Raw genomic sequence first — 72,089 nt, forward strand, 5'->3', positions numbered from 1 at the left:
GTTGTTCAATGGATTTGCGAAGATTAGATTCCAATTGTTGGATTTTCTGAAGACCCCAGTGTTGTGCCACATTAGATAGAAAAGATGTTTGCAAAAAGAATAAATAAGTTTATAAGAAAAATACGGGAGAAAATAAAATAAAATAAAGAATGAAGAAAGGAACTAACTGAAACACTAAAGTTTAGGCTCCTTTCAAATAACTCCTCGAAGTTGCCATTGTTCACCAAATTCCAGTTGCCAGATAAGAAAGATTTTAAATGGGGCCAACTTGAAGTGGCATATTGCGAGCAAAACTGCGAGCCAGTACTTCCTGCTTCACGAGGCAAGGGGCAGGAAGGTTCCAACGACCATTTAAGGTTCTTTACTCAAACCCTTGACTTGCTCATCAATATCCACAATAGCAGGAGTTTGATAGTGAACCTGATCGTCAGCTGGCTAGATGATTATTTGTTGTAAGGCACATTTTTTGTTGGCAGTGGTCTTCCTTGACCTCTTCATGGGCTCTGATTTGCTCCCGATGATGTTTTTGAGGCAGCAATCCTCTTCTTACCCTTTTTGCCAGAGGGATTGAGAAGGTTTTCCAAATCAATATTTGTGAGACAAAGAAGAAGATTAATCAACACATTCAACAATGGATAATAAAAAGGTAGGGAATAAACTCCCACTTAAAGAAAAAGTTACCGTAATCATTAGATGATGAAGAGGAAGAACTATGGTAATTACTAAACTCCTTAGACCCGGTGATCATGTATATATTGTAAGGGTTTATTGGAGACAAATCCCAATATGAATCCAGATGACTCACCCTATCCAAGTTAGTACCATACTGCTCGACGATTCTGAAGTACGAACTAGTGCAACTAAGTTGGACATGAAATTGGGGGTACCAACCATTACACCTTTGAGTTATGCAATCTATACAAAAATTATCCCAAGTATATAAGTTGTATCGGCTATCCTTAAAGGTTACTAGCGAGGTACGTGCGATCCTAAGTGTAGTTGGAGACCATCCACATTGATTACCTCAAGATGCTTCTTCTTTAGCTTCCCGAGAGTACTTTTTTGAGATAATGAGTGCGAGCCACATAATCTTTATCTTCCTCATCGGCTAGAACTGGGGCCCTCTGCCACTTAGAATATTTCTAACCTTGTAGTCGCAGGTAAATTGGTCTGAACCATGGAGGTTGATGGTCCTCAAATTGGCCTCGTTCAGTAGGAAATCTACTAAGCGCAGTCCAAAAGGAAGATTTAACAAAATTTTATGTAGCTCAGCCATCTCGAGAGTAGCGATTAGCCTTCTAGTAACCGCTGTCAACAATAATAAATGGAATAAGTAGACGACTTCAATTTTTTAAATTCAAAAACTCAAAACTAAACTGTTGAGGAAGAGAAGACACTTCCGTATAATGAAAAACGCAGTTCTGTTGATGGGAGAGAGACCAGTAGTTCAGAAGAAATCGTCCTTGAACTCGGTCTTTTTGGTAATCTCACAATGATCATGCGATCACTTGTGTGGGTACTGATATAATAAAAACCTCCTGAACACCACTTCCTTGCAGGAATAGCTTTTGCGGAGTAAAAATACACAATTTCGAGGGGAGTAGGACACTCCTAACCTAAAATGTGGTATAGGACCTTCAGGCAGACCAAGATTCTGTAAGAGCTCGAAATTCACTGGAAAGGAGAAATTATGAGGTAGTTACAGAACTCCTTAAAATATTCCCTTAAGGGAAGTACTGCCCCAACCTTGATGTGCTCGAGGCTCCAAGCGCCAATTCTTGACGAGGCATTAGTGCTGGCTTTGCCACATTCCTCTCAAATCACCCTTTCTAGTGGAAAGCAGCTAAATTCCCCTAGAGCAATAGATCTAATGCGACATCCTCGCTCTTTCTTGATGCCACAAAACTTTAATATATTGCCGCCATAATCCCCAATTGCCCTTACTATGGATTCAATAAGTTCGGCCTCAAAGGTGACAGTAGGATCTTGGGGGTCTTTGATTTACGAGCTTGGGTGGTCATAATTTCAAAGTCTAGGTCACCAGGTGAAAAAGCAATAGTGACTCGAGGTAAAAACAAGGGTCTCTTTAAAGGGATAGAAGATAAAATCTGGGATTCTAGCCAAGCTGCATCTCGTAGAAAACAATGTTTACCCTCGTTAATTTCTTACAAAAATGGCCTATAACGACTGGCAATTTCAACTTGATGGGTTTCTATTAAATGATCCCTATTTTTTGCATCATTTACCTCAATTTTGGATTTAGGTTTTTGGATTTTGGATTCAAATGGAAGGGTTAAAATTTTAAAACATTCTATTTCTGGGAAATCTCGGGTTGGAATTTTAGAACCAGATTGGGACATATTTGTACAAAAATAATAGTCTTAATTTCTAGAAGAAATTACTAAACCAAAAACCTATGAATTTAGTAAACCTAAAATTCTTACTTAACCCTAAAATTATCCAACAAAACAAAAATTACCTAAAAAATAATCAAACAAAAATAAATAAAGAAGACAAACAATCGTGAAAATTAAACTATAAATATCAAAAAGAAAGGTATAGACCACTTACTGTTCTGGTGAGTATTTTTGCACAAGAAAGAGTTCTGTAACTGGGATTGAGATGGGCGAATCAATGTATCCTGAAACTTTCATAGCTTAAACGAATAATCTAATGAAACACGTAAAAAAAATAAGTTAGTGATAGTGAGGGCATGCAGAGAAGTCACGATGATTTTCACATAAAGGCTTGAAGGTTTGAAGGATAAAAATGGTTAAATGAGTGTTTACTCTCGAATTTTATACCTTGGAAGTGATCACCGATAGATCAAAAGAAATAAGATCTAACGGATGGGAACACGACAAAATTGGGAAAGAGGGGCATTTAATGCTAATGATGTGCCTCGAAATCTTGAACCGCCAAAACCCAAAGCATGCAATTTTTAAAATTTGGGCTAAGACAAAAATACCATTATAATCATTTAAAAATCTCTTTTCAATTAAAAAAGAATTTTTTAAGGGGCAATTGTTATACCTGAAATTCGGCTGCACTTCAAAAGTTGACACGTGTCCTGCAGTTGAATATGAACCACAGTATATAGTAAAGTCATATTAAAACTGATATTGACGAGACATACGTCTGCCTCGGAGTACATAGTCAAAAAGAAGATATTTATTCATTCGAGTAGAATACATATAATCACACACTGCAACCTCGGATTACATTTAGCGAAGACAGTCACCTCGCAATCTTAACTCAAATAAAGAGACATAAAGAGACGAACCACCTGCTAAGACATAGCATTTTTTCCTCATTAAGATGGACAAGGAGGATAACTCATGTTAAGCGAGATACAACCATCCAAATCAGCATTAACCTTCTAAAGGATAAAAACAAAAGGCAATTGAGCATTTATCTAATATTATCCCACATGTAATTAAATGAAACGTAGGAATTGTACACGTTTCATGAATAGTTACATTTAAACTGATCCAAAGAAAATAACTGCCAACCTATTTTCCTATAAATAGGGGCAGATTCCACAGAAAAAGGGATGAGAATTTTAAGAGTAAAATACTATCATACAGATATTGTATTCTGTACTCAAAAAATACTATTAATAAAAAAGACTCATGGAATCTGCAGATTTTAACTGCAAAACGGCGTAAAAATATCTTGAGTTATTAATTTCTAAATTATTTATTATTATTTCTCTGAAGTATTTATTTCTTAAAAAAATTAATTTATTTATGTTATACACAAAAAATTAATGTATTTATGGTATACACAAAATATCTTGAATTTTGTGTATAACATAAATACATTAATTTTTTTAAGAAAAAATCAAACTTATTTATATTTATAAACTCATCTGAAAAAATTAAAAAAATATCTAAAAATTAAATAAAAATATAAAAAAAAATTCTAAAAATGTTAAAATAAAAATTAAACTAAAAATGTTATGTTTAATTAAACAAATTTAGATTTTTTGAGGAAAAAAAAACAAACTTAAACTTGTTCCCCTTAAATTTATTTTTTATTAAAATTGAATTTTTAATATATTTTTTTATATCTAAATGGATTTTTTAATAAAAAATAAATAACTTTTTAGACCACTTAATTAATTTAAATTCCTTTTTAATTTCTTAAGATCTATTTCAATTTTTTTAAGATTTACTAAAAGAAGAATTGAATCTTTGTCATTTTATTTGTAAGAGGTACGATTTGACAGTTTTTAAAATTTAGGAGGAAAATTTGTTAATTTATAAAGACACGTCTGTTAGAAACAGACCTTTTAAATGTAACAGAATAATAGAACAGAACTTAACAGAATGACTAAATTTCTTTAAATGTAAAAGTTTTGAAAATTTTTAACAACCTATATATTTTAGGGAACAGAATAAAAATTAGTAATTATTCATTAAAATATAAAATATCATATATGTTATAAATATTAATAATTATGTGGATGTCCAAATCTTTTATTCATTACCATGAATTGTAATCAACATTCCTCTTTTCCTTAGTTTCCCTTTTTCTTAGTTTCTTAAGATCTCACTCTTGTATTTGTATAAATAGGGGTTCACCCCATTGGAATAAATAACTCAGAAATTCTCATTCACTTTCTCTTTCTCTCTTCATCTTCTTCTTCTTTCTTCTCATCTACTTTATATTATTTTATATTATTTTGTAACACGTTATCAGCACGAGTCTCTGCCCAAGCTTCAAGCATGAATCTCTGCCTAAGACCCAATGTAAGTATTTTGTTAAAGTTCTTGAATTGTTTCAAAGTCACGATACACTAAATATATATTTATATATATACTCATCTGACTGAAACAATTTCAAAAATTATTTGGTTTCCTTTTTCTTTTTATCTATATATCTATATATTATATATGTATGTATATGTTTTTATATATTTATTATTAATTTCATATATATATATTATGTTCTTATCATTCATAATATTTACAATATATGTGTGCCTATGATATGATAGAGAAAATCAATACAAATTATACATATATCCAAAAGATTATGTATTATCGATAAAATATTGCATATATCCTAAAGATTATCCATCATCGATAAAATATTGCATATATCCTGAAGATTATGCATCATCGATAAAATATTGCATATATCCTAAAGATTATGCATCATCAATAAAAAAAAATTGTATATATCCCGAAGATTATGCATCCTCGATAAAATATTGCATATATCCTGATGATTATGCGTCCTCGATAAAATCTTGCATATATCCTGAAGATTATGCAAACGTAATATTCATTATATAGTTGATGGATATATAATGAAAGAGATGAATACATATTTATATATATGTTCTTGAATTCTTTGAGGACAATGAAAAGTAATCTAATATCGATATAGATTTTGACAAACATTTCCTAAAGTAAATGTTTTATATTTGTCAAAAAAAAATGATTGTATTTATGTGAATACAACTAAAGAATCATTAAAAATGATTATTATTGATGCAATTTTATAGTGGGTTTTGAATATCCAAAAAGAATATTAAGAAAATTGCATTGAAACATCAAAGTATAAGAATAACAATGAGCATGACTAATGTTATTTAAATACATGAGGCATGTATTTATTGTTCATCATTCCTTGCAGAGAATGATACGAATTGAAGTCAATTACTTTAAAGATTCCTCGTATTAGTCATGTTAATATACATTGTTATTACTTGCAATGTTTGAAATTATTGAATCTGACATATATTAAAGATTAAATTTTACATACATCTTGGAGACTATGCAAAAATTGCATTCATATATTCTTTGAAATATCGTAAAAGAAATTGTTGAATAATTTTTTAGATTTTTATGGATGAACAAGTAATAAATTTTTAAGAAATTTATAATAATGTTCTACTTGTTCAACGTCATTCCCCGAAGTGAATGTAATGATTTTAAATAATCAATGACATTATTTACTACTCAAATATTTCCAGAAATAAGTGGAAACAACCAAAAGATGAGATACCACACACAATCAAAGTGCATGAAATCTATATATCATGTGTGGAATTAAATAATAGTGGTCGCGTACTTGTAGTACGGACACACTTATAATCAAGATAAAAGTATACTTGATTATTTAAAAGAATGTGAATTGTACAAACTTATTGTACATTTAGAATATTTAAATATCATTACCTAAAGAGAATGAATAGGCATGAAATTCTATTTCAAAGAATATAGATTTCACATATATTGGTAATGCCAGAAGCAAATTAATATATACATATTTTATTATTTCTTGAAATCAATAGTTTCAAACTATTGTTGGTATATGATATGTAAATATATAGTTACCATATAATTCAGTTTGTATATTCCCAAAAGTGGATATATAATTTACTAATATTTGTTAGTGATCCAATATAATCAAAGTGATAAAGAATCACAAAATGATTAGTTGAAAAGCTTCCTGAAGAAGTCTTACATACAATTGCTACTTTGAGTAGTAAAATGTCTTTGTATGTACCTAGATGTGTAACTTTTATCTAGTTATGAAAGTGATAATAAATAACTTATTATATGTACTTGTTGTACATTTAAATATATAATATATCAAGTCATGATAATTAGACTGATGAATAGTCTATTAATAAATTAGACGACTTGTTAAAAAGATATCAGGAAAAATGAATAATATGTTATGGTTATATCTATTTGACCATTACAATAACATGATGAAGTTGTCATGTATCTTTTAAATTATACACATCATTGAATTGATGATAGTGATTCCTGAAGAGTGTATATGTTTTGGAGAATAATATAATTATATTATTCGTGTATATAAAAATGAAACTTGTAATGATTATGTTGTAATGAATTTACATTACATTTTGAAAGTTTCATTGAAATACAAATTATAGTGAACCTGAAGTTCATGAATTGAATTATTTTGACATGATCAATCATATGCAATAAATTGTCAAAGAATTTGACTAAATTTTGTTGAAGAACCAGAAGATTCTTCTCATTGTTATTTATAAGGCTCAAAAAAAGAATGTGCATATATTTGCACATAGAAAATATTTAAATTATATTTTCTTAACAATCTTGAGCCATTGTTAGATTTTTATTACATAGTTTCTTATCGATGTAATAAGATTATATAATCATGCATTTACAAAATGTGTAAATTTATGTATTTCTAATTATACACGTATGACTCATTCTTAGAAATGAATTAAGTTCATAAGGATTGAACTTGAAACTGAAGTTTATTGAACCTGAAGTTCAATGTCATATAGTATATATGAGTTTAAACAAATATTGATTCATTGTGATATACTGAAATCCCTACAGGTATATTAACATTATTAGATATCACAATTTTTAAAAATTCTCTCGATCAGGGGGAGAGAAGCAGTTGGGATCAATGATAATTTTTGAAAAATGATCCTTGCACAAAGTATATAAGAACAATATAGTTCAAAATGATATATACCAACTGCAAATCAATATTATTCAAAGTTGAGATAGAATGAGTTGAAAACGCCTGAAGCGTAAATGAACAATGTAGAAATTATTAATAAATGTTCATTTGATTTGCCCTGAAGTTGTTAAATCTAGAGGTACTCATGGAGATACCTTAATGTTATAAAGTATTAAAATGATAACCGTGATGAAAACGGTACTCGAAAAGACTCCCAAGAGAAGTTAGACATAACACATTTGATCATAATTGAATCCCTGAAGTGATTCTATATAGGTACCTATAAATGATAAACATATTTGAAAAATATGTAATTTAAAGAGATCTCTATAAGTTATGTCAATATGGGAGGAAATTATCATTTATTGAAATTTTTGTCGACAATAAATATTGAATGTTTGCATATGCAATAAACTAACATGAGATAGCAAGGATCATGGTATTAGATTTGTCGAGAATCATCGACATACATTTTAATTTTGGCCAAAATATTATGACGCAATCTAGGCAAATTTACTCACATAAAGTGAAGTAAGACCTGTAGGGTGTGCAAATAAATATTTCTAATGAGAAATTTGCATATATGTATTTGTACATAATGAATTGTTGTACAAAGTTTGCATAGACATGAGATTGATTGAAGTAAGGCTTAAATATTGAGAAAATATAATCATGATTTGATTATAGCCTGGAATATATTTTATGAGGATTTATAAGCGTCACATAAATGTTGCAACAAAAAGTTATTTATTTGGAGCTCCTAATATAGTGAGAATTTGAAATAAGCCTTATCTAAAAATTCTAGAAGAATTTAATACATGTCTTAAGTGATATAAATTCAAAGTCGCGCGCACTATATGACAAAGATCTTTGTATGAAATAAAGACATGTAAGTAAATTATTATTTGAAAAATACCTATGGTTGTCTATGCAATATAAATACGTAAATTATACGTTGTGATAGACTCTTAAAGAGTTTTTGATTAATTGAAGAACAAACTTTTATTTCTTTTGTATTTCGAGAAATATTAATGTATAAAGTTTGTTCATTAGTATTGAAGTCCTGAAGTACTTCATATGTATCAAGAATTATAGATATATGATCATTTGATATGGAAATTAAGATCATAAAACAAGATGGAATAAATATATGGTCTTGGAGTACCATCATTGTCACAAATGAAAATTTGTAGTACCATTAATGTGTTATGTTCATATCTACTTGAAATTCTAAATTTCCGTATGAACAAAGTTGTGTACACACATGAATGATACAATTAGTTGGATAAAGACTAATGTTCCACGAACCCCTCATCTATAATTTAGAAGTCCATACATACTCTGGAAGAGTTATAGAAAATATATGATCAAAGATTATATATGGTGATATTTTAAAAGTGATAACAATAATCTTATGAGATATATTATCACCAAAAGAATTATGGATCATATGTGCATGAGGGGGAGACATATTCATGTTGCACTCTTTTTTCCTTAGTTCAGGTTTTGTCCCAATGGGTTTTCCTGGCAAGGTTTTTAACGAGGCAACTTGCAAATAATTATGAATATGAAATATATATTGTACTCTTTTTCCTAGCTCAGATTTTGTCCCACTGGGTTTTTCTGGCAGGGTTTTTAACGAGGCAACTATAAATCATGTTAACATACTTGCATTTTATGAAGCAAGTAGAGAATGTGTGTGAGTGAGATCATTGGCATAGCATATTCGGGAAACATATGGATTGCACTCAATAAAGAAGTATCAACCCAAGCAATTCTCTATGGATAATACTGCTTGCATCGTTCAACTAAAAGGAGGTACATTGAAGGAGATAGAGTTAGAACACATTTCACGAAATTCTTCTTTATACGCTTCAAGAAAATGCATAGTGGTGTTCAACATATTCAATCAAGTGTCAATCTTACAAACTTATTCACAAAGTTATTACCAACATCAACATTTGAGAAGACGGCAGACAAGATTGAAATTCGTCGATTAGAAGATCTCCACAAATGCCTAAATGAGGGGGAGGGAGTTAGTTTACACTATACTCCTTTTCCTTTGACCAAGTTTTCAGCAAGATTTTTAATAAGGCAGCTATTATGGACATCCAAGGGGGAGTGTTATAAATATTAATAATTATGTGAATGTCCAAATCTTTTATTCATTACCATGAATTGTAATCAACATTCCTCTTTTCCTTAGTTTCCTTTTTTCTTAGTTTCTTAAGATCTCACTCTTGTATTTGTGTAAATAGGGGTTCACCCCATTGGAATAAATAACTCAGAAATTCTCATTCACTTTCTCTTTCTCTCTTCATCTTCTTCTTCTTTCTTCTCATCTACTTTATATTATTTTATATTATTTTATAACAATATAAAAATTTTGAGAATAAATTCTTCACACATTTTTTTTTTTTCACGTACAACTAAACGACTTATTGTAGAGATTTGTACCGTACCAAACGGACTCTTCAATTACATATTGCCTCTAGCTTTTTGGAAAACAAAAAGGTATATAGATTATTTAATTATAAGTAGTTGTATTATATTCTGTTTGGATTCCATCTATATAAATTAAATAACATTTTACAACTAAAAAAAAAAAAGTCTCATATATACGTCTTCATGTTCACAAGTGTTTGTCCTCCTAACTTACGTACATAGAATTATTCTAACTATTGTTTTGTTTTAATTAAAGTTAGCTTACTTATTAAAATAGTGGCAACTTGCTATTGGAAGCATGTTTACAATAAAAACAAAACAGAAAGATCAAATAGTCGAATAAAATTCATAACGGTCAGGATAATAGAATATATATGAGTACTGCTATATTGGGCAGAGTTCTGCCGGCTTCATATATTATATAGTATCAATAATAATGAAACATATGTCAATTGGCATCTATTTATTTGTCTTAGCATAATAACGCGTCTAAATTTTTCATGACCAATAAAGTTAAATTCACTTGTTTTCTATTTTGTAAAATCAAGTTCATGATAGTTTTAAAAACAAGAGGCGGCAAAACAACATGTTAGATTTAAAATTCCTCATATGTATTAGGGTATTGATAATTAAAATTTGACTTAAATAAAGTCATCCTTTTAGTAATTGTGAGTCATTGAATATTTAAGTGTCATGTGTTAATGTGTGGATATGTAAGTGATATTTTTAATTCATTGAGGGATTAATTTAAAAATACTTAAAATTAATAACCTAGCTATTGGGTTATATATTGGTAGTGATTCTAAAGAAATAAGAGCCACTCTATTCTCATCATCCCCATCAGAGAAAAAAACTAGAGAAAACCCTAAACCTTGTATTCTTGAAAGATGATTACCCAAAGATCTAATCTTATCTATCTATAGAAATCATTAAATTAATTGTCTCTATCAAGAAATTAAGGTACACTTCCATATTATTCGTGTTTTTTCTCCACTTTAAATCATCAAGGGCCTTAGAGCATCTTCAAGAAGGACATTAAATTTTGTGTCACACTATTACCAAATTTAGTATCAAAAATTATTTTCACTCCAACCACGTTACCAAAAATTACACTAAAAAAATATTCTTTAATATTTATATTAATATACTAATAAAATCACCACAATTGTTATATCTAAATAATAAGAATGTGATTACTAGTGTAAATAATTTTCATTTAAATGTGTGTTTAAATTTGTAATATTTTTATTGTGAATATATTTTTTTAAAAAAAAATATAAAAATGTAATAAATTCTTACATAAATCATAATTGAAAATAAAAATAATTTACGGTATTCACATTTAAATTTACACACAATAAATTAAAAAGTGTTTCTACAATGCACTCCTCCAAATAAAAGCGACATGTGCAATAGATAGTTTGAACCTTGTTTTCTGTGTGTTAAATTTTTCTGAATTTTCAAAATTTTATAGAATCTTAAATAACTATATTGTACAAGACCATGTAAAAAGATAGATTAAAAAAATCTTCGAATGCCAAAATAAGTATGATTACATCAGTGCAAAACTTTCAAAGAGGTGCATTATAATTTCATAAATATAATTAATAATATAAATAAACATATATAAATATTAATTAAATATAAAAAAAAAAAATAGAAGCAGTGTATGACATGTGTGCTACAATGCACGGCATATGCTGTTCACTATAGCACACACGGCGACCTATATCGTGCACTGTAGCACACACGGCAATATGATGTTAGATCTGTCATTTCGTTGGAGAATAAATCACTCCAAATTCACAAGTTTGAAGGCTCCTTAGAGATGTTCTTAGATCTATGGTTATACACTTCTAATAATATGTAATATTTTGTTTATGGAATTTAATCTTCATATTGCATACACTACAACAAATACACTTATTACGGGCGACTAATTTTGGGGTGACATTATGTCGCCTCTAATAATAGGGGTATTAGGGGTGAATTTGATTCTCGCCCCTTATGTAATCTGGTATTTTTTTTTATTCGTAAAGCTTTAGGGGAAATATATGTCTCCCCTAAAACTTTTAGAGGCAACAAATTAGGTATTAGGGGCGACATGTTAAAAAATACTATTGTTAATTTTGGGTGGGATATTTCCTGCTCATACCATTAGGGGCGACTAAAATCGCCCTTAATAGTTTGAAAAGCTGCCAGTCAACCTTTTAGAAGCAACTTTTAGGGGTGACATAAGTCGCCCCTAATACTCAATAAATTAAAACCCCACCCGATTTCCCTTCTTCTTCATTTTGCCCCTATTTTCATTTCTAAAAAAAACCAACAACTTTCAGACCAAAAATTCAAAATCGATCCCTTTCTTCTTCTCCTTCCTTTTCATCTTCACCACACTGTTATTGTGTCGTGCCATCATCCCCGCACCACCGTGTTGTTGTCCCCGCACCACCGTACCGTCATCTCCGCGCCACCACCTTACTCTTCTTCTTCCTTTTCATCTTCACCATTAAAAAATGTATGTTCTTTATATTTTTATTAGTTTGGATTAAGTTATGTTATTTTTATGTTTATTGGTTTAGATGATGAATTTATATTATTAGTTTGGATAAAATTAATGATGTCTATAAAAAAGTGTTTGATGAAATGTGTGTGTGAAAATATAAAGTTGTGTGTGATTGTTTATACACAATTTTATTAGTTGTATATACATGTGATTGTATTTATATAATTATATGTGTATATATGGGTGACTATTCAATGGTTACATTTTTATTGTAACCATATGGTTACATTTTTCTTTGACCTGTAATAGCAGGTTACTAATAGGCAGACATTCCTTTTTTAGAATTAATTAATTACAATTAACTATTTTCTTAAAATAATTAATTAAATATTTAACAAGACCTCTTTTAGTAATTAATATTTATATTTAAATCCTTACTCTAATTATTTTAATAATTAAGTTATTTAATTATAATATTTACAATAAAATTTATTTTTTTACAAAAATTAAATTTCTTTTTACACAAATTAAAATTCTCTTCTTATAATAAATTTTTAAATAATTAATTATTTTTAGATGATATTTAATTATTTTGTTACAATTAGATGAACTCAGTATGAGGTCTCAAGCTAGTCAATCGATAACAAGTGTAGCTATTTTTTTTCTAAGAAATCCTTCAACTTATTTCACTTTTTACTTTTTAATATTTAAATAAAAAAAATTGAATAATTAAGTGTAATAATTTAAAATTAAGATTACAAGTATAATAAAATTTAAATTATGAAATTATATGTATATAATTTTAAATTATAAAAAGTTTTGCTTTAAAATTTTAAATAATTTAAGTGCAAAAAAAAAATTGTTAAAAGATCCTTATATAGTAATAAATTGTAAAAAATTATAAATAATTATAATTAATTTAATTTTAAAATATAATTAATCTTAATTACAGTTTTATAAGGAAATAAATTATTAGGTTACTTTGAGGTTACAAGTTATTTATTATTTATTTTTATTTAATTTTCAAATTAATCATAACCATTTAATAGTCATCCAATGGCTTAAAAAAATGTAACCATGATGGTTACAATAAAAATGTAACCATTGAAACTTCTTTTGTGTGTATATATATATGTTTGTGTGTATGATTATATATATGTATATGTGTGAGTATATATATATATAAAGATATATATTTTATGAACATATATCTTTGTGTATATATATTTATATTTAGATATATGTTAATATATATATATATGTGTATATATATGAATATATATTTGTGTGATAGAAGTGCACTTATGTGGCCATCGTTATTTTCATTAAACGAGTATATATATTAGTTATTAAGGGTGATTTATTGTTGTTTTAGGGGTGACTTTTCTCGCCCCTTATAAGTGTATTTGTTATAGTGATATTTTATGAGTGATGAAAAATTCTAATAAGTAGTATTAAGAGCCACATTTGGTTGATTCTTTATGAATTGAAGATTTATGTTAAAAAAAAATAGAAATATAAAAAATTAGAGTTTTGATCTTTTATTTATAATTTTGAGTTGTTATTTAATATTTATCTTTCAATATTAAAATGAAGATTAATTAGGATTTTTGCTTCTTGAACTTTGACATGTACCAAATTATGCCCTGAACTTTTAAGGTCGTTAAAAGTGCCCCCTGAACTATTGAGATTGTTGAATTTAAGGACTTTTGTCTAATTTTATTCAATTTTACTATTTCAGTGATTGTGTTATTTACTAAACCAAGCTTCCTAGACTTTGATATCTATGAAATTATCCCCCTCTAACTTTGACATGTACTAAATCATATCCCCTGAATTTTCATCCATGTTAGACTTTTTTACTAAAATCGGAAAAAAGTCCTTGAATCCAACAATCCTAATAGTTCAGGGGCATTTTTAACGACCTTAAAAGTTCAGAGGGCATCATTTAGTACATGTCAAAGTTCAGGGGACAAAAATTCTAATTAGCCTAAAATAAATTAACATGTATGTGATTCATTCAATTCTTTCAATACAGAACAAGTTTAAATGTAGAATCATATTTACGTTTCCTCTCTTTCTAGCATGGGCATCAAAATTTTGAATGCAATTTACGAAAAAAAAAACAAAAAAAATGATGTAATTTATTTATTTAGTCATGAGATAACATTAGTTTGAATTAGTTTATTGATTATGTATGCCAAATAAAGTTTCAGACACAATTTTTTTTTTTTATTGCGGTGACATGTTATTTTCTTGAGAATACGTGCTAATTTTTATGGAGAATTACTTCATATATTGTTTTTTTAATTTTTTTTTTCAAATTTACAATTTGGATTTCTAAAGTAGTTGCAGCGCTAGTTGCAATAGGAGTTTCTATGTAGAATTTCGTAAAAATATAAAAAGAAAAAAAAATTGTTTTGAAGTGTAAAAATAAAAAAAAAAATCCTATTTTTTATTTATGTTGAAATTCCGTATTTTAATATTCCCAGTTTAATTATTTAATTAAGTGATTAATTAAATGCGAAATAATGAAACCGGTACTGAAAACAGTTTTTCCATAGTTACAGAATACAACTCTGTAACTCCAGAGAAACCCAGAAAAACAAACAATGCATAAAAGTAAAAACACACAAGATTTTTTAAAGTGGTTTCAACAATCCTTTCAGATTGTTACTAGTCCACGAGGCCATGCCCAGAGATAAGATTCATTAGATCGGTATCAAAAATACAAAGTAATTGACTTATACATAAATAGACTCCCTCTTATTGTATGTCGCAAGCTTGATGTATTCCACCTACTAACCGAATCTTGATAAAACTCCAAGAGCTCGAACTCCCTTCGATCACCTTGAAGAGTGCTTGAATCCTCCCGATTCAAGGCTTAAAGGCTAGCTCCCGAAAGCCTATACAACCATCTCCCGAAGGTTGTGTGCTTGTATCATCCCGATGCAAGACTTCAAAAGCAATCTCCCGAAAGCTTGTAAAACCCTTCTCCCGAAGGTGTGCTTGTATCCTCCCGATGCAAGACTTCAAAAGCAATCTCCCGAAAGCTTGTAAATACCTTCTCCCGAAGGTGCACTGATGTTCTTCTTCGTTGTAGACTTGAATACAGACTCAAGACAATACAAACAACAAATAAACAGAGTAAGAGTCGAACAACTCTTCTCTACATAACAAAGACCCTCTTTCCTAAAGATTTGAAAGTGAATGAAAGAGATACAAAACCTAGCTGCTATAAGATGTATTTATAATGAATATACATCTTATTGACAGCTTACATTCGGTCTGAACAAGACCTCAACCCACTAGAAACTTCCCTAAAATAATTCTTCAATCAGTCCAGGAATTTCTGTTTCTGTACCTACAGAATCGTGGGCAATAACTACAACTTTCTTTTTATAGAAAAGGAAAGTTTAGCTTTGGTTTTCTCTTCAAGAAATCTGATCTGGGAAAATGGGAAACTCAACACAAGATCAGATTACACAACTGGTTAGATAAAAACGAAAAGGGTAACCAAACTTACCATTTTTACCTTTTTTCCAAAAATAGGAAAGCTAGACAACTTTCCATCCAAGTTTGAATACACAAAATAGGAAACCATATTAAACACATACCAGCCGAAAATACAATAAATAATAAATTTTTTTTGTCAATTAAATATGCCAAAAATGGAATTAACAATCTCCCCCTTTGGCACTTTGATTGAGAAAATATTTTATTATGAGAAAACCTGCATCAAGTGTTATTAACCAAAGCAAATAGCTTCTTAAAGATAAACGAGTATAGAAAATACTCCCCCTGCATGAAAGCACTCTAACACATAAAACAAAGAACTTTTTTTTGGACGGAAAAGCTTGCAAATCGAAAACAAAGCAACTTTTTAAATGGAAAAGTGCACAAACCACAAACAAGCAACTCCCCCTAAAACCAAGGGTCCAGAGTTGTAACATAGAATCCAAACAATGAATCCAAAAAAATAATACTACTCCCCTTTTTATCTATCAAGGAGCCAAAGATAACAAAAATAAACATGGACAAAGTCATAAGTTCAAGCATACATTAATAAAAAGCAAGAGATAAAAAGTTGCACCACTTATTCATCATCATTGGGTCGGAAGTATTTCATGATGTTGTCCATCATCCTAAGAAGTAAGGCCTGACTTGTCTCCATTCTTCCCAAACGCAAATTGATATCTGCCATTTCTGTAGGAGCAGAAGTTGAAGCAGATGGAGCAGCAGGATCATTTGTAATACCAGGGGAAGCAGACCGAGCCTTTCTTTGAGCAGCTTTTCCTTGAGGAGGCTTCTCAGGAATTTTGAAAGTGGTTCCAACAGCAGGCATCTCAATTGATTCATTCTCAAGAATCAATTCCTCTTGATCAGATAAAATCTTATAGATTAAATGAGGAAAAATAAGATTGAGCCTAGGTTTCTTGCCCTTTCGAAGAGAAACAATTTGCTCCCAAATCATGTCAGCCAAATCAATTTTAGCACCAATTGAAACTTTATACAAAAAGAAAGCAAGTTCATTTGAAACATTTGCCGGATTGGAGCAAGGAAACCAATTGGATAGGGCAAACCTCATGAGAGCAGCATGTTGATAGGTGAGTTGAGATATATGCATGGTGTCGGAGAGTTCAACATCATTATCACAAGTGAGATAACCAAAGACATTTTGACGATCAAACTCCACATCATTTGGCTCAATTCCCATAGGCAGATTGAGGGCTTCAGCCACATCCTTCACAGTAAAGGAATACCAGTGTCCTCTGACAAAAACTTTGCCAAACATGAAAGAGTCCTCATCGAAAAACTCATCAGTGATGTTAGCATAAAATTCCTTCACAATTCTATCCACATAGCCATCAAAACCGATCAAGGTATCTACCCATTGTCTTTCTTTCAACATGTTATACACTCCAAAAGGCTTATGAGCAATAACATTAAAATTTTTCTCTACAGTAAAATTCCTATTCTCATAGAATTTCATATCTCTAGCATGATCATTATAACAAAAATAATGAGAGTGGGGCTTGAAGTTATCAAGAGAAATACCAGAGGGCCTCTTTCTTTTCTGTGGAAGAACAGGATTTGGAGAGACAATGGGCCTTTTTCCTTTGTCCTTCTTTGGAACTGCAGCAGGAACAGGAACAGGTTCTGTAGTGACAGGATCAGCCTCTGGTTCTTCACTCTCGGATTCAGAATCATCAACAGCAGGTTGATCTTTGGGCACAAATTCTTCACTTGAATCGGACAAGCCATCTGGATCATGATCCTCCTCAGTTTCTTCTGGTTCAGAATTCGAGGATGAGACCGAAGGGGGATTCTCTTTGAGATTTTTGACCTTTGAAGATGAAGCCACCACCTTTTTCCCTTTGGATACCTTTTTAGGTTGAACCACTTCGGGCTTTTGAGGAGTGGAAACCTTGGACCTTGTTCAAGAACTCACCGTGGGCAAAGTCACCAAAGCTTTGTCAACATTAGGAGCACCATTCGAAGAAGAGGACTTCGACAATGTGTGATCGGATGAATGAGATTCATCATGATCACCAAACCCAGGTGTTGAAGAAGCAATAGGAGAAACAACAACAGGTGGAGAGGCGAGATTGATCACTGATTTTTGAGCTTGGGTCTTCTATTTTCTGGCAGATTTTGTCGGAGCAAAAGACGAACCAGAAGCTCCGGTTGCTGGTGCAGGCGGCGCAGGAGTGGAGTTCAGGGATGCAGAGGCAGAACCACGAGATGACTTCTTGAATGGTTGGGCATTCTTAGTTTTGCCATCTCTTTGAAACCCTAGAACACAAACACTCTCACAATTTGAAAATAAAAATTAGACCTTTGAGAGAGAACAAAAAATAGAAAGACAAGAGAGAATGGTGATCGTGGGTGAATGGGTAGCTGAGAATATATACACATGATTTTACTTACCCAAAATCAGAAAAATAGTTGAAAAGGAAAGTAACTTCCTTACCTTTGAATCACGTGTGGCGAGAAAAGAGGAAACCAAAAAGGTTTTTCAAAAAATAGTCAATGTTTCCTTAAATGGAAAAGGAAACCAAATATCCCCACAAGATCTAAGTATTAAAGACCCCACCAAATCTGAAATTGCCACCAAAGAAGAAACCAAAAATAATTAATTATTTAAGGACAAGTTTCCTAAAAACACCAAAATAAGACCAAATCTCCAAAAATAAAGGAAACACAAAATAGAGAATACAATTAAAACATGTTTCCATAAAATGAAAAAATAAAAAATAAAAAATATTTACGGAGAATCGAAAAATATGCCCCCCTTTTTCTTTAATTTTTTCAAAAAATGCCCCCCAATAAAAAATTGCAAAAAATGAACAAGAGAACACAAGGAGACACATAGAGCACTAATCACCACTTAAGAGCAAAAATAGTGTCTAAGAATATAATGAAACAAAACAAGATAAATAACAAGAAATTTTTAAGAAAGCTCAATTGACAAACTCGGTCACAAAAAAAAAAATATGTATTTTTTTTTATAATTTTTTATTTAAAAGACAGAATAAAATAACCTTGATATTTTTGTAACTAGAATTCACAATGTCCGCTTGTCTTTGTCCATGATGAAAAAATCAAACTCATAAGAATAGTTAGAAATTATTTTATCAAGCTAATGAAGTAGTAGAATGAGGTCATACCGGTTACACAGGAAAAATTGACTCAGTCACCAAGAATATTAAAGCAAATCAAACAGTATGTAACAGCTTTATAACACCATTTTCGAGGATAGAAATTTTTTTACCACAAACTGTGTCAAGCATAAGTGTGTCAAAGTGTAAGCAGGGAACATTGCCCAATTTGTCAAAAAGACTTTTTCTGATAAATTGTAACCATAGGAGACGCTGTCACACTACCTCAATGGTAGCGTATCTTCTACATAACTCCTAATTACATAGTTCCAACTTACTCAGAGATGGCTTTCACACATTGAGATAGGTAGCTCTATTCATCCAATGGAGCTTGAACACACAGTTTTTAAACATCATTATTCGAAAATGGTAGCTTACATAACACTGTTTGATAAAGTCGAATATTCTTGTGAGGAGTGAACAATTTTCCTGACAAACCTGTATGACACCATAACATTACGACATTAGCAATAAAATAATGACTGTAATTCTTATAAGGTTGAGATTTTCTTCTAGGACAAGGACAAGACATTATGAACTCTAAGATAACTCAAATATCAAGGATTAAGAAGAACAAAAACATTAAACAATACAAACCCCTAAGGATTTCCTTAGAGAAATAAAACGGACCGAGTCAAGAGCTTTAGTAAAAATATCTGCAATTTGTTTGCTAGTTTCAACCTGTTCTAAGACAAGAATTTTATTTTCCACAAGCTCTCTAATAAAGTGATGACGAATGTCTATGTGCTTTGTGCGAGAGTGTTGAACAGGATTCTTAAAAATGTTTATAGCACTAGTGTTATCACAAAAGATGGTTAAAGTTTTCAAATCAAACCCATAATTCGCCATCATTTATTTCATCCATAACAATTGGGTACAACAACTACCCGCAGCAATATACTCAGCCTCAGCTGTGGATAGAGAGATTGAGTTTTGCTTCTTGCTGTGCCATGAAACAATATTGTTTCCAAGATAGAAACATCCACCACTAGTACTTTTTCTATCATCTGCATTACCTGCCCAATCAGCATCACTAAAGCAAACAAGGTTAGAGTTAGTGTCTTTAGAAAACCAAATCCCAAAATCAATACTGCTATTTACATAGCGAATGATTCTTTTCACAGCAGAAAGATGGGATTCCATGGGATTTGCCTGATATTGTGCACAAACACCAACACTATAAGAAATGTTAGGACGACTAGCAGTAAGATAAAGCAAACTACCTATCATACTTCGATACAAAGTTTGATCTACCTTTACTCCTTGTTCATCTTTGCTTAATTTCAAAGTGTTGGCTTGCTCAAGACCAAACTTTTTCACCAAGTTCTTTGCATACTTGCTTTGAGCGACAAACGTTCCCTCATCTGATTGCTTCACTTGAAGACCGAGAAAATAAGTGAGTTCACCTACCATACTCATTTCAAACTCCTTTTGCATTTGGGAAACAAAAACCTGCACTTCAGAGTTAGAAGTAGAGCCAAACACAATATCATCAACATATATTTGAGCAACAATTACATCAGAATTAATGTTTTTGATGAAAAGTGTTTTATCAACATTTCCTCTCTTGTAATCATGAGAAAGCAAAATTTCAGTTAGACGCTCATACCAAGCACGTGGTGCTTGTTTTAGACCATACAAAGCTTTGTCTAACTTATAGACATGATCAGGAAAATGAGGATCCTCAAACCCTTTAGGTTGTTCCACATACACCTCTTCTTTTAACAGCCCATTCAAAAAAGCGGATTTGACATCCATTTGATACAATTTAATACCAAGAATGCAAGCTATGGAAAGAAGCAACCTGATCGATTCCAGTCTAGCTACCGGAGTAAATGTTTCATCAAAGTCAATACCCTCAACTTGAGTGTATCCTTGGGCAACCAACCTTGCCTTGTTCCGAATGATAGTGCCAAACTCATCACTCTTATTTTTGAAGATCCACTTGGTTCCAATGATGTTCACAAACGGTGGTCTTGGAATCATTTTCCAGACTTTGTTTCGAACAAACTGATGTAGCTCATCCTGCATAGCAAGAAACCAATCTTCATCCATTAGTGCCTCTTTTACAGATTTTGGTTCTAAAGAAGAAATAAAACATAAGAATTGAATTATATTAGCATATTTTCTTCTTGTAACCATGCTCTCATCCAAGTTTCCAAGGATGAGATCTGAAGGATGATTCTTTTTAACCCTGGAGGATGGTTAGATCAGTGAATGAATTTGAAGAATGCTCGAATTCTTTTGTTGTTGGGATTTTTGTAGCAACAGATTCCTGCACAGTAGCCTCGACAATTGCTTTTGTAGCTTCGTCAGGTTCTTTTTCCTCAGCAGTAGGCTTTTCAAGCAGGTCTTCAATCTGTTCTTCTGTAGAAAACTGAGACAAATCTTTTAGATCATCAACAACAACATTAGCAGATTCCATAACAGTTTGGGTTCCTCATGTTATACACACGATATGCCCTACTATTTGTGGAATATCCTAAGAAAACACCTTCATCACTTTTAGCATCAAATTTACCAATGTAATCACAATCTCCTAAGATATAACAAACACATCCAAACACATGAAAGTGACTTACATTTGTTTCTTACCTTTCCAGATTTCATATGGTGTTTTGTGAGTACCTGGACGTAAGAATACTCTGTTGATGGTATAGCAAGCAGTGTTAATAGCTTCGGCCCGAAGCCGCCTCGTAAGCTTCTTGCTATTCAACATTACTATAGCCATTTCTATTAGAGTACGATTTTTTCTTTCAACCACTCCATTTTGTTGAGGAGTTTTAGGAGCAGAAAATTCATGAGAATACCGTTAGCTTTACAAAATTCATCATATATGGTATTTTCAAATTCCTCTCCATGATCACTCCTAATCCAAACAATTTTACCAATGTTACAATCTTTTTCAACTCGTAATTTCAAACACAAAGATTGGAAAGCTTCAAAAGTATCAGATTTTTCTCTCAAAAAATCCACCCATGAAAATCGAGAAAAATCATCAACACAAACAAAAATATACCGCTTACCATTCAAGCTTTCTACCTGGATTGGACCCATTAAGTCCATGTGCAAGAGTAGGAGAACTCTAGAAGTATTCACATCTGGGACACTCTTGTGAGAAATTTTCAGTTGCTTACCTAACTGACATGGTCCACATTTTCCCAATGACTCTTTACCTAATTTAGGTAATCCTCGAACAATCCCTGAAACAGACAATTTTTTCAGATTTTTAAAATGGATATGACCAAGTTTTTCATGCCATAGATCAGTAACATTTTCAATGATAGAATGACAAGTAGCATACGTAGTAAGAGTATAACAATTATCACTAGATCTCAGCCCTTGTAAGACAATTTCATCAAGAATATTATATACATAGCAATGATTGCTATCAAAGCTCACAGTATAACCCTGATCACAAATCTGACTAATGCTAAGTAGATTAGCTTTTAGTCCTTCAACCAACATGACATTATTTAGTTTAGAAAGTCCTTCGAACTTGAGAGTTCCCATTCCTATGACTTTTCCAGTAAGACCATTACCAAATGTAACTTCTCCACAGTGCATTGGTCTTATGTTCACAAGAAATTCTTTTTCACATGTCATGTGTCTAGAGCAACCACTATCAAAATATCACATGTTAGAAGCAGCAGTTTTAAAACAAGTAGAACCTACCAAGCATTTGTTTTTGACAACCCATTTTTGTTTTTGTAAAACATGTTTATTTCCAAGATAATTAGATTTAAACATGTTTTGCATGGTTATGCACTTAGGTCTAATGTAACCTTTTATTCCACAAAAATGGCAAATAGGAATGAAACGTCTTCCAATCCCTTTGAAATTGTCAAACTTACCGTCTTTGCTTCGTTTACGTAACAACGAGTGCTTTCTTTTGTAGAGACAGAAACCTGCGAGGTAGAAACAGTTCTTCCAGAAACAAAACTATTAGATTTAACAAAAGTGGTATTAGAATCAGGTTGATTTGGGACATAACCCAGCCCCGCATGATTAGTTTGGCCAGATTTTTGAATTTTTTCAAAAATGGTAAAACCTGGATTTAGTATTTTAACATTCTTTTTAATGTTATCAATTTCCTTGGTAAAAGAAATAATCTTTGACTCTTTTAAAGACAGTTCAGATTCACAACATTTAAGTTTATCTTCCAACTCATTAATGTTGTTACACAAGACTTTATTATCTTTAACCAGGGAGCGATTTTCAGCACACGTTTCCAACTACTTACCAAACATTACCTTGTAAGATTCAGCCATAGAATTCTCATCAATTTCTGACTCATCTGATTCGGATCTAGATTCTTCCTTGTTGTCATCGATCAGGATTTATTCAAGCAAATGATCTTTTCTTTTTCCTGCAAATTTCTTGACAAAACACTTGTTAGGACAACCTTTTCTTTTTCATCCTCACTACTCTCAGAATCATCACTCCAAGTAACATTTAAACCCTTTTTATTTTTCTTTAAGGTATTAGCACATTCGGATTGAGTGTGATCAGAACCTTCACATTCTCTGCATTTAATACCTTTTTTATTGCTAGATGAAAAAGGTTTAGAGGGAATATTACCAGAAATGTTACATTTTGGGCTCTTTGAAAAGTTCTTTTTATTTCCAGCAGATTTCATAAATTTTTGGAAATTTTTTGCCAACAGAACCATTTCATCATCATTTTCATCATCGAAAATAATACTTTCATAAGCATTAAAGGCAATACCTTTACTTTTCTCATTCGAGAGACTTTGCTTACTCTTTTTCTTGATCTGTTGATTCAACTCAAAAGTTCTTAAAGACCCCATGAGTTCATGAACCTTCATTTTGCCAAAGTCTTTTGCCTCTTCCATTGCAAGCAATTTTGTGTCAAACCTGTCAGGAAGAACTCGAACAATCTTTCGAACCAAGACAGATTCATCTAATTTTTCTCCCAAGGCAAAAAACTCATTAGAAATATTAGATAATCTTTCATAAAAATCATTTAAAGTTTCAGTTTCTGACATTCTCAATTCATCAAATCTAGTTTGCAGCATGGTAAATCGTGATCTCTTTACATCAGTAGTACCTTCAAATTGAATTTGAAGGATTTCCCATGCTTCATTAGCATATTCACAAGATGAGATTAATTTAATAAAGCCTTCACCAACACCATTAAAAATAGCATGTAAAGCCTTATTATTATAACCAGACAATTTTTCATCTTCAGTGGTCCAACTAAGTTCAGATTTTACCTGAGTAGTACCTTTTTCATCATTTTCAGTAGGTTGAGACCAGCCTGTAAGAATAGCTCTCCATGCCTTCTCATCTTGCGATTTGATGAATGCTCTCATCCTGACCTTCCAATAAGGATAATTCGACTCATTTAAAAGAGGAGGTCGAGAGATAGAGCTTCCTTCTGCAAACAAAGACATCTCACACAAAACAAGTTAAACGAAATAACCTCAAGATCTCACTAAGAATTTAGTGACTTGCTCTGATACCAATTGAAATTCCGTATTTTAATATTCACAGTTTAATTATTTAATTAAGTGATTAATTAAATGCGGAATAATGAAACTGGTACTGAAAACAGTTTTTCCGTAGTTACAGAATACAACTCTGTAACTCCAGAGAAACCCAGAAAAACAAACAGTGCATAAAAGTAAAAACACACAAGATTTTTTAACGTGGTTTCAACAATCCTTTCAGATTGTTACTAGTCCACGAGGCCACGCCCAGAGATAAGATTCATTAGATCGGTATTAAAAATACAAAGTAATTGACTTATGCATAAATAGACTTCCTCTTATTGTATGCCGCAAGCTTGATGTATTCCACCTACTAACCGAATCTTGATAAAACTCCAAGAGCTCGAACTCCCTTCGATCACCTTGAAGAGTGCTTGAATCCTCCCGATTCAAGGCTTAAAGGCTATCTCCCGAAAGCCTATACAACCATCTCCCGAAGGTTGTGTGCTTGTATCATCCCGATGCAAGACTTTAAAAGAAATCTCAACCCTTCTCCCGAAGGTGTGCTTGTATCCTCCCGATGCAAGACTTCGAAAGAAATCTCCCGAAAGCTTGTAAATACCTTCTCCCGAAGGTGCACTGATGTTCTTCTTCGTTGTAGACTTGAATACATAGTCAAGACAATACAAACAACAATTAAAAAGGGTAAGAGTCGAACAGCTCTTCTCTACATAACAAAGACACTCTTTCCTAAAGATTTGAAAGTGAATGAAAGAGATACAAAACCTAGCTGCTATAAGATGTATTTATAATGAATATACATCTTATTGACAGCTTACATTCGGTCTGAACAAGACCTCAACCCACTAGAAACTTCCCTTAAATAATTCTTCAATCAGTCCAAGAATTTCCGTTTCTGTACCTACAGAATCGTGGGGAGTAACTACAACTTTCCTTTTATAGAAAAGGAAAGTTTAGCTACTGTTTTCTCTTCAAGAAATCTGATCTGAGAAAATGGGAAACTCAATACAAGATCAGATTACACAACTGATTAGATAAAAACAAAAAGGGTAACCAAACTTACCATTTTTACCTTTTTTCCAAAAATAGTAAAGCTAGACAACTTTTCTTCCAATTTTGAATACACAAAATAGGAAACCATATTAAACACATACCAGCCGAAAATACAATAAATAATAAAATATTTTTTTCAATTAAATATGCCAAAAATGGAAATAACATATGTGATATATACTTTATGTTTGGAGCTTGAATTAAAAATTCAGTATAGTTTTTCTTTTACTATCTTCAATTTTGAGCAAAAGTAATGATAAGACCTGGGACATTAGGCAAATCTACTAAGATTGAATAACAGTTTGTTTCGTACAATTATAATTTTGTTGGTTATGGTTTTCTCATTATGTTTTGGATAAGGCATAGGATGTTAGAATTTGAGAATGAAAGAGGCCAAGATGAATGGGGTTTCAATTCAAAATCAAATAGCAATGGGAGGAGCAGCCCATTCATCTTATATATAGTAAGTTATTTGCACACATTTGTAATTGGAGACTAACTCTAATACACCCTTCTGACGTTTGGGCATGAAAGTGTGAGTATAACAAATGACCTTTAAGATACTACAGGGTCGAACGTGACATTTAAAAAAATCCCACAAGGCCAAATATCAAGAAATTTATAGGTGTACATATCAAAAAATTTGTAGATTTGAAAACAGGTCAAAGGTCCTAACACTAAAAACTTACACACATTGGCCGAAAGGTCCCAAATAGAAGTTAAAGGTGAGACAACGTAAGTTTTTAAGTTTGGCTCGTCTTTTTGGACTGGCAGCACTTTGGGCTCACAACAAATCACAAACGACTCTTTTATGACTCCCCTTTTTGGACCAACGACACTTTGGGCTCACAACGAATTACAAGAGGCTCTAATACCATGTTAGAGAATAAGATGCATAGGGTTCCATCTCAAAATCAATTAGCAATGAGAGGAGTAGCTCATTCATCTTATATATGACAATTTATTTCCGCACATTAACAATGTGGAACTAACTCTAATATAGGACACAAGGCATAATCATACTTATGTTTGATACATGTATATACTGTTGGCTTTTGTGTCCTAAATAAAACCATTTCAATATAATCAGATTTACTAATTAATAAAAGATCAAAAATCAGTTTATGTTGCATGGTTCACATGATTTATTTTATGATTATATATTTAATGTATAAATTGTATTAAGTAGATAACATATATATTTATTCCTAATTATAGTGTCGTCAGTACAGTAATATATAATTATTATTATATTTTCAAAAGTTTAAGTCTCATGATTTTTCTGTACATTGGATTTAGACTGACATGATAATCAGCAATAAGGTATACTTACATCTTGGATAAGTGTTATGTCATTTCCAGGATATTAGCAAAGTATACCAGTATCGGATGTATGGGGTATACATTGGATTGGACCAACATTGAACTTGGATAAGATATTATAAACTTATCGTTATATCTTTCTAAGTCAATATCACTTGATGATCTTAGGTCTATAGATCTTAATCCTGATATGGTTAGGTTCAATCTTAGTTGTATTATTTATGCTCTTAGAGTTGTTCGTGAAAGCTAACCAATGGTTCTGGCGGATACTTACATCTTGGGAACATGGTAGTTCAATTGAGTGGGAGCGATCAGATAGCAGAAACTAGCTACTTGTTGGATCGCTCAAATAACTATAATTCTCTAATACGATATGCTCTCAAACTTACTCGATTGTTATAGATCAAGACCTACCGGCACATGTGGAGTAAATCTTACACGCCTATCCTTATTAGGGAGTATTTCGGAACGATCGTACAGTTCAATCAGGTAGCACAAACTAGCTACTCGGTGGATCGCTTAAATAACTGTCATTCTCTGTGACGATATGCTTTCAAACTTACTTGATCGTTATAGATCAAGACCTACTGGCACAGTGTGGAGTAAATCATACACGCCTATTCTAATTAAGGGGTATTTCAGAACTATCGCACGGTCCGATCAAGTAGCAGAAACTAGCTACTCAAGGGATGGCTCAAATAACTGTAATTCTCTATGATAATATGCTTTTAAACTTACTCGATCGTTATAGATCAAGACCTACCCGCATAATGTGGAGTAAATCTTACATGCCTATCCTAATCAGGGGGTATTTCATCCACGGTAGACTTTGTTTAGTAAAATTAGACAAAAATCCTTAAATCTAACAATCTCAATAGTTCTAAGCATGATTTGGTACCGTGTCAACATTCAGGAGTCAAAAATCTAAATTAGCCTATTTAATATTTATGAGCAATTATAAGGAAAAAAAATTTAAAAGTGCAGAAATTTATACTATTTAATAAACATAAACATGACAAACTTATATTTTTTTTAATAAATAAAAATAAAAAATATATATATATATATTTCATCAATATTCTCTAACATATGTATATATATACAAGTGAAATTAACTTATCATAAAAATCCCATTTAATATAATGTAACTGTTCATGTGCTAAAAAAATATTTTTAGGTAAAGATAATTTAAGCAGCTAACTCTTTAAATTTAATCATTGGTATTTTCTAAAAATAAATAAATAAAAAATAGCAGTTAAAATATTACTTTAGTAATTTATTCATTAATTAAATTTTTTTTTGTCATGTGAAAACTCGAAAGTCCAAACACTTACTTGGAGCCTAGTGTAATGGATGTTACAAAACTTCATATATTATTTATTTTTTCAGAAATAATAATAATAATAATAATTACCATTGGATGATTATTAATCATTATTTTATTTTTTCTAATTTTTTTAATTTTAGTTTTTTCCTATATAATTTCCTATAACTATCCCTTCAACTTCTCTCTCTTTCTTTCTCTCTCATAAATTTGTATACACTCTTTTCTCTCCAAAATATATTGTTTCAAACTCTAACACATAAAAAAAAGAGTAATTTATGGCATAAATATTTAACTCCCAATTATAAATAAATACTTAAGTTTAATTTTTTACGGTAATAATACCTAAGTTATAATTCTAGAACTTTTGTAGGAACCTGACTGTTAAGTGTTAAGTAAATTGTCACGTGACAATTCCTGATTAGTCAAAGTCATTAAATTTTTATTTTTTTAAAAAAAAAATTAATTTAAATATACCAATAAGAAAATCACACGTGGATAATAATTTAATATTTAACGATTAAGTATCTATAGAATTTAAAAAATATAACTAAGGTATTATTATCGCTTAAAATAAAACTTAAGTATTTATTTATAACTGGAAATTAAACTTAGATATTTATGTCGCAAATTACTCAAAAAAAAAAAGCACCGTCTTTTACAATTGTATGAACTCTATCATTGGTCTCATCAAATTTAATCTAAATTTACAAAAAAAACTATTTTTTTTTAAAACAAAGCTATTTTTTTTAATAAATCTGTATGGTCACCTTACCTACCCAACACATGTATTATCTAGTTTAGGATAATTTAAGTATTACTTTACAATTTTAATAAAAAATAGGAATTTTTTTTATTTTTACACTTTAAAACAGTTTTTTTTTTTTTTTTTTTTGCATTTTTACGGAATTCTACATGGAAATCCCTATTGCAACTAGCGCTGCAACCTAAATTGCAACAAAAAATCGTATAGAAACCCCTATTGCAACTAGCGCTGCAACCACTTCAGAAACTCAAACCGTAAATTTGGAAGAAAAAAATTAAAAAAAAAATAGTATATGGGGTAATTCTCCTAAAAAATAACATTCTATTTATGAAAAGTCTTCAATTCAAATCAACATATATCAATCTATAAAGGAAAGCAGAAGAAGAGTTTATGTGTCATTTTATAATTTTTTCTTCTTATTTTTCCTATTTTCTAACACAATTTCCTATTTTGTTTGAAAACGAAACCACACATACAAATTAAAAGTCTCACATTGTTTAAAAACTGTTTAGGTCTTATCTATGTAGGTTATAAATAATATTCTTACTACATTACTTTTTTTTTGTCTAAAAAAAATTATTTTTTATAAGTGATTGATTAATATTTTACCCAATGAATTCTTATTTTTCATCTAATAAAGGAAAATACAAAGAGAATGAGATGACATCTAATATAAGTTTCCTCTCATTTTCTTTGTGTTCTCATTTTTTTTTCATATTTGTTATTTGTTTTTTTATGCTTTTAGTAATATGAGAATTATTTTAAAAAGTCCCATGGTTTAGAAACTATTGTGGATGATATACTTTTATATTATATAGATCACTATTCTTTTACTTTTTAAGTGGGTCATTGATGAACTTAATCTTGCCTAATTAATTTCAATTTTTTATTTTAATTATTTTCTTATAATGATTTTCTTATAATTCTTTATTCTAATTTTATTTAAATAAATAAAACTATATTGATTTATTAATATATGATATTTATTAGAATAATCAGACACCTTAAATATATTTTTTTTGGTTAAATTTTTAAGTTATATATATTTCATCAAAAATGTGAGTGATAGATATTATTTATCTAAACATATTTTTACATTTTTCAATCTTTGCAAAATATTTAAAATTAAAAAAAAAAATAGTTTTTAACAAATAAATCAATATCTATATATATATATAAAGGAAACCAGTAGAGAAAATGAGTTGACATCCTACAATATTTTGATCCATTTTTACTATTAAAAGAATTTTAGTAAAATTAGTTTATTTTATATATTTTTAAATGTTGAGAAATATGACTTCTTTGTAAGTTTTCTATTATTATTTGTAAAAATCTCACATGGATTAAGAACTACATGATTAATATATTTCTAAACTATAAACAAAGTATTCTTACACTAACTTTTGTCCGAAAAGATATATGCAAAAAATATATAAATTATTTGAACAAAGTACTCTTTTATTAATTTATATATTTATAAGCTAAAAAATATAAGGCATCATCTTATTATTTATTATTTTGAAATACGGTATCCTATTAATTTAGGATTCTTTTTTCTTTATTATTTTTTTCATTTATATATTTTTTATTCATTTCTTTTCTAAGTGACGTTTGACAAAAAGTTTCAATCTTTTTTCTTTTTTAAGGTTAAAAATACAATCTTTAGTCATGTCTTTTGACATGTGTGTAGTCTCTCTGTGATTGAGAGATTTCATATGTTTGTGAGGATCTGATTTTGTTGGCCTTTTGTTTCTGAGTGTTCGTGATTAACATGTTGGATTGTTGTTGCTTATTGATCACCATGGCTTCAAGCACTGGAATTATGAAGGATGTGGAGAAAAAATGGTCAAATATCTGCTTAGATGAAAAGGAAGACTTTGTTACAAAATTGGAAGAAGGGGAACTGAATGAGGTAGAGTATGATGATCGGTGGTGCCTTATTGGGAAACTTCTTTCTGGGAAAATCTCAGATTATCAAGTATTCCAAAACATCATTGCTGATCTATGGAAACCAGGAAAAGGGATGTATGTTAAAATTCTTGAACAGAATCGGTTCTTATTCCAATTCTACCATGAAATCGATATCGATAGAGTTATCACTGGTAGTCCTTGGACTTACAATCGTAAACAATTACTTATTGAGAGATTAAATCCAGGAGATAACCCAATAACTAAACCGATCAACCATCTTGATTTGTGGGTCCAGATACACGACTTACAACCTGGGTTCAAAACAGAGAAAGTTGTTCTACAGGCTAGAAACTAGATTGGATTATTCCTTGAATCTGATCCTAACAATTTCAAAGGTGTATGGCGAGAGTATCTACGAGTCCGCGTTCGGATGAACATTGATCTCCCCCTGAAAAGACGAATGAAGTTCAAAAGAACAAGAGGAGATACCTTCTACGCTAATTTCAAATATGAAAGAGTTCCCACCTTTTGTTTCTTATGTGGTATAATGGGACACTCTGAACGTTTTTGTAAAAATCTTTATGAGCTCCCAGCAGACCGAATTGATAAACCGTATAGTATCGACATGAGAGCTCCCTCAACGCGTCAGAATTTTCTGGCTGCATCTCCATGGCTGCGTTCTGCAAAACAAGTTTCTCAATCCAACGACGTCGATGAAGAAGGCGGTGATCGTGGAGTTAATGCCCCTCCACAATTGAAGGATGCATTCACTTCAGTATCCAATCATGGTAAATTTGTTTATTTTGATCATAGTGTGCCAACTGACTTTATGCGTGATGTTAGGGATGCTGATATTAACATAGTCAATGGAGGTAATGGAGAAAATGGTCCATCAATTGTGATTAATGAGAATGATTCCCTTTGTGTTTGATGATGAACTTACCATATCGGCTCTTAAAAGGAAACGTGTGGAGAAGGGTCCCATTATGGGTTCACATATGGAAAATGTAGCTGATATGGAACAAGCTAATGAGTTAAATATTGGTATTCTTGCAAATACTGAGGAGTTGTCAAAAAATGATTTTATGGTGGGCTCTGGTGACAGGCCCACCGCTCATTATGAATACTCTTAGCTGGAATTACCGTGGGCTTGGGAACTCACGGGCTATTCAATTCCTTACAGACATTTGTGTCCAGAAGAAACCCAATTTTCTTTTCCTATGTGAGACTATGTGCAAAAAAGATGTAATGGACCGTATAAAAAATAAATTGGGCTTTGATAGTTGTTTTATTGTTGAAGCTCAAGGCAGAAAAGGTGGTCTTGCTCTTCTTTAGAAAAATACTGATGATGCCCATCTTCTTGGATATTCGGACAACCACATTGACATTGAAATTCATTCTCCTGGTTCTGCACGATGGAGACTCACTGGTTTCTATGGGGAACCAAATTGATCCCTCCGTGACCAGTCTATTGCTCCTCACTCGCCTCAACCTTAGTGTATTATAGGCGACTTTAATAACATTGCTTCTCAAGATGAAAAAAGAGGCGGACGACCCTATCCCTCTTATCTGTTTAATGGCTTACAAGAGGTTATTCGTCATTGTTGTCTCTTTGATTTGAAGCTCCACGGCGATGCCTTCACCTGGGAATGTGGGAGAGGAAGCAGTCAACATGTTGAAATCAGGTTAGATAAAGTCCTTGTTACTCAACATTGGCTTGATATTAAGCTATATTATCAAATTGTGATTTTTCTTCTAGTGATCATACTCCTATTTTTCTGCAACCTGATGTGAGTAATCGTGGTAGTCATCTCCAATTTTTTCGTTATGAAAATTCTTGGTCTCGCGAGCCATATTGCAAGCAACTTGTGAAAAATTGTTGGGAAGTCTATGACAATCTTACTCTGGCTGATAAAATAAAACATTGCAGTAAAAGTTTGAGAGAATGGGGGTTTGAACTTCCTGGGAACTTCAAGAATAGGCTGAAAAAAAAAAAGTAAAAATCATACGGCTGCCATGAAAAATTCAAGCAACCATTCTGCCACTGCCGATTTTGATGATGAAAAAAATAATTATTTTGAGATTTTAGCTCAGCAAGAACTTTACTGGAAGCAAAGATCTAAGCAACATTGGCTTCATTAGGGAGACAAAAACAGTAAATATTTTCATGCCTCAGCCAGCACAAGGAAACGCAGCAACCGAATTCTGAGATTAAAAGATCCAAATGGTGATTGGAAGGATCGGGGTTCAGGTCTGAATCTGGTTATTACAAATTACTTTTCTGATCTTTTTACTGCTGCTGGGACTATATGTAAGAGCGTGGTGGAGAACATTCGATGCTCTGTCACTCGTGAACAAAATGAAGATCTTCTTAGGCCTATTACTGCTGAGAAAGTCAAGCAAGCTCTCTTCCAAATGCATCCTGATAAAGCTCCTGGACCGGATGGTATGGGACCGGGTTTCTATCAACATCACTGGGATATTGTAGGTACTTATCTGGTTAAATTAGTATCTGATTTCTTTGATACTGGTACATTTCCTAGCGAATTCAACACTACCAATCTGGTTCTTATTCCCAAAAAGAAAATTTTCTCTACCATGGGAGACTTGCGCCCTATTGCTCTATGCAATGTAGCCTACAAGATTGGTGCTAAAGTTCTTGCCAACCGTATGCGTTCTCTGATTGATGCTGTTATTTCAGAAACACAGAGTGCCTTCAGACCTAGTCGACTCATTTCAGACAATATCATGGTGGCTTTTGAATTAATGCACTACTTGAAACGGAAATGAAGAGGGAAAAAAGGGTTCATGGCTTTAAAGCTTGACATGAGCAAAGCTTACGACCGTGTTGAATGGGATTATTTGCGTGCCGTCATGCTCCGTATGGGATTTGCTGATAAATGGGTGAAGCTTGTTATGGAATGTGTCACTATGGTCAGATATACTATTGTTCACAATAACCATATTATGGGACCGATCATTCCAACTTGAGGTATCCGTCAAGAAGACCCGCTTTTGACATATCTCTTCATTATCTGTGCTGAGGGATTTTCTTCAATCATCAAAAAATTTGAAGCTAATCAACTTATCCAAGTTTGCCGAGTTGCTAATGGGGCCCCTACGATATCAGATATGCTGGTTGCTGATGATAGCTACCTATTTTGTCAAGCTACCAATGATGTGGCCTTGAATGTTCGCACCCTGCTTCATTCTTTTGAAATAGTGTCTGGGCAAAAGGTGAATGTCACTAAGTCTTCTATTTTCTTTAGCCCCAATACTGATCAAATGCTAAAGAATCAAATATGTTCAACATTAGAGATGACTGAAGCCGATGAACACAGCATGTACCTTGGCCTACCAAATACCATGGGTAGGAAAAAGACAGCAATTCTTGGTTTTTTAAAACTAAGGTGGTGAATCGAATCAACAGTTGGAATGGTCATTTTTTGTCTTGTGCTGTTAGGAGATACTTCTCAGACGGTCATTCAATCCCTCCCCACCTATGCTATAAGTATTTTTCTCATTCCCCTTAAGATTTGTAACGAGATTGAAACATTAATGGCTAACTTTTGGTAGAAGACAACATCTAGTAAAGGTAATGGGATAATTTGGATGTCATGGGATAGGATGGCGGTTCACAAAGATCTTGCCTTGGCTTTCGTCGTCTACATGATTTTAATCTTGCAATGTTAGCTAAGTAAGGTTGGCGGCTACTTATCTCACCAAACTCTCTTGTCAGCCAAGTTTATAAAGCAAGGTACTTTCCTCGATCTAATTTTCTTGATGCTGAACTTGGTAACAACCCAAGCTTTGTCTAGAGGAGTATATGGCAAGCAAAAGACATTATTCAGATTGGTGCCAGACGCATTATAGGATCAGGGACTACCACAAGTATCCTCTCTCATCCTTGGTTTCCTGACAACTCCAATCTGTTTGTCACAACAACTCACCCGAGCTTGCATAATAAGATGGTAAACTCCCTCTTTAAAATTGATAACTTTTCTTGGGACCGAGAGATTGTTTCTGATATATTCAATATGCACGATGCATCTTTGATTTTTGGGCTGCCATTATGTGCCTCTGCTGGTCATGGATAGGGGAAAGCAATGGCACTTTCTCGGTGAAAAGTGCTTATCTTTTGCTGCAGAAATCGAAAAACCAGCATACTAGTACTGATAATTCTGGATTCTGGCGCTCACTTTGGCAGCTAAAAATCCCTCTGAAAGTTAAAAACTTCATGTGGAGGGTTGTTTCGAGTGCCCTTCCCACTTGTTTACAACTTGTTACCAAGCATGTAGACATCTCTTCAAACTGCCCCGTATGCAAAAGCCATCCAGAATCGGTTTCTCGTGCCATCATCAGCTGCTTCTTTTCCCAATCTTGCTGGAATTATGCACACCCCACAGTAATTATTGCTTCTAATATCACAGTAGGAATGTGGCTTTGCAATGTATTCCAAGTTTCTGATATGGAAACAAAGTGTCGAATTGCTATGCTATGTTGGGCAATATGGAAAGCACGCAACAACCTGGTTTGGAATAAAAAAAGAACTTCTCCCCAACAAGTTTCTTCATCAGCATTAGTTGCTCTTGATCAATGGCGTAAAGCTCAAGATAAACAAAACTTATTGCCATTGGCTCTTTAAACCAATGGCTCTAACGTTGAGCAATGGACTAAACCTGAATCTAATACAATCAAGATTAATGTTGATGCCGCTCTCTTTGAAGGAGAAGGCTCCTACGGCTTTGGCATTGTTGCCCGAAACTCCTCAGGCATTTTATTGGATGCTATTGCAGTATGCAACCGAGGGTCGTTTGCACCTGAAGTTGTAAAGCCATAGGAGTTAAGGAAGCTCTTTGTTGGATCAAAACTAAGGGTTGGGATAAAGTGGAGATTGAAACCGACAGTATGCTCACCGTTCAGGCCATCCTCTATTTTTGGGCTGGTTGTTAACGATTGTAAACATTTATTTTCTTATCTTCCACATGTTTCTTTGAATTTTATTAAACAATCAACTAATAGAGTTGCCCACTATGTGGCTAGGCACTTCCGATTTTTTTCTGGTTGTAGCATTGATGTTCAGAATTTATCACCTGATTTTCAGGACCTTTTGTACTCGGAATGCTAAATTTCAATGAAGTTTATATTTCATTTTCAAAAAAAAAATTATATACAACAATAAAGTATAAATAATGATATAATAAATCTAATTATGATTAAATTAATGAATATATAATCAATTTTTATAGTAATTAATAATAATATCTTATGATAATTAAATGAAGTAATAAAAAAAAATTAAGGTGATAGAATAAGAATTAAAAAATTATTTCATTTGAATTTAAAAATAATTAAAAAATAATAAATAATTATGATTTATTTATTTAGTAAAAATATTTACAACTATTTATTAGAATATAAATCTATAAAAAAAAATACGAAAAAATAATCATAAAATAAATTTTTTTTAATAATTATAACGATAATATTTGTTACAAAATCTTTACTTTTTAATATATTTTGAAATAACAAACTATATTTTTAATTTTAACACTATTAATTTATTTATAATATACACATTAAAATATTATATTATAAATTATATTACTTAATATAAATACTATATATATACATAAAAATTATAAAATGTAGGCAACACTTCGCGCATATTAGTTCCCTAATATTAAAATAATCAAATAGTTTTGCAATGAATATGTTGATCGTTTATTATACTTACAAGTGGAAGCCATTTTCCCAAGAGTACATGTAAATGGAATCCTTATTTGATTGACCGAACATTATAATATTATAAGTCATCCTCCAACCAACCTAATTATTATGTAGTAAAAAAAATAGAAACTAAATATGGTAATATAATATAAATACATTATTTATTAAATATAGATGCTTCTATCCTTTTTCAAAGAAAAAATATTATAAAATATAACACCATAGATTATAGATGTGTGATCCTCTGAAGACTGAACGTAGTTATAAAAGGACAAACCTGCAAAGTTTTGTTTCAGACAATATTAAAGATTCCAATAATAACCATCTCTCCCTCTAACTACCTCTTCAAAATACCAATATATATTGTGTTATTATTTTTATATATAAAAATATATAGTAATAATAATGTGGAAAATTAAATTTGGAAGTGGAGGTGATGAAGATCCTGATTTGTACAGTACAAACAATTTTCTGGGAAGACAAAGATTTGAGTTTGATGAGAAAGCAGGGACTCCTGAAGAGAGAGATCAAGTCGAAGAGGCTCGCCACAATTTCTACAAAAATCGTTACAAAGTCACTCCCTCCAGTGATCTCATCTCCCGATTTCAGGTATATATTTATATACATAATCAACATATATATTTCTATGCTTTCTAATATATAAAATCGTACGTATATGCTTTCATGATTGCAGATCAATGGTATTAAAAGTTATTATTATTGTTAAAAGAAATTATATTTTACAGTATAATCAATTATGTTTTTAAAAAATTGTGCTGGAATACCAGACCAAAAAGAAAGTAAAGAGCTTTTTATCAATTTTATTTGTCCAATAAGAGACAGATGCCGTATTTATATGAATAGGACACAAAATGGGACACGACAAAAGATTTGGATAGCCTCAGAGTCTCTGTTAAAAACCTCAGATCTTTCTCATATTTATCTTCATACTCTTTCTCATTTTCACTTTCTATCTTCATCTCTTTCTCTCTTTTCTTTTTCTTTTATCACTTTTAGAATTTCATGACTACTAATTTATTTGATTTAATTATAGAAAAAACTTGTCCTACTTTTTTTTTTCATAAAAACAATAGGACAAAAAAAAACTTTTTACCCTTAATTAATTATTATACTTATAGACTCTTGTCCATGAATGATTTTGCTTAGCAAAAATACCCCTCAAATTATAGTTCTTGTAAATTTTTATTCCTTCTATTTAAAAAATTCACGGTTTACGGATAATAAAATATTTTATGGTATTTCATTAATTAATTATTTTTTATTTTAAAAAATAAGTAATAATTATTTTAAAACTAAAAGTTAATACAGACTGACTTTTTAATTCCTTAAAAATAATAATAAAATAAATACAAACACAAATAATTATATCTAACTTTATTTAAATAAGTAAAACTTTTTTTTGGGTAAAATAAAACACTTATAATATCAACATTAAAATTGAAATATAAATCTATAAACAAATAATATTATACTTGAAATAAAAATTAAGAACTTAAATAAATCTCAACAAAAAGTATGAAGAAATAAAGGGAGTGAGCAACGCTGGCTGAAGAAAAAGAAATTCAGTGCTGGTTGGATAATCAATAAAAAAAACAATTTTTGTTTAATTAATTAAAAACTAAAGAGAAAAATTAGAAAGAAAAAAAATCAAAATGATTACTAAACATGCTTTAAGTTAATTTGTTAATATTTAATTGAGTTTTTTTTTTTTTTAGTTCAATTATTTTTTTTTACTAAAATAGGTAATGTAAATAATTTATTTAGTAGCTTTTTATTTATTGTTTATTTTAAAAATAATTTTTACTTTTTTTTTTCAAAAAATTAAATCAATTAATTAATAAAAATACTATAAAATATTTTTTTATAGTGTCATGTCAACAAGTCCTTAGGTTTTTGGATAGGAGCAAAAATTTATAAGTGTTATAGTTTAGGGTCAATTTTGCCAAACTAAATAATTTAAAGAGCAAGAATCTAAGAGTTCGTTTGGTATATTTTATTAAAATCGTATTGTATTGTATAGTATTATATTAAATTGTATTTTATGTAATACTTTTATGTAAAACTATATCTAGCATTAACTTTTAAGGACACATAAATATATAATATTTTAGTATAAATTAAAGTTTAATATAGTATTATATAAAAATATGATATATAATCGAATTCAATATAATACAATACAATACGATCTAATACGACGTTCCAAACAAACCCAAAGTGTTATATAATTCAGGGGATAACAAAACTTTTTGTCCCAAAAAATTTAACTAATTGAGTTTTTGTCATGCCTTACATATATAATCACTAGTGTATGCATGTAGGGCACTTCTATTGTATGGGTGTGGCCTTTTGCCACCGATAGGAGTGTCTCTATTTCCACAAGGGCACTTGAATTGTACCGGTGTGGCCTTTTCCCCTATTTTCACAATAAGAGAAATTATATAGTTTAATTTTTTTTTTTTATATATGACACTATATATATTAATATGGTAATGGTTTAAGATCTTTCATCCGTTTTAATTAAATTTTGAATAATTTATAATAATGAAAATAAATTTCAAATTAATTATTTCACCCACCTATTAAATAGACTTAAAATAATCAAACATACTTTGTATTGTCAAAAATGTAAATTATTCATCATTTTTCGAAAAATTATGTCTAAGTTATAAATAACTACATTACTCATCATTATATAAAGAAAAATGAGATTGTAATACATCTGTGTTTCATAAATGGGTAGTTGAAGCTGATTTTATACAAATTTAAAGTCTATCTTTAAAATTATTTAAAATGTCACCAAAATTTATAAAATTTCCTAAATGATTACCATATATATCATCACATTAGAAATTTTAATTATATAATTTCTGGAATATAAAAAACAGGGCCTTAATTAGATTGATTGATGTCCACATATCATATGTGAGGTGAAATATTGTGCACCCCACGAATTAATAAATCGATTCGAAAGTAGGCAACAAAATTTCTAAAGTCGTTGTGTATTTTCTTCACCAAAAATGATTGTTCTACACTTCTACTCTAACCGATATCAAGCACATTTTGTCTTTTTTTTTTTTTTTTTTTTTATGTAATATTAGTTTTCTATTATTATTATTATTGTTGTTGTTGCTGCTTAATAGTGTAATATTAATCAGCAAACTAACGTAATAGGTCTGGCCGCCTGAACTAAGGTGGGTTAGGCCCGTGTCTAAGGTCCACTCAAAGTCAGGGTCTAAAATTATTATAAAATATATTTTTTGTATTGAAAAAAATAATAATTTTGAAAATTTTTGTAAAAAAAAAAAACTCAATTATACTTACATTTTATTTAAGATAAAACACACCCTCAGCAAATTTGTTAGGCCCATTATTACTTAGGGTTAGCCCTGTAATGTAAACTAATAATCTCATGAAGAGTGCCTAGGCTAAATGAAAAGTTAGTATCGAAATCGGATGGTAATTTTTCCTACCACTTTAACTTATCCCGATGAAATTATAATTTAAAAAATATAAATAAATAAAAAGAGTAGCCAAAGAATTTTGTTATTAGGCACTACGATAAAATAAATGTTAAATGACACTAGTGGTGTCTAGCACCCTCTTCAGTATTATACTTCTATTAGTGTAATTAAGTTTCAGATACTATATAACTTAAGTAAATTCTTTTAAAAAATGTCGCTAATCAATTGTAGGATACCACCTCTAAATGATACTAAGAACATCTCCAATGGTAGCATCCTTTAAGGATGGTACAAATTTACACATTATCTAAAAATATAATATTTTATTTTATCTCTTCCACATCATTTTTGACACTTACTTCTAAAAACACCCCAATGTATAGCACTCTTTAAAAATGCTATAATTATGATTTCACAGATTATTATTTAATATATATCCTAATTTTTATCTACAATAACTTTTTAGCTTTAATTTTTTTTTTAAAAAAATAAATAGCATCAATGCTACAACATAGCATCCATACAAATTTCTAAAATGACATCATTTTTTCTCCAATAGTATTGCATCTCAATATTTTGCCACATAATATTTCCACTTCACCAAGCATCATCTAAAGTTATACCAATGGAGATGCTCTAAGCACATTTTTCCTTAGGGCTCGTTTGGTACGCCGTATAAAGGACGTATTGTATTAAATAATAAAGAACACTATGTTTGGATAAAGTAATGTATTGTATTAATTATTAAAATCAAAATTTTTAATAAAATACATGTTGTATTATTTAATACATGACAAATGGTCCGTATTAGCTTGTATTATAATATTTACAAAGGATTCGGGGTCAACACCAATCTTTGGCCCGGGCCCGGACCCAGATCCAAACTCAGACCCGGACCCAAACTCAAACCCAGACCAAAACTCGAACCCTAGACTGGACTCGGACCCGAACCTAACCTGTAGTTGGTGTTGGGGTCGAGTGTATTAAAAAAATATAATAACTTTACACAATCTATTAATACAAGTCAATTTCAAACATAGTATTGTATTAAATAATACTAATACAATACAATACAATCTAATCCAACCCAATACAATATAATATAGTACAATACAGCGAACCAAACGAGCCATTAAAAAATTATCATGATTAATTATAGTATATGATAAAATTAAAACTTTATTTTCCCAAAGGCTTGGTATTGGCCGTTCATTATTTTTTTGGTATGATAACGTAATACGTGAAAATATAATTATTTTATTTATATACCAAAGTTAATTTTGTAGTGTATTGTAATGATATTTACAATTAATTAATAGCTTTAATAGCTTAAAGGTCTTGGGTTCGAACCCATGACCTCTCTCTTTCTCCCATCCCTCCCTCACCACTAAGCTAACTTTAATAATTTTTGTATATAAAAGTTTATAGAGGAAATTACATTGTATACCCACTTTATTTTATTTGTTTTAATTTTTACCTTCATTTTTATATTTTTTAAACATTAGATCCCTTAGGTTAATTTAAATTATATGTTAAACTTAATTAGTGAGTGAGTTTATATTAGACAACCCACTCAAAAAAATAAGTATATTTTAATAAAATATATTATGAGGGTATTTTTGATTAATAAATATAAAAAAGAGGTATTTTTCAACTTATCTCAAGTTTATATCATATCTCAATATAACCAAGGTCTTATATACACCTGTTGAAAGTAGGTTAGTTTTTTGGTAAATATTATTTTGGACCCTGTGTTTTGCAAAAGTTATCAATTGAACTCTCTGTTTTGTTAAATGACAAAATGGACCCTTTATTTTTCAAAATAGTACAAATAGGATCCTGAACTAATTTTTTGTCAAAATAAAATTTAATAATAATCCAATCTAAATGTGTTATGAGAAAACTGTTTACATTTTTTGTATCTGTTCATGTTAGGAATTGTCTTCAAGTTGGTTATATTAAAAAAAAATTGTCGAAAATTAAGCTCAGAGTCTTATTTTTACTATTTTAGAAAATATATGGTCCATTTTGTCATTTAATAAAATAGAAGGTTCAATTAATAACTTTTGCAAAATACAAGATCTAAAATGGTATTTACCCTAGTTTCTTTCCAAAACAAAAAAAATAAAATAAAATAAAAAGTAGGTTAGTTACGGACTATAATTTTGCTAGATAATTCTAGGAGGAAATTACACTCTATACCCTTTTTATATTGTCCTCTTTTATTTTTACCCTTTTTTTTTAAAGTCTATCATTTTTCTCTCTTTTTTTTAAATATTGTACTAATTTTGCCCCTGTCACTTCAAGATACTCTCCATGTGACTCTCTTATGTCAGGATATTTTGGATACAATATATATAAAAAGAGGTATATTTCAAATAAATATAAAATTAGAAGTAAATTTGATTAATTGATTAATAAAAGAGGTATTTTTCAACTTACCCCTAATTCTAGTGACTACTTTCATTGGGCTTGGCCCAATAGGCTGAGAAATCTAGTTAATTTCTTGCTCCATGTAATTGTGACAATTTGCAGTAGGGCTGTACATCGGTCGGTTTGGGCGGTTTATCCTATATATTTTCTAACCCAATCTAAAGTTCGGGTTGCTAAAATTTAAGTGCAACCCGCCCAATTTAAAAAAAAAAATTCTATAAACCGACCAACGGTTTGGGCGGTTTGGTCGGGTTAACCCGCCCAAACCGGCCAAATTTTTTTTTTTTTTTTAGTTTTAAAGTCAAAATTAACAAAAATTTTAAAAATAAATTAAAAATATCAAATTCCACCAAAGTACAATACCATATATATGACTTTAAAACTAATAATTAAGTATATAACTTTATATTATTATATATTTAATCATTTATATTATATATATAATAAAAACTAAAAAGTAAAAAAAAAAAAGTGCAAAATCGGGTTGGTCGGGTTGGTCGGTTTAATTGGGCGGGTTGGACCTATTTTCAACCTGCCCAATTAACAGATTGGGCGGTTTGTAATTTTTTCGGGTTATTTCGGTTTGTAATTTTTATCGGTTTTTTCAGTTCGGTTTGGGCGGGTTATTCGGTTTAGGCGGTTTACAAATTTTTTTGTACAGCCCTAATTTGCAGATGAAATAAAGTAGAAATAGTAGAAAAATCTAGAAATATGAGCAAGAGTTTTTTTTTTTTTTGCCAACAGTTTTTTGTTTTTACATCCCTTTTTAGTTTTAAATGATGTTGTTACAAAATATATAATAAATTAACATAAATTTCCACCCTATATATTTAATAAAAAAATGTTAATTATTGTAAACATAAATATTTTTAGAATTTAAGGTAAATTTATTTATAAACATGTATTGTACAGAATAGAAAAATAGGTCTACGAAGAAATTAGTTAAGGCACAATAATATATCCGGTGTTTTCAAACTTATTATTTTTACTACTCTTAAAAAAGAGAAAATTACATTGTATACTCATTTTATTTTATTTATTTTAATTTTTACCTCTATTTTTATATCTTTTAAGATATACTCACTTTTATAGATGATGTCCCCATTAGACCCCTTAAGTTAATGTAAATTATATGCTAGACTTAAGTAAAGAGTAATAGTATATTGGTAAACCACTCAAAAAAATTGATATATTTTAATAAAATATAATATAAGGATATTTTTGATTAATGGATAAAAAAATAAAATATTTTTTAACTTCTTCCCGTAAAAAACACACAAGGAAATCATATATTAGAGTAGCTAAAATAGTTTATTTTTAAATTTTTAGCTAAAAAATAATACAATAGTACTACATCATTTTTCTTTATTTTACATCAAATTACATGTAGATGATGAATTTTTAAGTTTTTGGGTTTTTCAAATATTTTTCTTCAATTTTTTATTTATAAATTTATATTTTATTTTACACTAATTAATTGTTTATTATTTTCTCTTTCTTACTTTTTATTTATTTTTTACTTATTTTAATAATAAAAAGTATTCAATATAATATTATAATTGTTAAAAAATATAAAAAATATATAAAATAATGTAAAAATAGGTAACGTACTTGACTTTTAATAAAATATTTTGAAGAATAAGATAGAGAAGTGTTTTCTACTTTATTTAATATTGCTTCAGGTGACACACAGAATCTAGAGTTTAGATTAAATATTTGCTGTTTATCAATTAGTCCAGAGAGATGACTTAATAGGAAAACTTAATTATATAATATATAATCAAGCTTACCATTGTGAGATTTTGCCGAGGGATCATGTTCCAAATATTGAACATGTTATACACATTGATTATATATACTATAACCATTAATTAATAAATTAAATCAAAAGAGGATTTTATACTATTAGATTATGGTCACGTTTATTATACATTTATATAATAATATACGAAAGATATCTTTCTTTGATAAAGAAAATTATTAATTAGGTCCAAACTCTTACTAAAGCATCACCATTAACTTAGATAGTTTAGTAAATTTCCAAAAAACATAAAAACAATAAAAAAAAAATTATAAATATTCAATTTGTACAGAGTTTTTAATATTTTTACGGTGTTTTAGATCTTATTTACAAAAATATAGTCTTTTATTTTTATGTTGTATTCTTGTTATTTTATAGTTATTTTTTTATTATTATTCATATATTATTTTTTGAATTGATTTGTTGTTGTTTTTTTGTTATTTTTATGTAATTTTTGTATTTTTTTTATATTTTTATAAAATATCGTAAAAATATAAAAAAAAAAAAAATTGTTATGATCCAATTTTTGTCTTATTAGAAAGTTAGTTTAAATAATAAATTATTATTAATTGTCTATTCTTAAAAAAAAATATTGTGAATAAAAAGATTTAAGATGTAACGAGGATGATGATGATTTATATATGGATATTGTTGAGTAGATGCTAAGGGAGAATAAGTTCAAACAAACAATTCCTCAAGTAAAAGTGGAGGATGATGAAGAAATCACATATGAGAAAGCAGATGCAGCTATGAAAAGGTCTATTAGTTTTTGGTCTGCATTGCAATCGCCCCATGGTCATTGGCCAGCTCAAAATGCTGGTGTCATGTTCTATATTCCTCCATTGGTCAGTTAAATTAACTTAATGCACAAAATTATAATCATCATATATAATCCATTTTAATGACAGATTTATTATTATTATATTATTCTTAATGTAGGTATTTTGCATGTATATTTGTGGACACTTGGACAAAGTATTCAATGAACATCATAAGAGAGAAATGTTATGGTACATGTATTGTCATCAGAATAAAGATGGAGGGTGGGGATTGCATATTGAGGGCCCAAGTATGATGATGTGTACGGTTCTTAACTACCTAGCCATGCGTATTCTTGGAGAATCTGCTGATGGTGGTCTTGATAATGCATGCTCTAAAGCTCGAAAATGGATTCATGATCATGGTGGTGCTGTTGGCTCTGGCTCTTGGGGGAAGACTTGGATGGCAGTATGTACTTCATTATTCTCTCTATATATATAAACTTATTATTTAATGTTATCTACATATAAAAATATTTTAAACTATATATAATATAAAGTATTGTATTTAATAATTTTTTAATTGCAGATACTTGGTGTCTATGAATGGGAAGGATGCAACCCAATGCCTCCGGAATTTTGGTTTTATCCATCTGTGGTTCCACTTCATCCATGTAATAATTCGACTATCATAATATATTTCTTTATTATTATTTTCAAAATAAATATATTTTTTAATATATATTTATATCAAAAAAATATCAGGTAATAATGTGATTATTTTTCATTATTATAGTTAGAGAAGGTAGTGTTAAATATAGTTAGAGAAGATCGATCTCTCACAATTTTTTTCAGATAATTTAGGATAGCAAATTATAATTAATATTCAAATGTCTAATTTACACGTACACTTGTTTTGACATTTATACATGGGTGCAATAAGTTTTATATCATAATATTGCATCCTAAGTTACTTTAAATTTCTTAAAAACTTATGAAAATCTTGTGTATACACATTATTTATATTATATAAAATAATAAAGTTGCAACTTATTTATGTACTCAATATATGAATGAAATATTTATAGCTAGTGATTTAAAACAATAACTACTTACTATAGCACCATATAGATCATTCTTTTTTTTTTTTCTTACCAAAATAATTTACCACTCTTAAACATGTTTTGTATACTCTTGACAATTTTAGAAAATTACTAATTAACACACATTTAATATTGTATGAACAGCCAAAATGTTTTGTTATTGTCGGTTAACCTTCATGCCTATGTCCTATTTTTATGGAAGAAAGTTTGTCGGTGAGATTACACCTCTCATTAAGCAACTAAGGGAAGAAATTCACATCCTTCCTTACCAAAAAATCAAATGGAGCAAAATGCGTCATGTATGTGCTAAGGTAATATAACAATATATATTTTTTTTTTTATATTAGTGCACTTTGATTTTTTTTTTCTTTTTATATATTTATCTTTGTAATTATTTACATAATATATTGATTAAATTTTTTTAAAAAAATATATATATAAAAATACTCGGAAATTTTTTTATTTTTATGAAGTAAAGTATATTTTTATAATTTTAAAACTTTAAAAATATATTTTGTCAATAAAAATTTATACTGTAAAATTGTGAATAAATATTAAAAAAAATAATATTTTTGAAAATTATCCGATATTTGTGTCGTGTTATTTTTCTAGAAATATCCAATCAAAATTTTGCAGTTTACGAATAAAATAAACATGAATTTAATTTGCCTTTATGGTCGAATACAGGAGGATAACTACTATCCTCACGGAAAAGTACAGCGTCTCTTATGGGATGGTGTGTACTATCTTGCCGAGCCTATTATTAATACATGGCCATTCAATAAAATAAGAGAAAAAGCAATTCAAAGAGCAATGGAGCACATACATTATGAGGATGAAAATAGTCGATATATTACAATTGGATGTATCGAGAAGGTAAATTAATAACTTGCATAAATTATATACTTATTCTAATAATAGACAAAATAATAAAAATTATATAACTATATAAACTCATTAATAAAAAATATGTATTTTTTTTTTTTTTATTTTAGCCATTGATGATGCTAGCGTGTTGGGTCGAAGACCCTCATGGAGAATATTTCAAGAAACATATTCCAAGAGTCGATGATTATTTATGGGTAGCGGAAGATGGTCTCACTATGCAAGTTAGTACATGCAATATTACTAAGCTTTAATAATTCAATCTAATTAATGTTAATGAACCATTATGAATGATTCTTATTAGTATACAATATATGCAGAGTTTTGGTAGTCAAACATGGGATTGTAGTCTCACAGTTCAAGCACTAGTTGCTGGAAATATTAATAAGGAAATTGCAGCTGTACTAAAGAAAGCACACGAGTTTTTAAAGATGTCTCAAGTTAGAGAGAATCCTCCTAATCATTTAGACCATTTTCGACATATTTCTAAAGGAGCATGGACTTTCTCTGACCGTGATCATGGTTGGCAAGTTTCTGATTGTACTGCTGAAGGTTTAAAGGTATAATTGTTATTATGCTACTTATCCATTATACAAGACTAATCCCGAGTTTTAAATTTTGGGAAAATTTGGGCGGAAGAAAAAAAAGGCATTTATTTAAATTTTGAGAAAGAACCTAAGAACAGACCTTGTCTGTGCCTGATCCACGCCTGCATTATATATATAAATATATCATAATATTTAAATTTATGTAATGATTATATCATACCCGATTGATAAACAAAATAATTTATTATTAACAAAAACTTGTTGCAAATATTTTAGTGTTGCCTTTTGTTAGAAATGATGCCATCGAACCTTGTGGGTGAGCCAATGGAAGCAGAGCACATGTATGATGCTGTAAATGTGATAATGTCATTACAGGTACGGCATTTAAATAGTAGCAATCTTAATGTATTAATAAACTAACTTAATATTGACTAATACATTTTTAATAAATTAGAGTCCAAACGGCGGTGTTTCAGCTTGGGAGCCAACTGGAGCTCCAAAATGGTTGGAGGTAATTAAATTACTTAAAAAAAATTCATAATCATATTTTAATTTACATCAATCTTCATTATTAAAACTAGTAAAAAATAATATTATTTCTTTTCTTTTTTCAGTGGCTCAACCCGGTGGAGTTTCTTGAAGACCTTGTTATTGAATATGAGTAAGTAAAATTATCATACATGAATTATCAATATTGTGTATACATATCAATAGAGAAAATTATGTATAAAAAATCGGCTCTAATCTTTTTCAATGTTATCACTTTATACTCATGGCCGGCTTTCTCTCTCTCTCTATCTATATTTACATATATAAACAGGTACATAGAGTGCACCTCTTCTTCAATCCAGGCATTAAATCTGTTTAGGAAATTACATCCTAGGCACAGAAAGAAAGAGGTTGATAAATTCATCACCAATGCTGCTAATTACCTTGAAGATACACAAATGGCTGATGGGTCTTGGTATGGATATTGGGGAATCTGTTTTGTGTATGGCACATGGTTTGCCATTAGAGGATTGGAAGCTGCAGGAAGACACTACAACAACTGTGAAGCGGTTCGCAGAGGCGTTGAGTTCTTACTAGAAACACAAAGAGAAGATGGTGGATGGGCAGAGAGCTACACTTCTTGTACTAACAAACTCTACACACCTTTTGAAGGAGACCACTCTATCTTGGTGCAAACTGCTTTAGGACTAATGGGATTAATTCATGGGGGACAGGTTCGTACTAATATGCTTTTAATAGTTTTTGTTATATAAAAATATATAACCTTAATTAGAATTTAAAGTGTAGGGGACTTATTTTTTTTTAAAAAAGGATGGGGTGTATTTGGTTTCTACGTATAAGGTATAACATGTTAAATATTGATACAAATTTATATTTTTATAACATTAAATATAAATTAAAGTAAAAAAAAAAACAAAGAATAAATAAGTTGTTCAAAAAGTAAACATAAAATGTTAAAAATGAAAATATCCTTATTGGCTTCTATGAATTATGATGTATATAAATTAGCTTAACGATTAGCATTGTGCTATAAATATACATTATATATAATTAAGTAAGAAATATATATACACCCCTTACCTCTATGTGGGTTTGCCAATTGTATATATATGCTAATGGTTTTTTTTTTTCCCAATATTTATATAATTTTTATAGGCTGAAAGAGATCCTACTCCTATCCATCGTGCTGCAAAATTATTAATGAATTCTCAATTAGAAGATGGTGATTTCCCCCAACAGGTACTATATGATTCACAATTAGAAGAGTTGTCCTTATATAATAAAATATACAAACTTTTATGACGTTTAATAATTCTTGGTTGTGTTTTAATAATGGCAGGAACTTATGGGGGTTTTTATGAGGAACTGCATGTTGCATTATGGAGCGTATAGAAATATCTTTCCTACTTGGGCTTTGGCTGAGTATCGTAATTTGGTTCCATTACCATCTTCAAATTAAATGAAGACTAGCTAAGATATTGCATGTTTGGAGCAAGCTAAATGAAGATAAGATTGGATTAAATTAAATATTGATTTTTATTTGTATGTAAATTAAATTATTGATATATATTATTTTTCCTGCAACCCAACAAAAGAATTTTGGATGAAAATCAGCATAATTAAATGTACAATTTCAAAAATATAATTAATACCTATTGCAAAATGTTTGAGGAAACTTAGTATATACAATGCTATATTTTTATATCTTTCAATACAGTATATCTTTTCAAATAAATATATAGTATATTTATTATATCTATAAAAGTATGAGTTAGGTTATTAAAATTTGGTTAAGTTATTAAAATAACTCATGTTGACGCTCAAAAGGGGCTAACTCCGTATCGTCTGATAAGCGATAATGGCACATGAAAAATATAAAACTAAAGAGACAACATAGTCACTCTCCATATCGCGATAATAATAGAGCTACGTCTATATTGATCTTTTATTATCATAAAAAACAAATAGCTTACAAGAGACCCCGAGAAAAAATAATTAACGAGAGCTTCACCTCACAATTTTTAGAGAGGGAAACACATGTGGAGAGATAAACTCTGATCTTGTAGAGAGAATGAAGAATTTGTAAAATGAGCTAGATGAGCTCTCCTTTTATAGTGAAGGAGGTCCAATTAAATTATAATAAAATAATAAAAAAATTCTCTTGAAATTCACTGGGAAATCGTTGCGGAGCTCGCGAACCTATTATGAGGCCAAAAATTTCAAAATTGTGGGAAGAACAAAAGCCAAGCTTAGATCCATCTTGAAAAGAGCTTTCTAATGCCACTTGAACCGTGTCATTTGGATAAACTTGAGTGAGTTATAGCCAAAATACTGAGCAATATGTAGTGTTGAAAGATCTGTCGGGTTGATGGGCGGCCAAGTTGACATTAAACGTCAACATGGGCGCTCAAAACTCTGTTTCTTGGACTTTAAGCATATTTTGATGAGATTCCAAGTATTGTGAAAGCATTCCCTAGTTCATTCTTTGACTCTGATGAAGTTCTTCACCATCTCTTGGTGATTTTTCTCGATGCGCGCAGGAGATGTCCAGTTGATCACCGGTAACAAGAAGGTGACGACTAGGTGATCATTAGTGTTAGTGGCTATCGGTGGGCTTGCACATGACACATGTACATGAGATATTGACTTGCTGAAGTATCCAAATCTTATTTTGGTAGAAAAAGTAAACTGATGCCCGAGACATAACTACTGTGTGATGGACAAAACATTGAGCTCTAGGTTAAATGTCAACCTTGGCGCCTAGTGTGTCATTTGGTGATTCTCGGGGGCTAAACAACAACTTGGATGATATTTTGTTCTGATTCCAAGTCTCATATGTCGTTTTTGGAGAAAAACAAGAATAATGCTTGAGACGGAATCGTATTTTGAGTAATGGAACCACAATTCGCATGGTATATGTCAACCTGGGTGCCTAAGCACTACTACAAAATGTCAAATTTTTGTCGGTCAACACGTCATACTAAAATGGTTGACTGAAGCAAGAAAAAATGAAGATTTTATGTTTCAGTGGATAACCGAAGCTAAAAGAATATAATTAGTGCAAGCAATACTTCAACGCAAATAGAGCAACCGAGGTAAAAAGAGAAAATTTAAAAATATTCTTTTACATTTAGCTTTAGTGAAAAATAGACGCTACGTTTTTTTTAGCTTCGGTTGGAAACAGAAGTTAACTGTTTTGCTAGTGTTATTTATCGAAGCAAAAAACTTTCATTTTTGTAATGACCCCAAATTTTCACAAATGAAACTCATTTTCTTCTTCAAACTTTTGAAGCCCTAGCACATCCATCATTATCCTCTCTCCCTGCCAGATCTCAATCTCGAAGGTCACAGAAAAAACACATCGTCTCTCTCTCTCTCTCTCTCTCATATGATTTGATCAATCTACCTCTCTCTCTCTCTCTCTCTCTCTCTCTCTCTCTCTCTCTCTCTCTCTCTTTAGTTTTTCCCCAAATCAATTTTTGAAAGAAATCGTTCCTCACTGATGCAAGTTAAACCTCGTCTAAAACCTCCGACGAACCCCGACCTTCACATCAAACCCACGACCCTCATATGAGCTCCACACCTTTTGAACGACAATGCTCCATGTTTGAACGGACCACCGACTCTCTCCTCTGCTGAGGGTTTGACCGCCATAAGACCTTCAGTCGTCTGCCTCTAGAGCTCCATTTGCTGACCTTTGGTGTATATATATATATTTATTTATATGTATATATAAATAATTAATATGTAAAATTTATTTTTATATATTTTTTTTAATTTTGAAATTGGTTAATTTGGATTCTTGATTTTTAAATATTGTTTGCGATATTAGAAGAGAATACATATGAGGACACTACAAGTGCCTCATTTTTTTAAGGTATAATCTTAAACATAATTTTTTGTATGCCAGTCATGGAGCTATATTTGGTTGAGATATTTTAAACACAGATCTAAAGCTTATTTTATACTCTGTATTTTCTTTGATGTTTTAAAGAAGGTTCTGTTGGAAATTATTTTACCAGGATCTTAGATCTACTCACAAGTATGTTGTTTAAACACCCTAAATATGAACTTTCTAAAACGATAAATTAAACACATATAAAGTTAAGAAAACCTTACATTGATGCAGCGGAATTAATGTCTCCTTCCACTCAGATCTCTAACCCTTGAATCCTTTCTGTAGCAGAGTATAATCAAGATCTGAGCCCGAATGTCCTTCTTCTTCAAGTTTGATCCTTCACAGTCTTCCAATCTATGATTGAGTTACTGCTTGCTGTGTGTGGGCACTTACTCTTTCACTAGGGTCACGAAAAAGATGAAGAAGAAAAGAGAGAGGGTTTCGGCCAAGGTGTAGAAAGTGGGGAAGACTCAGTTTTTTTGAAGAGAGAAATTTCTATCAGAAAAGCTTGTGAAAACTTGTGTAAGCATGTGTTGTGACTGAGCCATCACTTTCTATTTATAGGCAACTACTAGGTTTAGGTTAGGAATTATTTGGCATTAAAATAATGAAAATATTAATTTGAAAAATCAACTTAAGTGGCCGGCCATGGTGTTGTAATGGGCCTCACTTAATTTTGCAATTTTATCAAATTTTATCTCTATTTTCTCAAAAACGCCAATTTTCCAATTCTAACCTTTTAAATGCCAAAACTAATTATTTAATAACTAAAATAGATTATTAAATAATATTGACATTTAATTTAATTATTAATTAGACATATAAAGTCCATTAATAAATAAATAAACCTAGAAAACTCTTTTCTTTACAATTTCACCCCTGCTTAGTGAAAATTCATAAAATTAGACATAGTCTAACTTTAGAATTATAATTGATCAATCACGAATCAATTAATGAGTCTTACAAGCAGAATGTTCTCAACTAGAATGGGGACCATGGATCTATATGCTGAGCTTCCAATAAGTGAACCAAATTTACCAAGTAAATTCCTACTTATTAATTCTTCGTTGAATCCACTCTTAGAACTTAGAATTGCACTCTCAGACTTATATAGAGCATATTGTATGTTCCACGATATCAATATACTATCTCATTTAACCATTGTTATAATCTTATTGTGATTTAAAGATCCTCTATATAGATGAACTACATCGAGATGTGATTTCTTTACCGTTCTCACCCCTCAATGTATTTTGCCCCTTAAAACACTTAGCTACCTGTAAATGGTGTTTAGTGATCTAATAATTAGTCAGTTAAACAAGAGCTCATCCATTTACTTCTATTTGCTAAGCTCGAAGGGAATCATCACTTGACTTCTATACACCAGTAGAAGCTATAGATTCCATATTTATGTTCAGCACTCCCACTCAATCATACTATCATGTTCCCAAAATATACGTATCACCCTGACCCGAAAGTAGGCTTAACTAATAAATCTAAGAACATGAATAACACTCCTGAGTTGAGCCCAAGCATATCAGGATTTAGATTCTTTTAATCTTAAGATCAACTACTGATATTGACTTGGAAAGATATGTATAACGGTAAGTTTGTAATATCGTAACTTAGTTGCAATATCGGTCCAGTCCAATGTATACTCCATACATTCGAAACTAGTATACTTTACTAATGTCCTGGAAAGAACATAACACTTACTCCAAGTGTAAGTATACATCATCGCTGATTATCACATCAGTGTAAATCCAATAACATTGATGAAAGAGGGACCAAAACTTTTTGATTCATATGATCACAATCACATTCCACTGTGTTGACGATACTGTAATTGTGAATAAACATATGATCTGGATTTAACTGATTTTGTGTGTATGAATGTAATAAACATATTAAACCTATTAAACCATTAGCATGTAGAATTCATGCAAACATCAATCACTTCAAATTTCTTATATTGATAACTAATCAGATTGTCAAGAGTTTTATTTAGGGCATAAAACCCAACAAACTCCACTTGCACTAATATAAAACAAACTGTGCAAATAGGTCAATCTGATGTCTTGATCTTCAGATCAAGTGTAGTATATTTGAATCCACCCAAACTTCTGGAAACTAGTTCATAAATACTCTTATGAAACATCCTTTACTATATGCTTTACTCATCAAGGGATACTGAAATCTTTACTGTTTTAAAAGTACATCTGAATAAACAGAAGACATATCTCTCATATTTTAAAATATGTAATTGAGATAATACAGTGTAGACTTTTCTTCAGTGATATAACTTTCTGGTATTTTCGAATAGACCAAGTTACAATTCTTCTCTGGTAGAGCTTAAATTATTATACAATAATTCCTCCACCCCCAAAGTAAGCACCATCTTATAGAAATCGAAATTAGATGGTGAGATACAAAGACAACTGATACACAGTTTCTTAATATCTGACATATAGATCACTTTGATAAATCTTTCTTGAATATCTTCTAATGTTCCCTATTTGATTACATCTCAGATAGCTCCCACTTAATAGCAGATGTCTGGTTAAATAATACTTTTAACCTCTGATTGTTTGGAGAGTTACCTAGTTGTGACTTTTGTATTAGTCTTAAAACTTTAAGTTAAGACTAAGTCATCAACATAGCAGACTAGTATTTTGAAGTGAAAAATACATGCCAGAGATAAAGTAATCAAAATTAAGATACCATCAAATTTTTATGAGGATTAAGAATTCCTTGTTCAAGTCATTCGAATGGACTGAACTAGAGTTCTTTATCTTATTCTCATAATTCTGATAAGCTATACCTATCCATGTGAATGGTTAGATTTTCTTTGCAGTAGTGTTCTTAAGTACCTATCACAATTATCAACCTAATGAAGATGGGTATAGAACTTTAAAATTCTCCCACTCAATTAAGGTAGTGTGAAACTTTAACAAAGAACTTTCAAAGGTATCAAACTTTTACTTACAACAGTAAAACGAAATGGAACATACAATCAAGATCAAGAATTTATATTGACAATAGCTGACTCATTATATTACTTCCATGTTTAAATAAGATATCTGTTATATAGGGAATTGTGGAATGGACTCCACCCCTAAGAATATACATATAGGGTACTATGGATAACCTCCACCCCTAAGTATATAGAGATTATGATCCACCCCTAAAGGTTGTAAAGATCATGATTCTCTTAGTGTGATAGAGTTTATGTGGAGTTGAATACTATCCAGAGTTCATTAGATATAAAAGATCGTTGAACTGCATAGTTTTCTTAACTTTTCTCCACCCCTATCAGATCATAAGATCCTTTTATTAAACAAATTCTTAATAATTGTATGATAATTAACAATTATTGATAAACATAGAAATAATTTCTAGTGTTTATATAATATAACTCTATGAAGAGTTGAAAATATTATAGAATTTGCATCAATAATAAAAACACTTACACATACAAACATACAAATATAATGCGGTAATAATTGATGAAGATAAAATTAAATGAAGCTCAATCTCATAAATTGCAATAGGGAATTTCGAAAATAAAACTTTATGAATATTAAAAAAAATGTATTGCAACAATATGAGAGAAACAGGGATAAATATCCCTAACTAAAATTTGAAATCCAAATTGTCTTTAAACTAAAACAATTATTTCAAAAAAAAATTGAAGAGCTTCATCTTCATCTGGACGATTTCACCCTTGGTCTAGCTTGCTGATCCAACTCAATTGAGTTCAAGTAGCTTGGCCTATAAGAAGAAGAAAACAAATAAACAAAGTTAGTCCGGAATCATAAATCCAATTGGATAATAATTCACTAAAACTCTTAAAGTTTATAAATGGAAATACCTTGTTTCTTTGCAAGAAGTTTAGGACACTGGGGTTTCCAATGACCTTTCTCATTGCAGTAGAAACACTTTCCTTTAAGTGTAGCATCACCAGAAGGAACAACCTTTTTATTTTTCATGGCTTTAGTTCGCTTCTTGGTGTTGTTCCACTTCTTCTTCGATTTGGGCTTTGAAGCAGAGGCAACATTTGCTTCAGGTTTTATCGTCCCATTACCATTCCCAGGATTGTGAGGTTTACTCCCTTTCTTCTTGGGTCCTCCAATCAAATTTTCATAAGTTTGAAGGTCATTGACTAATTCATGAAAGTCAATTTCCTTCTTATTCATGACATAATTTGATGTATATGGTAGAAATGCTGGAGTCAGGCTATTCAAGATAAGACTAACTTGAGTAGCACTGTCCATTTCAGCACCATGATCCTGGGCTTCTTGGAAATAACTGGACATGAGGAGAACATGGTCACGCACGTTTTGATGAGGTTCCATCCGTGCATTAATGTACTTCTTAGTCGCGTCAAAGCGTGACTGAAGTGATGCCTTACCGAATAGCTCATTTAACTTCGTCATAACTTCAGCAGCCTTCTCGGTTTTAGAAAACCGAGTTTTGAGGGTGTCAACCATGCTAGAAAGCATAAAGTATAGAGCTTTGTCATTTGCTTTCTGCCAACGCTCATACTTTTCTTTCACAGCTTTGGAAGCATTGTCCCCAGGCACTTCAGGTGACGGCTCAGTTAAAACAAACAAGGCACTTTCTCCTATGAGAGCAATATTAATGTTCTCATTCCATTTATTAAAGTTAGATCCATTCAGCTTATTTTCAGTCAACAGTGATAACATGGGATTCATTTTGACAAAACAGGATACTACAAAATAATAGAAATCAACAAATAGAAATTAATAATGGTTTAACACACAAAATCAATTCAGAAATTATAAGCACATAGCAAGTAGGAATGATATGAGAAAATACTTAAAAATTCAATCCTAAATAATTTCCAAGGTTTTCAACAAACTGATATCAGTGTCCCGTTTAGGCGAGAGTCAAAGTTACCATCCATTGAATAGAGTTGTCAGCTCATCTAAAATGTTAAACATTCTAGCAACCTTTTATTCGATCAAGATTGGAATCCAGCGTTGTCCCGTTTAGGCGAGAGTCAAGGCTATTCTATCTCATGAGCTTCTACCATTGTTTCGCAATTTGCAAGTCAAATATGGTCGCCACCATTAGGGTGATCTATACCATATAAAACACTTACAAACCACTTATCATGCGAGATTAAATCTAAGTGCGAAATTGCTAATGAACGTTCCTCCATTAGGGAGGATTACTCACTAAAACAAACGCGGTGTAAAACCCACAATGGAGATCGAATATCTTAATAATAATAAAGCTCATTGTTTAAAATGTATTTTCTTTATTATTCTAATAAATAAATCTCATTAAATTCGAAATTAAGAATTAAAATTCAAAATAAGAATTTAATATAATATTTATAAAATTATACTTAGATGGTGATTGAAATAAAATAAATTATTTCCATCTTAGTAATAATCTTAAATATAAATATTAAGGAAATTAATTTAAGTTGAATTAAATAAATAATTAGCAACTTAAAAATTTCCTTTGAGAATATATTTATTGGGTTCGAAAATTTAAAGTATATAAAAATACAATTTTCGAAAATAATAAAAAATAGAAAAGAAATACTTCAAGCAAAAATATCACCTATCTAGATTTTCTTTTGACTAGTTAATTCAATTTTTAATAATATATATATTTTAAATTCATTTATTTTAAATTAATCAATTAAATGAAAAAAATCATTGATTGTAGTTGGTCCAAGAATTAATTAAAATAAATAATTAATTTACAACTCAATCTATTTTTCAAAATAAAAAATTCGAAAATATTGCATAAATAAAATGCAAATTTCGAAATTGATTAATAAAATAAAAAAATATATATATATATATTTTGAAAATTATTTAAATTTAAGTTGAAAAATTAAATTTCAACCTAAAAATAATTTTCTATTTAATTAAGTGTCATGAAAAATCAATGAATATTTAAGTATCATGATGAAAATCAACTTAGATATTTAGATTCTTCAAGTTAATTAAATGTATTAAATTCAAGAAATAATAATTAAGTGTAGAGAAGGCTTAATTATTTATTTCTAGTTTAATACTAGGAAAAATATCCTTAATAAAATTGTACCAAAATTAATTATTTAAATAATTAATTTCACAAAGTATAATATTTTCCTATTTAAATATTAGAAATAATAAGTAGTCTAGAAATTACTATCTAGAAAATATCTTATTTGACTAAGTATCTTTTCAAATAATTTGAAAAATATCTAATTTAAGTTATATAGAAAAAATCTAAAACTTAAATAATTTCAAATTTAGATTTAATTAAATATCAAAAATTAAGTTGTAACCACTTAATTTGAAGATATCTTTTCAAGTTAATATTTGAAAAGATATTAACCAAAAAAATATCTAAAATATTCCATTTTAAGTTAATATTTGAAAAGATATTAACTTAAAAAATATCTTAAGAATCTTTAATAACTAATGCCTAGGATTCCTCAACTTGATTTTAAATTTAAATCAAATATTAAAATTTAAGTTAGATAAGAAAAATCAGTTGTTACAACTAATTTATAACTTAAATAAGAATATTTAATTAAATAAGCTCCAGAAAGAATCTTAGTTAGTTAAAATTCTATATTTAATTAAATACAAGAAAAATACAAATAGTTTGTCTAGAAATAATATCTAAAACTAAAAGTGTTTTTCTTAAAATTAACTTTAAAATATTAAAATGTAAATAAATTTTCATATATTTTAAAAGTTAATTATGTTGCTAATTCAATTTTATTAGGTCAAACTAATATAATTAACCTAGTACAGTTATTCAAATTAGGCAAATGGGCCTTCACAATTGGGGTAGTTCATGTGAGGGGGTGCTGGGTTCAGTATGTCGTACCCACTTCTATGGCTCCCAACTCTCACACAAGGCCCAAAAGAGAGGAATTTAACCTTAAAATGAATAACTGTTATTAATTGAATAGGTCCAATAACTAAATGGACCTAAATAAAATCTATCATGGTGTGACATTTTATTTAGCAACAACCTATATGTATCTATATTAAAACAAAATAAACATATAGGCTCACACAGGCACACTTTGGATGGATCCTATCATGTTGCTAGGTCATACACAGATGAAAGAAGATTGTAAAATTTTACCTGTTACAAATTATTAACTTGACCAAGGGAGCGATCAGATCATTAGATCTGGCAAAAAGTAACCATGGCTATTTGCAATCAAGTAATAATAGGTTTTAAAAACTTACATACAAGCTAAAACCATATACTCCTGCAACAAGGTTAGCTGGATAGTTGGAAGTAGGATTTATTTAATTTTAAATAAATAATTTCGAAAAAAAATAAATAATTAAAAAATATATTTTAATTTTCGAAAAATAAAATAAAATTAAAAAAAATTTAATTTCGGAAATTAAAATTTAAATTTCGAAATTTAAAAAAATATTTAAAATTAAACCTACTTTTTGAAAAATTAGGTTTCAACCAACCTAAATATCATTTCAAAATTTGCTAACTACTTTTAAAAATTAAATGTTATTTTAAAAATAAAAATTAAATAAAAATTAGAAAAGATAAATGAAATATCTTATCAGATTTTAAATTTAATTTAAATAAATAAAATAACAAAATTTAAAAGTTAGCAAAATATCTTACATCTATTTAAAATTACATGATTATAAATATCTTATTTTAAATTTAAATAAGGTCAAAATATCTAAAAAAGATTTGATTTTAAAAAAAATATTTATAAAATATGACCTTAAAATTTAAAAATAAGATAAGATATAATCAAATTTAAAATTAAGATAGATTTTTTAAGCAAGAAGATAGATACTAATTCTATTCAAATTCAAGTTACACTAATATCTTGAATTAAATTTAAAAAATATTAAATTAATTCAAAATGATAATTAGAATTGAATTAGGAATAGTAATAGTATATATACAAAACTATACAAAAAATCGGAAGTTAATTCCATGAAAAAGTATGAAAAATCGAAGAAAAACGAAAAAATTGTGAACTGTACGGACAGATTTGCGATCGCAGGAAAATATCAGCACAGTCCCGATTTTTTCAAATCTTCAAAAATTCATAACTAATTCAAATAAAATCCAAATTGAGTTCTGTAAAAGGCTAACTTAATTTTTTCCATACTATCCAATAAAAATAATTCCAGAAACAAAATCACAATTATTTTTCACGAAAATTTACAAACATCAATCAATCATCAAATAACACTCAATACAACATGATACCATCCAAAAACAAACAAACAATCGTTTTAAAGTCCAAATTTCATGTAAGTAAATCAATTACCATGGCTCTGAGGCCAGTTGTTGGAAATTATTTTACCAGGATCTTAGATCTACTCACAAGTATGTTGTTTAAACACCCTAAATATGAACTTTCTAAAACGATAAATTAAACACATATAAAGTTAAGAAAACCTTACATTGATGCAGCGGAATTAATGTCTCCTTCCACTCAGATCTCTAACCCTTGAATCCTTTCTGTAGCAGAGTATAATCAAGATCTGAGCCTGAATGTCCTTCTTCTTCAAGTTTGATCCTTCACAGTCTTCCAATCTATGATTGAGTTAATGCTTGCTGTGTGTGGGCACTTACTCTTTCACTAGGGTCACGAAAAAGATGAAGAAGAAAAGAGAGAGGGTTTCGGCCAAGGTGTAGAAAGTGGGGAAGACTCAGTTTTTCTGAAGAGAGAAATTTCTATCAGAAAAGCTTGTGAAAACTTGTGTAAGCATGTGTTGTGACTGAGCCATCACTTTCTATTTATAGGCAACTACTAGGTTTAGGTTAGGAATTATTTGGCATTAAAATAATGAAAATATTAATTTGAAAAATCAACTTAAGTGGCCGGCCATGGTGTTGTAATGGGCCTCACTTAATTTTGCAATTTTATCAAATTTTATCTCTATTTTCTCAAAAACGCCAATTTTCCAATTCTAACCTTTTAAATGCCAAAACTAATTATTTAATAACTAAAATAGATTATTAAATAATATTGACATTTAATTTAATTATTAATTAGACATATAAAGTCCATTAATAAATAAATAAACCTAGAAAACTCTTTTCTTTACAATTTCACCCCTGCTTAGTGAAAATTCATAAAATTAGACATAGTCTAACTTTAGAATTATAATTGATCAATCACGAATCAATTAATGAGTCTTACAGGCAGAATGTTCTCAACTAGAATGGGGACCATGGATCTATATGCTGAGCTTCCAATAAGTGAACCAAATTTACCAAGTAAATTCCTACTTATTAATTCTTCGTTGAATCCACTCTTAGAACTTAGAATTGCACTCTCAGACTTATATAGAGCATATTGTATGTTCCACGATATCAATATACTATCTCATTTAACCATTGTTATAATCTTATTGTGATTTAAAGATCCTCTATATAGATGATCTACATCGAGATGGGATTTCTTTACCGTTCTCACCCCTCAATGTATTTTGCCCCTTAAAACACTTAGCTACCTGTAAATGGTGTTTAGTGATCGAATAATTAGTCAGTTAAACAAGAGCTCATCCATTTACTTCTATTTGCTAAGCTCTAAAAGAATCATCACTTGACTTCTATACACCAGTAGAAGCTATAGATTCCATATTTATGTTCAGCACTCCCACTCAATCATACTATCATGTTCCCAAAATATACGTATCACCCTGACCCGAAAGTAGGCTTAACTAATAAATCTAAGAACATGAATAACACTCCTGAGTTGAGCCCAATCATATTAGGATTTAGATTCTTTTAATCTTAAGATCAACTACTGATATTGACTTGGAAAGATATGTATAACGGTAAGTTTGTAATATCTTAACTTAGTTGCAATATCGGTCCAGTCCAATGTATACTCCATACATTCGAAACTAGTATACTTTACTAATGTCCTGGAAAGAACATAACACTTACTCCAAGTGTAAGTATACATCATCGCTGATTATCACATCAGTGTAAATCCAATAACATTGATGAAACAGGGACCAGAACTTTTGATTCATATGATCACAATCACATTCCACTGTGTTGACGATACTGTAATTGTGAATAAACATATGATCTGGATTTAACTGATTTTGTGTGTATGAATGTAATAAACATATTAAACATATTAAACCATTAGCATGTAGAATTCATGCAAACATCAATCACTTCAAATTTCTTATATTGATAACTAATCAGATTGTCAAGAGTTTTATTTAGGGCATAAAACCCAACAGGTTCATATTAATTTATCCATGGCTCATCCATTGATTAGTGGCCAGAATTGTATCACTTTGAGATTGAATCTTGTCTCTTATATTATTTTATAGCTATCTAATAGTTGTTTGCTTAGTTCTCATACTCTCAAGGTAGGGTTATTTAGAAATATATCTAAACATACAATTATTGCATAAAGCTTCTCAACTTTGATTTGAGGTAATAGGTGATTTACTATTTTTTTAATTACCAAGAGATCAAGGTTCAAACATTAATGATCTCATCTCAATTCTTAATTTCCCTCCCCATTAGTCCAAATTTATTGATTTTTTCATACTAGGCCAGATCTCTATCTAGCCTTATAATATTTAAAGACTGTTAAACTATAAAAATTACTATGTACGTACCAGCTGGAACTCGAATGTGAAATCTTGTGGGAGCGAACCACACGCCTAAAAATTTGAGCTACCCCTCTCGGGGCTAGTGACTTATTTTATGATTACTAAGTTATGCAAGAATAGCCATTATATTCAATTGAGACCCGATTAAGATATGACAAATTAACTTATCACTTGGCGACCTAGATTTGGTATTATAAATGGGTATCACAACACTGTTCTTCAATAGAAAGACATTTATAAATTACAAAGAGCAAGTGAATGCCATTACAACTTCTTGATTAAAATTTGACTAACATGTTGGCTTCTTGGTGTATCAAGATTAGTTAAAGGTTGTTATGAGTTAGTTGGTATTCGGTTAGGATGTTAGTTAAGCTTAGCTGTCACTTTTAGTTGTTTCTTTGTCGTATTTTTGCTTCTTAGCTACTGGTATAAGTAGCTATCATTGGTGTCTTGTAAGGATTGATCATTCATTCAATACACAACTCTGTTTTTTCTGTTTTGTTTCTCCTGGTTTTAGCTCATTGGAGCTGTTATGGTATCAGAGCATGATTCCTGTGCTCTTCTCATTCTTCATCTTGTTCTTCTTTGATCTGTAATTGTTCTGCTTTGTGGAAATGGCTCGAGGAGGTGGAGCTCAAGGTCGTGGTAATGGAGTACATACTCGATAAAATCGTGAAGGTGAAGACAACTCTCTTAACTCGAATATGTTCTCAGTTCTTGGAGAAAATTCGAGATCGACAACTGCAAATGATTTGTCGAATCCCTACTTTCTTTCGAATGGAGATAATCCAGGTGCTGTTCTTGTTCCTTAAATTCTCAAAGGCAGTGAGAATTATAGCACCTGGAGAAGATCGATGTTGATAGCTTTGGTTGCTAGAAATAAAGTCAAGTTCGTGAATGGAAGTTTACCACAGCCTGATGAAGATCACGATGACTATGATAGCTGGTGTCGATGCAATAGCACCGTGATTTCTTGGATCTTGCACGCGATTTCTGATGAGATCGCTGACAGCACCATCTATCATGATAACGCAGCTGAAATTTGAGCTGAGCTGCACGAACGATTCAATGAGAAGAACGCTCCTTGCATCTTTGAAGTGAAGAAGATGATGCAAAGTCTTACTCAAGGATCTAATTCTGTTACAACCTACTATACTCGCTTGAAGTCTCTTTGGGATCAAATAAGAGAGTTTCATCCACAACCTGTTTGTTCTTGTGGCGCAATGAAGGTGATACAAGAGTATCAAGAAGAGGGCAGGTTGCTTGAATTTCTGGTTGGATTAAATGACTCATACAGCTTGGTTAGATCACAGATTCTAATGCGTGATCCTCTTCCAAGTGTTAACAAGGCGTATGCTGCTGTTGTACAAGAAGAAAGACAGAGAAACCTGACTAGTGGATTCAGCAATTCCACTGATATTGATAAAGGAGCATCAGGTGGCAATGGACAATTTGCTGGAGCTGTTCAACCTTTCACATCTAAGTACAACTGTACTCATTGTGGAATGAATGGTCACTCGATTGAGAGATGTTACAAGCTGAATGGATATCCTCCTGGACATAAGTACCATGGGAAATTTCCTAACCGTGATGCAAAAGGAAATGCTGGAAAACCAGCAGGAGGCAAATTTTCAGGAGCTGATGAAGGAAAGGCTGAGGAACCTTCAATGGAAAGAGATCTTATCTCTAGCTTGTCGAGTGTCCAGTGCCAAAAGTTGATAGCTATTCTTGCTCAAAAGGCCACTGAGAACAGCACTCAAAATGCCTCTGAAGATCAGCCTGTTGTTTCCCACTTTTTTGGTATGAAAAACTCTACCCATAGCTCTTTTTGGATTATTGACACAGGAGCAACACATCATGTGTGCTATGATATTCATTTGTTCAAAAATACCACTGTCAATGCCAAGTTAAAAAATGTTTTAATGCCTAATGGATTGCATGTTGAGATTTCTTGCATAGGAACAGTTCACTTGAGTCCTGAACTTATTCTTGAAAATGTCCTATATGTGCCTACCTTTAAGTGTAATTTGTTCTCTGTCAACTCATTAACAGCCACAACTAATTGCACTTTCTTGTTTTCTGATGATGATTGTATCATTCAGGACACTACCAAGACCAAGGTGATTGGGAAGGGTAGAAAACTTGACAATCTATACTACTTGAATTGTGATCAAAGCTGTAATAAAAATCTTGTTTCTGTTTCTGCATCTTTTTAAGATTCTAAGATGTCTAATGAAACTGTTTGGAATTATAGATTGGGCCATCCATCTTGTGTAAAAACTCATCCATTGAATAAAGCTTTGAAATTTCATGTTGATTCTAATTCTTTATTTCATTGCTCTATTTGCCATTATGCCAAACAAAGGAAACTTCCTTTCATTTCAAATCATAACATTACTGAAAAGTGGTTTGATCTTATTCATGTTGACATTTGGGGCCCTTATAATACTTGTACCATTGAAGGGTATAAGTATTTCATTACCATTGTTGATGATTGTTCCAGATATACATGGATCAAGCTCATTAAACAAAAGTCTGATGCTCAGCATGCTATCCCCCAATTCATTACTCTTGTTCAAAATCAGTTTGGTAATACAATTAAGGGTATGAGGTCTGATAATGCTAAAGAATTACAGTTCAAAGACTTGTTCAATGAACTTGGGATTATGCATTATCATTCTTGTGTGCAAAGACCTCAACAAAACTCTATTGTTGAGAGAAAGCACCAGCATTTACTCAATGTTGCTAGGGCTTTACTCTTTCAATCCTACATTCCTATTTAATTAATAGAACACCTACACCTAATCTCAAAAATAAGACACCATATGCTATTCTTCATTCTAAGGAGCCATCTTATGACCATTTGAAAGCCTTTGGGTGTCTAGCTTATGCCTCTACTTTGAGTCAATTAAGGTCAAAATTCTCACCTAGGTCAGCCCCTTGCATTTGTTTAGGATATCCTCCAGGTGTCAAAGATTACAAGTTGCTTGATTTGAATAAAAATCTCACTTTTATTTCTCGAGATGTTTATTTTTATGAGCATATTTTCCCATTTGTTTCCACTGGAGGTATCCCCCCTATCTATGAGAATTTTTTTACTCATTCACCACACACTGCACCAGAAATGGCAGATCATTCAACTGTTCTTGCACCAGATGTTACACCAGCTGCTGTAGAACATTTGAATTCTTCTGCACCAAGTACTGTTTTAGGTGAAATTTCTCCTCTCAACTAATTTAATCAATTTTCTTATCAGTGTTTTCATCCATCTGCTCCTGTTCCAGCATCAAGTGAGTTGTCTCAACCTGAATTTGTTGAGCCAACTGTTCCTACTGATCTGAATGGTACACCAGATTTGTCCTCTAATAATTTTTCTCATACCAGATCAGGGAGAGCAGTTAACAAACCATCTTACTTGAATGAATATCATTGTAACCTTGCTTCTACCAACTTATCTAAGATTGCTAAAGTCTCCTTTGTTACCACTCACCCTTTGTAGGTTATTGGCTACAACAAGCTGTCTTCAGCATTTCGAGCTGTTGTTCTGGCCATTTCGAGTCACTTTGAACCTGAGTTCTTCAACCAAGCTCATGGAATCCCTGTTTGGGATAATGCAATGGACACCGAGATAGAGGCTCTTGAGAAAAACTATACATGGATTATTGTCTCTTTACCCGAAGGACACCATTTCATTGGTTCTAAATGGGTTTATAAAATTAAACTCAATGCAGATGGGAGTGTAGAAAGGTTCAAAGCTCGGTTGGTAGCTAAGGGCTACAACCAACAAGAAGGGATTGACTACACAGACATCTTTGCCCCGGTGACTAAGCTTGTTACTATGAAGTGAGTTCTCTCTCTTGCTACCATTCATGGATGGCATTTACATCAATTAGATGTAAACAATGCCTTTCTACATGGTGACCTCCATGAAGATGTGTATATGTCTATAGCTCAAGGGTATAGACCTAAGGGGGAATTACCACCAAATTCAATCTGCAAGTTGCAAAAATCATTGTATGGACTGAAGCAAGCTTCAAGACAATGGTTTGCCAAGTTCTCAAGTGCCTTAACTGATGAAGGATTTCATCATTCAGCAACTGATCTCTCCTTGTTCATCAAACATTTCAATGGAAATTTCATATTTCTATTGGTTTATGTTGATGATGTGATTCTTGCTAGCCACAATCTAGTGGAACTTGAAGCTCTCAAAGCAAGGTTACACACAAGATTTCAGCTAAAAGACTTAGGAAATTTAAGGTATTTCCTAGGACTAGAAGTTGCTAGATCTGAGAAAGGGATCTTTGTTTCAAAAAGACCTTATGCACTTCAATTGTTGGAAGATCTAGGCTATCTAGGTTCCAAACCAGTGAGTACACCAATGGAAGCAAATCTCAAACTTGGGCTTGATGAGAAAGAGAAGTTGGTCGATCCAACATTATATAGAAGAATAGTGGGAAAGCTACAGTATTTGACCATCACAAGGCCTGATATTTCCTACTCAATAACCAAGCTAAGCTTGTTCTTATGCACACCTAGAGTCACTCATCTACATGCAGCACAAAGAGTTCTTCAATATGTTAAAGGGACTAATGGACAAGGAATTTTCTTTACTACTGATTCTGAAGTGAAGTTGCATGCCTACACCGATTCAGATTGGACAACATGTCCAGATACAAGGAGGTCAACAACTGGCTTTTGCATTTTTGTTGGAACATCCATCATCTCTTGGAAAAGCAAGAAACAACACACGGTTTCAAGGTCCTCTGCAGAGGCTGAATATAGAGCAATGGCTAACACCACTTGTGCAGTGGTTTGGCTTCTTTCTATCCTCAAAGAGCTATAGATTGAACATCAAGGACCTGCTTTACTCTACTGTGATAACAAGTCAGCCCAACACATTGCAGCAAACCCGGTTTTCCATGAGAGAACCAAACATATAGAGATTGACTGTCATCTAGTTAGAGAAAAAGTGCAACAAGGTGTGATAAAGACAGTCCATGTTTCCACAAGAGATCAAGTGGCAGACATCCTAACTAAGCCTCTTTTTCCCAATCAATTCAACAACTTTAAAGACAAGATGGGATTGAAGAACATATTTTCTCCATCTTGAGGGGGAGTATCAAGATTAGTTAAAGGTTGTTATGAGTTAGTTGGTATTCGGTTAGGATGTTAGTTAAGCTTAGCTGTCACTTTTAGTTGTTTGCTGTATTTTTTGCTTCTTAGCTACTGGTATAAGTAGCTATCATTGGTGTCTTGTAAGGATTGATCATTCATTCAATACACAGCTCTGTTTTCTCTATTTTGTTTCTCCTGGTTTTAGCTCATTGGAGCTATTATGGTGATGGCTCTCTTGTTACTAGGAATGAGATGGGAAACAATCAGAGAAGGGTATTGAGTAGTATAAATCCTAACATTTTGGGGGCAACTCATAATACTTATGCCATCAACAAAAGGGATTTTTTTGGGTAATGTCAAAATTCTTGCGCCTGATTTATCTTAACTTTATGTATTATTTTTTCTACAGAACTTTATGTAGCAGCAGAATATAATGATTCATTCCATTCAGATCTCTAACCCTTATTTTTTTTTTCTGTCGTAGAGTATTACTAAGATCTGAACCTAGATCTTCTTAGGTGATGGAATTCTTCACAATCTTCCACATTATGATTGAGTATTGACTAGAATTATGTTGAAAAGATACTCACTCACTATAAGGTATGAAATTACGAATAGAGAAGAGAGGAGAATTCAAATTCTATAGAGAAGTTCTTTTTGTGACAAAGTAGTCTGATGTAGTTTATGTTTTTAGGTTATCAAGTTAAGAGCCTATCATTATCTATTTATAGTATCCCTTCTAGGATTAACATTTAAATTATATAGAATTAAAAAAAGATAAAATAATGGCTTAAAATTCCTTTAAGTGGTCGGCCATGTTGGGTTTTATGCCCTAAATAAAACTCATTACAATCTGATTAGTTATCAATTTAGAAGTGAAGTATGTTTACATGTATGTTACATGTTTATGGTTTAATACATATACTTGATATATGCACAAAATCAGTTAAATCCAGAACATATAGTTATTCACAATTACAGTATCGTCAATACAGTGGAATGTGATTGTGATTATATGATTCAAAAGATTTGGTCTCTGTTCATCAGTGTTTTGGATTTACATTGATGTGATAATCAGCGATGAAGTATACTTACACTTGGAGTAAGTGTTATGTTCTTTCCAGAACATTGGCAAAGTATACTGGTTTCGAATGCATGGAGTATGCATTGGACTGGACCGATATTGAACTTGGTTAAAGATATTGTAAACTTACCGTTGTATCTTTCCAAGTCAATGTCAGAGATTGATCTTAGATTAAGAGAATCTAAATCCTGATATGCTTAGGCTCAATCTCAGGAGTTCTATTATTGTTCTTTGATTTATTAGTTAAAGCCTACCTTTAGGTCAGGATAATACATATATTTTGGGAACATGATAGCATAACTGAATGGGAGTGCTAAACATAAATATGGAAATGTATAGCTTCTACTGGTGTATAGAAGTAAAGTGATGATTCCTTTTGAGCTTAGTTAAATAGAAGTAAATGGATGAGCTCTTGTTTCAGTGACTATATATTAGATCACTAAAACATCATTTACAGGTAACTAAGTGTTCAAATGGGCAAAATACATTGAGGGGTGTAAACGGTAGATTGGTCCCGTCTCGATGTAAATCATCTATATAGAGGATCTCTAAATCACATTAAGATTATAACAATGGTTAAATGAGATAGCATATTGATATCGTGAAACATATGATATGCTCTATATAAGTGTGAGAGTGCAATTCCAAGTTCTAAGAGTGGATTCAACGAGGAATTAATAAGTTAGGGATTTACTTGGTAAATCGGTTCAACTTATTGGAAGCTCAGAATATAGATCCATGGTCCCCATTCTAGTTGAGACTATACTGTTTGTAAGACTCTATAATTGATTTATGATTAATCAATTATAATTCTAAAAGTTAGACTATGTCTAATTTGTGAATTCTCACAGTTTAGGGATGAAATTGTAAATGAAAGGGTTTCTAGGTTTAATTATTAATTATGAGACTTTGCATGTCTAAATTAATAATTATTTTTTTAAATGGCAATATTATTTAATAATCTATTTTAGTTATTAAATAATTAGTTTTGGCATTTAAATGATTAGAATTGGAATAATGGCATTTTTGGAGAAATAGAAATAAAGTTGAGGAAACTGCAAAATCCATGTGAGGCCCATACACACCATGGTCGGCCACATGATTGCATATTTCCCAATTATTATTTTCAATTTAATTTGTCATATAATTGCTAATCAAAGCCTAGCCTAAATAGGAAAGTGTTGAATCACACTAAATAAGGCAGTTATTCAATTACACAGTAAAAGAGGAAACTGTTTATTTGGAAAGTTGTGATCTTCCCTTTTCCTATTTATAGCCGCCCCTCCCTACTCTTCTTGTGCATGAGAAAACTTTGCTTTGCATTGTGTATCACACGAAATCAAGAGAGAAAACAAGAGAGAAATTTCAAAATTCCTAGTGAGAGAGAAGTGCCCACACACATCATTCAGTACCTCATTATAGTTTGGAAGACTGTGAAGGATCACATCCAACTGAAGAACTTTCGGGCTCAGATCTTGATTATACTCTGCTACAGACAGGAATCAAGGGTTAGAGATCTGAGTGGAAGGAGACATTAATTCCGCTGCAATCACTGTAAGTTATTCTTAACTTTTATGTGTTTAGTTCATCGTTTTAGAAGTTCAATATTAGGTTGTTAAATCAACATACTTGTGAGTAGATCTAAGATCCTGGATAAATATAATACCAACAACTGGCACCAGAGCCATGGTAATTGATTTGCTTGCAAGAAATTTGGACTTAAAACGATTTGCTTGTGATTTGGATGGTTTCATGATGTGTCATATTGATGTTTGATTGATGTTTGTGAATTCTGGGAAAAATAATTGATTGTCTGTATCTGGAATTATTTTTATTGGATAGTTTGGAAAATTCTAAGCAATTTACTTTTTTACAGAACTCGATTTCGATTTAATTTGAATTAGTTATGAATTTTTGAAAATCGGGAAAAATCTGGGTGGTGATCACCCTACCCACGCGCGCGGAAGGGCTGCTGGCAGCCTCCCAGCGCCGAGGAAACTCGGCTGATCTCCTTCTCTGCGCGCGCGGATGGTATGCAACGCATACCATCCGTACAAAGGTGTCGTTTTTCTTCGTTTTCTTCGATTTTTCATGCTATTTCATGGAATTAAATTCCGATTTTTTGTGTAGTTTTGTATGTTGATTTTTGTTTTTCAAATTTCAAATCTAATTATCAGAAATAAATTAATTTTAATTTTTTTAAAAAAAATTAATTTTAGATATTAGTGCAATTTGATTTTGAAAATGGAAAAAAATCAAGTTTTGCTTACCTCTTTTTTTATTTCTTTTAAAATTTGATTATTTTATTTTTTTTAAAGTCAGATATTAATTTTTTTTTTGGTAACTTGACCTTAATTAAAATAAGATCAAAATAATCATGATAATTTTAAAAGAGGAAATAAGGTATTTTTGTTAACTTTTAAATTTTGTTAATTTTCAATTAAATTAAATTGTAAAATAAGAAAAGGGTATGTATTTACCATTTTCGATTTTATTATTTGATTTATTAAATAACATGAAATTTAAAAGGAAAGTTAGCAATTTAATTTTGAAATGCATTTAGGTTACCCAAAACCTAATTTTTCAAAATGGTAGGTTTAATTTTAATTTTATTTTTCGAAATATAGATTTAAAATTAAATAAATCCTACATCCAACTATCCAGATCTAACCTTGTTGCAGGAATGTGTGTTTTAGATTGTTTGTAATTTTTTCTAAAACCTATTATTACTTGATCTAAATTGCCAGGTTAACTTGTTGACAGATCAAATGATCTGATTTTAACCCATGGTTCAATTGATGATAGATCAAGTAGATAATTTGTAACAGGTAATTTTTACAAACTTCTTTCATCTGTGTATGACCTAGTAACATGATAGGATCCATCCAAATCTGTGTGCCTGTGTGAGCCTATATGTTTAATTTTCTATTATAGATACATATAGGTTGTTGTTGCTAAATAAAATGTCATAACCTGATAGATTTTATTTAGGCTCATTTAGTTAATGGGCCTATTCAATTAATAACAGTTATTCATTTTAAGGTTAAATTCCTCTCTTTTGGGCCTTGTGTGAGAGTTGGGAGCCTTAGAAGTGGGTGCGACATACTGGACCCAGCCCCCCTCACATGAACAACCCCAATTGTGAAGGCCCATTTGCCTGATTTGGATA

At 30.8% G+C, this 72,089-nt stretch overlaps 2 protein-coding genes across 2 annotated transcripts; both read left to right on the plus strand.

Annotated features, from left to right (window-relative positions):
- The first annotated feature begins 36,862 nt into the window (after positions 1-36,862).
- LOC115714319 (lupeol synthase) lies at positions 36,863-49,873 on the plus strand. Its single transcript, XM_030642973.2, has 14 exons — positions 36,863-37,284; positions 45,054-45,239; positions 45,334-45,621; positions 45,742-45,826; positions 46,400-46,566; positions 46,943-47,131; positions 47,251-47,364; positions 47,461-47,700; positions 47,965-48,063; positions 48,143-48,199; positions 48,303-48,349; positions 48,509-48,911; positions 49,354-49,437; positions 49,538-49,873. Exons 1-14 carry the CDS (start codon positions 37,081-37,083, stop codon positions 49,655-49,657), a joined length of 2,283 nt encoding a protein of 760 aa, XP_030498833.1. The 5' UTR covers positions 36,863-37,080; the 3' UTR covers positions 49,658-49,873.
- A 16,788-nt stretch (positions 49,874-66,661) lies between these two features.
- Positions 66,662-68,116, plus strand: LOC115713552 (uncharacterized mitochondrial protein AtMg00810-like). The gene is made up of 3 exons (XM_030642035.1): positions 66,662-67,531; positions 67,945-67,950; positions 68,042-68,116. Exons 1-3 carry the CDS (start codon positions 66,662-66,664, stop codon positions 68,114-68,116), a joined length of 951 nt encoding a protein of 316 aa, XP_030497895.1.
- Positions 68,117-72,089: the final 3,973 nt, after the last annotated feature.

Source organism: Cannabis sativa, chromosome 4, assembly GCF_029168945.1.
Source record: "Cannabis sativa cultivar Pink pepper isolate KNU-18-1 chromosome 4, ASM2916894v1, whole genome shotgun sequence".
Lineage (NCBI taxonomy): Eukaryota > Viridiplantae > Streptophyta > Magnoliopsida > Rosales > Cannabaceae > Cannabis > Cannabis sativa.

Coding starts and splice junctions, on each gene's coding strand:
- LOC115714319 (XM_030642973.2), top strand. CDS start 37,081: ATGTGGAAAATTAAATTTGGAAGTGGAGGTGATGAAGATCCTGATTTG. Junction 37,285..45,053: donor ATCTCATCTCCCGATTTCAG/GTATATATTTAT, acceptor ATTGTTGAGTAG/ATGCTAAGGGAGAATAAGTT. Junction 48,064..48,142: donor ATGTGATAATGTCATTACAG/GTACGGCATTTA, acceptor TTAATAAATTAG/AGTCCAAACGGCGGTGTTTC.
- LOC115713552 (XM_030642035.1), top strand. CDS start 66,662: ATGTCTATAGCTCAAGGGTATAGACCTAAGGGGGAATTACCACCAAAT.